The sequence below is a fragment of the Macadamia integrifolia genome, chromosome 4, assembly GCF_013358625.1.
Source record: "Macadamia integrifolia cultivar HAES 741 chromosome 4, SCU_Mint_v3, whole genome shotgun sequence".
NCBI classification, from domain to species: domain Eukaryota; kingdom Viridiplantae; phylum Streptophyta; class Magnoliopsida; order Proteales; family Proteaceae; genus Macadamia; species Macadamia integrifolia.
This window is the reverse complement of record NC_056560.1, coordinates 29163553-29235641: the sequence shown is the minus strand read 5'-3', so window position 1 is coordinate 29235641 and position 72089 is coordinate 29163553. Positions and strand designations below refer to the sequence as shown.

Sequence of the window (72089 nt, the reverse complement as noted above, 5' to 3'; positions counted from 1 at the left end):
AAAAGCCTCTGAGGCCTAGGGACGATTCTCGAGAGCCAAAGAAGAATAGAATAGATCGACCGCCTGACATAGCTAAGCCCGAGCAATATGAACTTGATCGTTCCCGAATAAACCTACTTTTAGAGATCCATGATCAGAAGTATTTTCATTGGCCTAGGCCCATGATGGCTAAACTATAGGAGAGGAACCCCAACCGGTATTGTCGGTACCACCGTGACCATAGACATGACACTAAAGACTGTAAGTCTCTGAAAAGGAAAATTGATAAGCTCATCAGGGGTAGATACCGTAATAAGTATTTAAAGCAGAAATATGGTGGGAACTGGCCCGAGCTGAGGAGAGACAATGCCGGGCCAAGCCGGAATAAAGCCGAGCCACACAAGGATATAACCACGGATCAAGCTGACTCGTATGATAACTAGCCCATGGGTCCAACCATTCTAACAATCATGGGCAAACCCACGATGGAATCAGTTAGAAAAGCCAAAACACACGTGCAGTTTGTATGCATCACGGAACAGCCAATCAAAGCCCTCAGAATGGATCCACCCATTACATTCTCTGATAGAGATCTGGAAGAGTTGAACTGGCCTTACAATAATGATGTCGTAATTCAATTAGTGGTGGCCAACCACCACTTCCACAGGGTCCTAGTGGACACAGGAGCCTCCGTTGACCTTATGTCCTATGAAGCCTTCGTAAAACTGGGGCTTGGCACAAATGCCTTAAAGCCGACCCCAGGACCCTTGTACGAATTTTCAGGCATGCTAGCAGAGCTAGAAAGAGTTATAGACTTGCCTGTGACCATCGGACAGGGAGCTCAGACAGCCACTACCATGGTTTTTTTTATAGTCACCAAGATTGCCTCACCTTACAATGCAATCCTTGGCCGACCTAGTCTCAATAGCCTTGGGGCGATTGTGTCCACTAAGCACATGAAAGTCAAATTCCCCACAAGCAATGGAGTCAAGGAATGCAAGTCCAGCCAGAAGGAATCCTGAGAATGCTATGCCAACTTCATAAAGTCTATCAAGAAACCATGTTCAGGCCTAGTGTGTATGGTAGAAATTGTTGATTGTCGAGATGAAAGCCTCTTGACCAGAGCCAAATTAGTTGAATAGTTACTTACCATCCCAATCACTGAGGCCGAGTCGTAAAAAACTATTCAGCTCAGAGCATTGTTGAGCTCCCAACGCCTCGACGAGATTTTAAACTTCCTTGGTGAAAACTCAGATATTTTCGCATGGAAAGCTTCTGATATGCTAGGCATCTCCAGGGCCGTAGTTGAGCACAGTTTGGACTTTAACCCTAACTTTAAGCCTGCTCAGCAGAAGCGCAGGAACTTCACGACTGAACGAAACACCATCATCAACGAGGAGGTTAACAAACTCCTAGCTGCGGGGTTTGTGAGGGTAGTAAAGTACCCGACCTGGTTAGCCAATGTGGTCATGATTCCAAAGTCTAACGAAAAGTGGAGAATATGTATAGACTACACGACTTGAACAAGGCCTATCCCAAAGACTACTATCCTTTGCCCCAGATTGACTCCCTTATAGACTCGACTGTAGGCCACGAGATGCTGACCTTCATGGACATATTTTTTGGCTATAACCAGATAAATATGAGGTGGAAGATGAGGAGAAAATTACTTTTCTCACCACTCAGGGCAACTACTGCTACACTGTAATATCTTTTGGCCTAAAGAATGCCAGAGCCACTTACTAGAGGATGGTGAATACAATGTTTTAAAGCCAGATTGGGAGAAATATGGAAGTTTACGTTGATGATATGCTGGTCAAGAGCGTGAAAGGCACCTATCATGTGCTAGATCTGAAGGAGGCCTTCAATGTCCTACGGCAGAACTAGATGAGACTAAATCCTACCAAGTGTGCATTTGGAGTAACCTCTGGAAAATTCCTGGGCTTCCTAGTATCACAAAGGGGAATAGAGGTAAACCCCTCTAAAATTGAGGCCATTCAAGAAATGCGTCCGCTAAGAAACATTCACGAAGTTCAGAAACTGACGGGATGCCTGGCCGCACTAAACAGGTTCTTGTCCTGAGCTGGAGATAAGTTTCTTCCTTTCTTCAAGCTACTAAAAGAAGGAAAAGGTTAACATCAATTTTGCTGGATGGAGGAATGCAAAGCATCTTTTAAGGAAATCAAAGCCTGCCTAACTAGGCCCCCTCTGCTGAGCTAGCCAGAGCTAGGAGAGAAGCTACAGCTTTACCTTGCTACCTCTGTGGTAGCCATTAGTGTAGTCCTCATAAGAGAGGAGGGAAAGACCCAGAGGCCCATCTATTATGTGAGTCATGTGCTCTTGGAAGCAGAGGCAAGGTACCAGAGAATTGAGAAGTTTGCATTAGCATTGGTCGTGACAGCTAGGAAGTTGAGACCCTACTTCCAAGCATACACCATAGCTGTACTAACTGATCAACCACTAAGAAAGTCACTTCACAACCCCAGTATAGCAGTACGTATGGTGAGTTGGGCTGTCAAGTTAAGTGAGCACAACATTGAATTCTGACCAAGAAGTACAATCAAGGGCTAGGCATTAGCTGATTTCCTGGTAGAATGTACGCAGATGGAAGAAGCAGCAAAGCCTGAGGCCGAGCTGAATCGAAAGTGGAAACTCTTTGTTGATGGATCTAGCACTGCAACAAGGAGTGACACAAGACTTGTGCTATGAAGCCCTGAGCAATTCACGATACAGTACTTCCTCAGACATTCCCTGCAACAAATAACGAGGCAGAATATGAAGCCTTGATAGCGGGAATCAGATTGGCAAAAGCTATAATGATGGACGACCTGGTCGCACATAGTGACTCCCAACTAATTGTGAACCAAGTCAATGGGCAATATGAGGCCAAAGAAGAGAGAACGGCCAAACATTTGAAAGAAGTGCGTCTTCTGGTGCCTAGTTTCAAAAAGTTCGTAATGGTACAGATCCCATGGGAGGAAAATGCAGTAGCAGATGCCCTCTCCAAACTAGCTACAGCAGAACTGGGGGACTGTGTGAGCTCTGTATACTTTGAAGTGCTAGACCAACCTACTTATGAGCAAGAATTGATGTGTAGCAATACGGAGCAAGTTGAGCTGAGCTGGATGGACCCCATTGTAGACTATTTGCGAGATGGATATCTCCCAGGAGATCAGATAGAAGCAAGGGCAGTCAAAAGGAGGGCAGCTAAATACACCCTCCAAGGTGGAGCACTTTACAAAAGGGTAATATCCTAGCCCCTGCTGAAGTGCTTGCCCCCGAACCAATCTGAAGAGACGCTTAGCAAAGTCCACAAAGGAATTTATGGGGGACACATCGGGGGAAGGGCACTGGCCTATAAGGTGTTACGCCAAGGGTTCTGCTGGCCAAAAATGCAACAAGATGCAATGAAGTTCATCCGACGGTGCTTTAAGTGTCAAGTACATGCCCCAATACCACACGTCCCAGCCACAGAACTCAGCTCCATGATCTGCCCGATCCCGTTCGTAATGTGGGGAATGGATATCCTAGGACAGTTCAAGAAAGGAAAGGGCGGTGTCCAATTTTTGATTGTCGCTATAGATTACTTCACTAAATGGGTGGAAGCACGTCCCCTAGCCAAAATCACTGAGCAGGTAGTGGAAAAGTTCATGAGAGACGACGTTATATACTGCTATGGTGTCCCAAAGGTACTGGTCACAGATAATGGTCGACAATTCAATAATAAAAAATTCAGGCTCTTCTGCAGTAATTTTAACATTGATTTTTGAAACACTGCTGTAGCACACCCACAATCGAATGGGTAGGAAAAAAAATTCAACCATATACTTCTAGATGGAATAAAGAAGAGGTTGGACCGGGAAAAGAAGAACTGGGCAGACCAGCTACTCAGTGTACTTTGGGCATATTGCACCTCAGGTCGGACCCCCACAAAGGAGACACCATTCTGATCAGGATACGAGACTGAAGCGTTAACCCCTGTGGAGGTGACCCAAGCCTCGTTTTGATCAATAGTGTTCAAAGCTTCACAGAACGAAGCTGGGCTACAAGCAAACATCAACTTCATAGACAAAGTTGGGAAGAAGCACTTATGCGAAATGAAACCTACAAGCAGAAAGTCCGACAGTACCACAACCGAAGGCTCAAACCACGGGGATTCATAGTTGGTGACTTGGTCCTTAGGAAAGCAGCTGCAGCTGCAGCAGACCCAAGAAGTGAAGGTAAGCTATGCGTGAACTGAGAAGGCCCGTACGTAGTCTCCAAAGTGGTGCGCTCTATACTTACCACTTATAGACTCAGGGGGTACAGTTATACCAAGGGCATGGAATGTTGAAAATCTCAAAAAAAAATTACCAGTAGACAATTTTATCAGTAGATTGCATTGAAATCCCCTCGATTGGGTGTTGGTCTTATAGATTTTATATCGTCAGCACCTTAGCTTTCATATCTTAGTTATTCACTCAGTTATTCAATTTTAATTTTATTCATGGAGTGGGTTAGATTCTATTTTGAAGAAATTTATTTGTCCCAAGTGCATACCACACATCAATATACTATGAAGCTTCTCCCAAATACTTGGCTCTTCTAAGGCATAAAGACCAAGCTCCAGCTCGGCAACATCTAAGATCGAGCTCAAGCTTGGCACTACTAAGATCAAACCCTAGTTTGGTGACTCAAGACCTTAATATCTAAGGCGTAAAGACCGAGCTCAAGCTCATCACTAGTAAGACTAGACCTAAGTTTGGCATCTTAAAGACCTTAATATCTAAGGCATAAAAACTGAGCTCCAGCTCAGCAGCGTCTAAGACCAAGCTCGAGCTCGACACTCTAAGACCAGACCCTAGTTTGGCAACTCAAGACCTTAACATCTAAGGCGTAAAGACCGAGCTCTAGCTCGATAGCATCTAAGACCAACCTCAAGCTCAGCACTATCAAGACTAGACCCTAGTTTGGCAACTCAAGACCTTAATATCTAAGGCATAAAGACTGAGCTCAAGCTCGGCACTACCAAGACCAGACCCAAGTTTAGCATCTTAAAGACCTTGATATCTAAGGCATAAAGATCGAGCTTTAGCTCGATAGCATTTAAGACCGAGATTGAGCGCGGCACTACTAAGACCAGACCCTAGTTTGGTGACTCAAGACCTTAACAACTAAGGCGTAAAGATCGAGCTCCAGCTCGGCAGCATATAAGACCAAGCTCAAGCTCGACACTACCAAGACCAGACCCAAGTTTAGCATCTTAAAGACCTTAACATCTAAGGCATAAAGACTGAGCTCAAGCTCGGCACTACCAAGACCAGACCCTAGTTTGGCAACTTAAGACCTTAACATCTAAGGCATAAAGACTGAGCTCCAGCTCGTTAGCATCTAAGACCGAGCTCAAGCTCGACACTATCAAGACCATACCCTAGTATGGCAACTCAAAGACAACATCTAAGGCATGAAGGGCGAGCTCTAGCTCGGCACCAAGTCCCAATTCAAGTTGGGCATACTTGTACTATGGCCCAGGTCTAGGCATAATGCTTCGCAATACTAAGACACACAAGATCAAATCAAGCTCAACTGAATAATGGAACTACCTAATAGAAATTGAAGAGGCATAATGAGTGAAGAAAAAGTATTCTTTTCCATTAATGAAGGAGGGAAGAAACCCTCAAAAGTTACATCGACTCCCAAATGGGATTCTTACAAAAAAAAAAAAAAAAAAAAGAAGAGAAGAAAGAAGATTACATCGCTCCCGCAGTGGGGAAAAAGAAAAAAAAAAAAGAAAAGGAAAAAGACAACATAACTATTGTGGAAATTAGGAGGCTGGCTTAAGAGGGAGAGAGGTGGTTCACTTGGTTACTTTAGGGTCGGTTTGAGTCACCTCCTCACCAACCTCGGCTTGACTGACGAGCTGCACTAAAGGAGCTAGGGTAGGAGCACGTTGCTCATACTCAGAAAAATCATAATCTGGCATCTTGCCAAGGATGAACTGAATGGCATCTTCTGAGCAGGCCTAAAATGAGGAGACATTGACGTCAACTAGTCATTTCTAACCAACTTCAGAGTTCAACCACCTCTCAGCAGTGACCTCATTGTTCAAAGCCAACTTGGCCTGATGCTTCTTTTCCAGCTTGGAAATCCAAGCTTAGTGTTCAGCTTCTTTCTTTTTGCTGGCCTCCTAAACCTCGACCAGCTTGCTCTAGAGTGTGTCTTTCTCCTTGACAAGGCTGCTATTAATCCTGATCTGCTTAGCAACCTCGAGCTCTAGCTCACCAGCCCTCTCCTCATGGTCTCTCGCCCTTTGCTCCTCAGATCAGGCCTTTCTCTTCGCACTCTCTAGCTGACCCATGGCCATCTAAAGCTCCCCCCAGAGATGCTTTACCTCGTCATCCGCCTTGGCACGAGCAATAGCCATGTTCTTGAACCATTGGGCAGCCACCACCGCATAAGCAAAACCTTGCATTGATCCAACGGAGCCATGAATACTAGGAACTCAAATAAACACAAAGGGTGAGAGGCGGGAAATACTTACGTCACCCATCCGGCCATAGACGTACTTCACGAAGTCAAGGTCAGGAAACTTCCTCACACGGGCAACGTCCTTCTTGGGACGGCTACGGTGGCACCAAACTCGAGCTGCAACGGGGTCCAGAACGGTGCCATTCTCTATCAGTTCCACCTAGGGATCCGTGGGTTGCTTCCCTGCTCAGGCCACCTTGGGAGGGTTGCCATGCTGCCCCTCGTCCACGGGTGAGCACCTCCTTTTTTAGCCATTAGACCCTGCTCCAGCTCGGTCAGGTGTGCCAGTCTACCTTGGTGCCTTCTCTCCAGAGCTAGCTGGCTCCTTCCCTTTCAGAGAGCCCGAAGTCCCTTGCTGAGCTGAATATTGGATTGGAGGGGGCATCTCCTTCCCTTGCTTGCCTCCAATAATAAAGGGCGAGGACTTGTTGCTCGCGCCAAGGGGAGGGGCAACCTTCGCACATGGGTTGGGGCTCGCCATGGCCTTGCCATTGTCGTTGACCACCTTGGCAACCTGCTTGGCCACCTCTTTCTTCCTCGCCTCCATTGCCGCCACAGCCAGGGCCTTATTGTCTACCTTCACATTAACCACTGTAAAATAAGAAAGAGCCGAGCTGGATTAGTAAAAGAAACAAGCTATAACTAAAAAAATCGAGCTAAACCACCATGAATCGGACTAGATCGGACCCTCACCAGAGACTTCACTCAGCTCCCACTCTCGAAGAAAGTCTTCATCCTGCAGTATGCGAATATCCACAGCCGCCCCACCCAAACACATCTGATATGTTTGGAGGTTAGCTTGGGAGATCTTGGGTGCTCGATTCAGCACAGAGAGGGTGGGCTTGACCCAGCTACTCTTAAAGGGGTTCCCCTCCATCGCCACGTAGAAATACCTCTCCTTCCATTTTTTCACTGAAGAAGGTATGTTGAGGAACATCTTCAGGTTGCTGTAAAGACTATCCCTCTCCCTCTCCCTCTTGGTGAAGTAGTACCACCCTGAGGTGTGCCTCTTCACCAAGAACATCTTTCGGAATAGGTCCAGCGTCACGATCCGACCCAGCTTCGAGACAAACACCTCAAAGCCAAGAATAGTCCGCCATGAGTTTGGAGTCAGCTAGCTAGGAGCAAGACAACAGTGATCTAGAACCGAGCTGACCAGCTCAAGCACAGGAATCCTCAGGCCGCTCTGGAAGGCGACATCATAAAGGGCAACCTCATCCCCAAAGGCATCCACTCGTTCATTCTTGTCTAGGATGCGCATCACCACGTAATCGGGGATGCCGTATCGACTCCGGATCAGGTCGAGTACCTTAGGCATTAAGATGCTTGGGGTATTGACCACAGTTTTCTTCTCTCCAAAGGAGGAAGGACTCTGCCAGGCTAGCCTTAGGGACTTCGACACCCGAGGGGCCCGCATCCAGAGTGCCTACTGTCACGACACTGGGGGACTGAGCTGGGGTAACCGAGCCAGCTCCACCCCTGGTCGGGATGGTCTCAAGTGAGACCACCTCCACAGACTCAAAGCCTGAGCTGTTGCTTGAGCTTGAGCTATCGTTAGAACCAGAGCTGTCGTCGGAGCCCTGACTACTGGAAGTATTGCCACTGGAGGACGAGGGATCAAGAATCGGGCACTCAGGGTGATTTTCCCCAGGCCTCACAGTCGTTAAGGGGGTCTGGTTGGGTGAATTTGGGTCACACGCAGATGCCATATCAGGATCACCGGGACTAATGCTAGGGTACGCAGAGGGCTGTGCAGAGGATCGACAGGTCACAACCATTACGTGATCTTACTTACTTGTGACAAGACAAGCTTGTAAAAGATGAGCTGGATGTCTGCACCGGGCTTCTCTTAGGTTCTAAGGATGTCCACACTGAGGATAGATGAGAGCTGCGCTAACTTTATTGCACAAATGAATGATAAGACTTCTAAAAAAATCGTACCCTATTTATAGGAGAAGGCAGTGGAGAATGAATGGTTGTATCTGGCTGAGATCAATGATGAACAAGAGCGCTCTCTTCACATGCCCGAGGTGAAATAACGTCTCTGAGACACCTGGCAGGATGAGTGCATTTCATGCTGAGTGGACAGTGTATGATCAAAAAAGTTAACAAAATTTAATGCTCCAGTTGTCCGAGCCGAACCGCTAGAGCGGGGGGCGGTGATGAGGGTATTTTCCCCTAACCACGGCATGGGCAAGGAGCGTCCTAACCAATGCTACACTGATACCTTATCTAGCCACACTGCCACCTCGCCCTCCTTTGGGGTGTGCAACCACCTCGGTCCTCCATCAGGTTGTGCTGCCACCTCTGTCCTCCATCAAGCGGTGCTGCCACCTCGGCCTCCATCAACCTGAGTTGTCACCTCGGCATCTCATCTGGCCGAGCTGCCACCTCAGCCCGATGTAAAAAATAAGGTTCCCAAAAATGTGCTCTCGTCCACTCCTACATTCAAGGAACGTAATCCCTATTCACAAGGATAAGACTCTATCCACTATACATCACCAGAGACATCTACCCCTCACACGGTTGGCATTTTCGAGATAAGAGGGGAATATTCCCCTAGTATACCTTAGGATCTGGAATATTCCCAGCATTAGAGAGCCATTACCCTCAAGGACTCTACGCCTAATAGGACTCTCCACAAACGTCTCCCATCCTCCCTCCATCAGCAGCCTATAAATATCAAGGTAAGCCTCCCTCAAGGGGGATTGATCACTTCTTTTACTAAAAAAGCTCTCTTGAGCATCTACTGTGGAAAGATCTGACTTAGGCATCAGAGAATCCCCTATCGGGTCAGCCTGGTTCTTCCCTATCCTCTCTTCTGTGCAGGTCGGCTGGAGCACCAGAAACTGCAGGGAAGATCGTCCAGTCAATTTTTTCCGCATCACTATCCATAGATGAAATGATGAGAGGGGGCAATGAAGCTGTGGGCCCTAGCAGCGGTAGTGATAGGGACTGCGGTGACAACAAAACATTGGAGTGCAGCTGAAGCTTGACCATGGATAGAGTCATAGAATCGAGTAATGAAAAGTCCATTTGAACCTCGATCGCAGTGTAAAGCATCACCACCAAAAATAACAACACTGATTCTTGCAAGGGCTCAACTGCTCAATAGTCACAAAGATGCAAGGGTGACATCTGATGGCTAACCTCAGAAGGAGGAGCTCGAGAAAGTTGGGAGAATGAAAGAAATAAGGGGACATGTCAGGTGGATAGTAGTATATGGGAGGATGGTTGTGATGGTGAATGGTTGGGGTGAAGAAGGGAGAGTAGAAGAGAGGACAGAAGTAACCTTTTTTTTTTTTTTTTTATTTAGCTTTTGGTGAAGTAATGACACTTAAAAGAAAGGATCGATACAGAATGGAGGTCACAAGGATATAATGAGAGCTGGCACTAGCCGTGAGCGACAGGCCAGAATAAGGAAAAAAACATTAACAATAATTACTAAGGAAATTCCTTTCAAATAAAATATAGAATCTACTGGTATTGATTCTGTATGAGATTTTAAGATTACTAGATCAAAGAGAGAGTATATGATGTGTAACTTTAACCACTCTATGATGGATAATGAAATAATGAAAATTGAGGAGAGAAAGATTCGATAAAGTGACTACTTTAAATATCTGGGGTCAATAATAAATAAAGATGGTGATATAGAGGACGATGTTTCACAAAGAATTAGAATGAAATGAATGAAGTGGAAAGATGCGTCCATAATGTATGAGGGGGTAATATTGGACAGTTATAAAGTGTCATATAGACAAGTTAGCTGTAGTTGAGATAAGGGTGTTAAGATGTATAAATGGAAAAACTAGGAATGATGAGGTAAAGAATGAATATTATAGCTGATTTGGGAGTTGCCCAGATCAACGACAAGCTCTATGAAAGTCGTTTGAGATGGGTCGATCATGTTCAAAAGAAGCCTGAAGATGCCCCATTATGAAGGAGTAATTTAATTCAAATTGAAGGAGAAGAGCTAGGGGTAGGCCTAAAATTACTATCGATGAAGTAATGAGGAATGATATGCATAGGCTTATTTTAGTCTCAAATATGACATTGGACAGAACCTACTGGAGGGCGAGAGTCCATGTAGCCAACCCTATTTAGCTGAGATTCTCCTAATTTGTTGGGTAGTGCCTCTCTCTCTCTCTCTCTCTCTCTTAATGGATCCATGTAGCAGATCCCATTAGTTGGGATAAGACTGAATTTGTTGTTGTTAATTGTATAATCATTCTCAACATGCAGGTTGAAAAGAACTGGGATCAACTTGATTAATTTTTTAAATCTTCATACTTATGCAATTTCAAATTGGGGTGCCCATACTATATGTTATTAAGGGTAGCATTATGTTATGATTATTTCTCTCTCATAACTAATCTAATAAAAAGGCATAAAGTAAATTTTTTTGGGAGAGAGTTTATGTTCAAGAGCGTGGCCCCTGCTCTAGCGTGTGAACCAATGGAAGTATATGAAGAAACATCAACAAGGGTAGAATTTCTTCCTTTCATCAGGGTGAGGCAATCATATTACCCGCTCCTAAGATTAGGCACATACATCACATTGCCGGATAGAGTCATTTTTCCCTTATTTATTAGTATTATTATTATTTGGAAAAACCCCAAAATATACATATAGGATGGGACAAATGTGGTGACTTTAGCCAAAATTGCTTCATGGTAGTGTGTGCGTTGAAGAGAGAAAGAAAGAGATTCTAAATGGACCAAATATCTATGGAGAGATTATTTTTTTTTATAGCCCTAATTATTTGCAACATTGGTAGATAGATATATTAAATTCTATGGACAAGTCATTTCCAAGCTCACTTGCTCAGCTGCTAGAATTGTCACATCATTTTTTCACATGTCACAATTATATAGGTAAGGGTGTTAATTGATTCGTTTCACAGTATGAAGGGTGGAAGCCAGAATATAAACAGTTCCAATATCCCAAATTGGAACTAATTAATGAATGGTTCTGATTAAACAGTTTTTACTGGTTTTTATTAGTTTTATTACCGGTTAGCAGTGCCACTTCTGGGCTCAATTGGGAATGGACCTATTTTTAAAACCCAAAAAAAGAAAGTTTAATATTGTTGGGCTTGAACCACGACATCTAATGTTCAAATTGTACTTATAAGAAATAAAAATACTTTAAATTAATGTACATAATATATAGGGGAAATTACCTAGATCCACTATATAAGAAAAAAAAAATTACAAAATAAGTATGTTTCAAATTTATTTTACATTGACTAGTTTCAACTTTGAAAATATTTACTTTATCCCCAAAATTAGTTATTACTCCTGCGGTTCAAGAGAAAATAAAAGTAAACTTCCTAAAATATCCCAACTTCAATTCTTTTATTTTTATTCAATTCATTTTTAATCGCATGTGGGACCTACTTCCTCCTCCCCTCTCCTCTTTTGCCTCTTCTCCTTCCTTCTCCACAAAGGCGGCACCCTCCCTCCTGCAACCCCTTGCTCTGCAACTCCACCCCAACCTGCAACCCCAAGGCCCTCCAAGAATTGAGGTTGGGTTTGTTTCGGATAATCCATTAAAAACAATTGGATTTAAATACATGGTAAAACTCAAGGTTATATTCAAAGCGCTAATTGAAAAGTACTGTCTTCACAACCAGCTACGGTGAGAAATGGAGATACAGAGTATTCTCAGCCACCCCAATGTTCCTCGTCTCTTTGGTTGGTTTCACGACAACGAACGCATATTCTTGATTCTTGAGTATGCCCACAGGGGTGAACTTTATGGGGAGCTTAGGAAGTCTTGCCACCTCTCAGAAAAGCATGCCGCTACTGTAAGAGTTCTTCCCTTATGTTAATTTTTGTTTTTTTATGATTCTTGTTCTTATACTTTAATTGTTCTAGGGTTTTCTATTATGTTCCTTTTGCATTGCAGTACATTGCAAGCCTCGCACAAACATTGGCCTACTGCCATGACAAGCATGTAATTCACCGGGACATCAAGCCAGAGAACTTATTTCTCGATTTTGAGGTGCACTACATGTTAGGAAAAATGAATTATTATATTACTTATTATCTAATATCTTATCAATAATGATAAGATTGGTTTTGTGAGTGTTTGACTCTAAGTAGGAAATCTCTATGCCAAAGTTGGGTTTATCTACAACTCTAAACTAACAGGGATTTTGGTTGAAGATATATATGGACTCTAAAAACAAAAGTGATATAGGATTCTAATTCTCTCATCTTTTATATAGTCATGCTTCTCTCTCTCTCTCTCTCTCTCTCTCTCTCTCTCTCTCTCTCTCTTGATCTCTACACTAGTAATTGAGTGGTAATTTGGGTTTTGTGAAAACCCTGACAATTGAGGAGGAGCTTGGACTCAAAGGGAACGCAAAGTTATACATGTGAGAATGACTCACTGTGAAATGGCTAAGATCATGTGGAAGCTTTGCACTTGTGGAGTTTCAGGTAATGATCTAAACCCCTCCATTAATGGTTGATTGAATGTCAAACCCTACCAGTGGGACGATCCAAATCGTTTCCGCACTTTCAATGTTATCAGAGCCTCCCTACTGATGGGGAGACATTCTGTTTAATTTCATAATATTATGTATTTGATCCATTAATTTTGTTTTCAATTAAAAAAATATATATATTTGTTCATTATTCCGTGAACAATACAGCAGAATAATTAACCCTTTCTTTTTGTTTCTTTTTTTTTAAGGAAAATATTTTTGTTTTTAAATTAAAAAAAATTATTTATGAATAGTGAAATATTGTTCACATAAATGTATTCACTGTTCACCGTGAATGTTGTTCTGTTCACCAAAAAAAAAAATTATAGGTACAGCAAGAAAGAAAAGAAAAGAAAAAAAAGAGGGGGTAGGGTTTGTAAAACCCTATCCAGAAATTACATAAATGCTCTTTATTTAAATGTTGTTTTATTTTATTTTTTGGTATGGGCTTAAGTGTTTATTTAATCCTGAGTGGGCTTATATAATATACACTGGTTGTTTTCTTTCATTTAAAGGGCCCATTATGGTATGGACTATATTCTGACATATGGGCAATAGTACCAAAGTACCTACTTTACATTAAATATGATTTAATATTAAAGATTATGTGTGCATGTATATGAGATAAGATGCACACATGATATTTTCATGACATGATTACATAGGTTTTTACTAAATGTTAGTAAAATTTTATGTGGTTTTTATAATTGTTATTTTTCCGTATTATTGGAATGAAATTGAAAGGATCAAATACATAATGTGTAAAGGATATTGTTAGCGGTTATGAGATTTAAAATGTACCACAATGATGGATATTTGGATAGCATGGCATGCATTTATGTGGTGGCTTGTATTTTATTTCTCTCTCCCTCTCTCTTTTCCCTTTTCTTTTTTACAAAAACATGTACTCCCCTTGGGCAGTCCAAATGATGGGTTGGTTTCCCAAGGTTTCTTTATTTTAAAGGAATGTAACATAATTAGACATTTTATTTTATTTGATCGTGAAAAGACTGGAGGAGGAGATTGCTTAGAGGAAGCGACAGGAGATGGAGAAGCAATTTTTTTGTTTTATTTCAATGGAAAGTTATCTTGGTTATAATTATTTACATTGCATTGTCACATAATTATGCTGTGTGGGAGTAATTAAAGAGGCTATGTTACTCCTACCCATCTTGGAATCAAATTGACTTCCATATGATGACACAGTCAATCTAATTCCAAATGTTATACTATAATCACTAAGGCTTTGTTTTATATTTTATGTGGATGATTATTTTATGATTCAGTTACATGTGATGTGTGGTGATGTTATCACCCTATTGTGTTTTTAGAAGAGATGGTTGTTCCTATTTCCCTAAACTTAAAAGCAAGTGTGTGATATGGAAAACCCTAACTGGTGGGATTTCCATGGCCTCGCTTAGTTAGTAAATGTAGAGGTCACATTGATCTACTTTTGCAGATGCCGATAGGATAATAGTTAAGTAGTTCTCTGAGACCATCTTCATTTATCTCATATGTGATAGGTAGAGAACATGGTCAGTGGGGGTGTACTGTGATAGTAGAGACTAGCCTATGATGCTATAATTCACTCCGAAGCAAAGTATATACATTTGACTTGAGTGTTTATTAGCCGATAGGAATGGACATAACACTCAAGTGGCCAAAAGTATAGGAAGTCTTCAAGATGGATAGAATGGTCCACTCAACCAACATGTATATGATGAACTCTAATAGGCTAAGTCATGTGCATAAGGGTTGAGATGTTCCAATCACACCTCATAGCTAAAGGGAAGCTTAAGGTGTGGGTAATCGTTGTATTTAGACTTGCCCTTTATTTTCAACAATATTAATCATGCTAATTTTTCCTTATACATCATATAGATATTTAATATGTCATGCTAAATGAACTACGTTACCCTCATTAAAGACCATATCCTGATTGGACCCAACTATGTTGACTGGAGGAGGAACATTAAATTGCTCCTAACTACAGAAGGTCTAATTTCTGTCATAGAAGATGGAGAACATTCATTCCCTGATACTATGGAGGGTGAAAAGAAAGCTGCCTATGAGTTGTTTCAACAAACAATTCTAAGGCCAAGCTCCTTGTTTTGAATTCAATAGATAAGACCATCAAGGATTCTGTAAAGGATCTAAGTTTTACTAAAGGCATGTTGGAGGAGTTGAAGAAGCTGTATGGTAAGCAAAACAGACATGCACATCATCAGCTTGTCACTCTCCTCCACAAGACTAAGATGACTTCAGGGATTTTAGTTATCAACCATGTGATGAAATTACAGAGTTTATTCCAAGAACTATAAGCCTTAGGGACATCCTTTAAGCTGAACTAAAAAACTGATGTCATACTCTACTCACTATCTCAGGAAATCTATGAATCTTTTATTTGTAATTATAATATGAATAAAATTTTTGTAGAGCTTCCAGAGCTAGGAAATATGTTGCAAGAAGTAGAGGCGACATATAAGAAACAAAAACCTTCTTCCTCTAAACCGAAAGGTATGAAGAAGAAGAAGAAGACCAATAAAGGTAAGACCCTTAAGGTGGCTAGTAAGAGAGTGGAGAAGGGTAAGAAACCTGAGAAGGGACGGACATTAGAAGAGAAATTATTGTGGATACTTAATGACTCTAAAGAAGAAGTCAGATGAAGGTATATCTGAAACATGTCCTTTATAAGTCTAATTTTTCAGAAGAACCATCTAATACGTGGTTGGTTGACTTTGGTTTGACCACCCATATTTATAATATGTTGTAGGGGTTCAGGATGACCAAAAGACTCAACAAGGATGAGGTTCATCTCAAGATGGGAACTGGAGCTGAGGCCACAGTAGAGGCCGTAGGAGAATTTAGTTTGCATTTTGAAAAAACAGTTTTAATTTTAAAAGATTTTTTTTTATGTTCCTTCCTTTAGAAGAAATATTGTTTCTATTTCAAAACTAGTCATTGATGGATATTCATTTCAATTTGGATTTAAACTATCTATTCAACTGAATGGTTTATTTATTACAGCTGGTTGTTTACAGAATGATTTGTGTTTCTTGAAACCTATTTTAAATGCAAATGAATTTCCAAATGTAACTTTAAAAATGAAATTAGCTCCAGATAATTCCATTTATCTTTGGCACCTTAGGTTAGGTTATATTGGAGTAAATAGAATTTACAGGTTGGTCAAGGATGACCCTTTTGAAAGTCTAAAGGTAGAATCTTAACGAACCTGCGAATCCTGGCTAAAAAGAAAAATGACCATGAAACCCTTTTCATCTAAGGGTAAGAGGGCTGAAAACTTGTTGGAATTAATACACTCTGATGTATGTGGTCCCATAAATGTTCAAGCAAGGTATTGTTATGAATATTTTGTAACCTTCACTGATGACTACTCTCGATATAGATACATTTACCTAATGCTTTGAAAATCGAAAACCTTTGAAAAGTTCAAGGAGTTCTGAGCAGAGGTAGAAAAGCAGTTGGGTAAGTGCATCTAGACCCTTTAATCAAATCAAAGAGGAGAGTATTTATCGGATGAGTTCAGGGACTATTTAAAGCAAGCTTCTCATTTGGTAGTCCCAGGGACACCTCAACAGAATGGTGTAGCAGAGAGAACAAACCGTATCCTATTAGATATGGTTCGGTCTATGCTCAGTTATTCAGAATTGCCTACGTCATTTTGGGGTTTTACCTTGGAGACCGCCATCTATATTTTGAATAGGGTTCCAACAATATTTGTCCCTGAAACACCCTTTGAGTTGTGTTATGGGAGAAATTCTAGCCCACAACATATTAGGATTTGGGGTTGTATTGCACATGTAAGGAAGCAACAAACAGATAAGTTGGAATCCCAAACAAATAGATGCTACTTCCTAGGATACCCTAAAACAGCTATTGACTATTATTTCTATGACCCTGTTGATCAAAAAGTCTTAGTTAGTAAACATGCAACGTTCCTTGAAGAGGATCTGATCACTTGTAGATCGGATCAATGGTCATAAAAAAAATATCTAATGACCAAGAACCTTCTGCTCCTATTGTACATCCTATTGACATACCCACTGACATGCCCACTGAAGTGAATCAGCCCCAAGAGCCTTGACGGAGTGGGAGGTCCATCAGGCCTCCAACTCGTTTGACACTTCTCAATGAAGATGATCAAAAGGTGAAAGAGTTCCATATTATTTCTGACATTTCGGAGTTAGACCCATTTTCCTACAAAGAGGCCTATGAGATTGACTCCATGCATTCCAACCATGTCTAGACTCTAAAGGATCTACCTCAAGGTGTTAAGCCTATAGGATGTAATGGATCTTCAAGTGGAAGAGAGGTGTGGATGGGATGTGGAGCGTTTCAAAGCAAGACTGGTGGCAAAAGGTTACACCCAAAAAGAAGGAGTGGATTATGATGAAACCTTTTCACCATTAATGATGATTAAATCCATTAGGAATTTATTATCGATTGCTGCACACTATGACCTTGAGATATGGCAGATGGATGTACAGACCACTTTCCTTAATGGACATTTAGATGAAGTCATATACATGCATCAACCAAAAATATTTGCTTCCTCAGGGGAAGAAAACAAAGTGTGCAGACTTTTGAGATCTATCTATGGTCTTAAACAGGCTTCTAGAAGCTGGAACATATGTTTTGATCAAACCATCAAAAAGTTTGGGTTAGAGCAAAACATTGATGAGTGACGCATTTACAAGAAGTCCAATGGGAATAGCGTTTGTTTTTTTGTCCTCTATATAGATGATATCTTGCTCATTGGGAATGATGTGGGATTTCTTTCATTTGCAAAGGTGTGGCTATCTAGGACATTCTAAATGAAGGACCTTGGTGAAGTCAGTTACATCCTAGGAATAAAGCTTGTGAGAGATTGTAAAAATAGGATGTTAGGCTTGTCACAATCGACTTATATTGAAAAAATATTAGACAAATTTAACATGCAGGATTCCAAGAAAGGAAGTGTTACCTTCAGGCATGGAATCACTCTATCTAAATCACAATGTCCTCAAACTGTTCAGGATATTGAGGCAATGAAGAAAATCCCTTACTCTTTGACTATAGGGAGTCTCATGTATGCAATATTATGTACTAGACCAGACATTTGTCATGCGATAGGGATTGTGAGCCGTTATCAATCTAATCCAGGACATGAGCATTGGACTACTGTCAAAAGCATCCTCCATTATTTGAGGAGAACGAAGGATAATTTCCTAGTCTATGGTATTGACCAATTGTCAATTGTGGGTTATACAAACTCAAATTTTCAAACTAATAAAGATGACAGAAAGTCTACATCAAGAATGGTATTTGTTATGGGAGGTAGTGCTATAATTTGGAAGTGTCAAATAGAAGTCAATGGCTGACTCCACTACTGAGGCTAAATACCTAACAGTTAGTGAAGCAGCTAAGGAAGGGTTTGGCTCAAGAAATTCTTGACCAACTTGGGGATGGTCCCTGAGCTCGTCGAGCATCCCATCATGTTGTATTATGACAACCAAGGAGTCATAACACAAGCAAAGGAATCAAGAGCGCATCAAAAGAACAAGCACGTGAAACGAAAAATATCACTTAATTCGTGAGATTATACAACATGGTGATATAGCCATAGCTAAGGTTGACTCTGCTCAGAATCTGTTTGATCCCATGACTAAGGGTTTGTCGCCTAGTGTATTTGAGAAACATGTTGAGAACATGAGCATTAGGTTTATGGAAAATTGGCTTTGATGTACAAACTTGTTCGTTTAAATTAAATTGTTTAAGTTAGTTTTAATTAGCATGATTATTTATTGAGCTCAGTTTGTCCATAGGTTTGTTAACCTAAAACTATTCACCACTAGGGGCGAGATTGGACACCTTGTCTTCATAGTGGTCACATTGTGTGTATCTAGAGATGTTGATTTCAGAGTACAAATGTGAGTGATATATTGTCGATTTATAAGAAAATGAAATTCTCTTAATTAGTTTATGATCAATCCTTTGACCTGAGGGGTCCTTATCGATGCGGACAAGCATTGTGCATTTGGGTGTGCCAACAATTGATGTCTCTTTGACTATATATCAGTACGTTGGACTCGTAATATTGGGTCATATTCGAAAGAGATTGCCAACAAGGAATCCACTGCCCTTTTTAGGAGAATATCAAGGAGAGAGAAAGTATATATTTGATTGGATAAAATTCGGATCTAGGGGTATTTCAATAAAATATTTTTAATATTTGAAAAATTAATATAAATTATTATTTATATTCAAAAAAATTTTGAAAATGTTTTCCTGGTCCAATCAAGTATACAGAATCTCTGAAATGGCTTTATAGTTCATTGGGAACTTGACAGTATTTAACACATGCCCTATAATGAACTATGTGATATTAATCAGTGGGGGATAGATGCATAAATAACTATTTATTTTGGATAATGATTGTTACATCGACTTGGCAGCATATGTATTGATTAATGTTGTATTATGAATACAATACTGTTAAGATACATAGTATGCTGGGTGGAATCCCAATGGGATACATAGTATGCTGGGTGGAATCCCAATGGGATCCTACCCCTTTCCTATAAGTTTAACCCATATGTACAGCATCAAATGATCATGAATTCTTTTTTGTAATATCCTCTTATGAGATATGATCTCATAGTAGGATGGAGGAGATTGTTAGGAAAAAGGAATTATTATATTGCTTATTATCTAATATCTTATCAATAATGATAAGATTGGTTTTGTGAGTGTTTGACTCAAAGTAGAAAATCTCTATGCCAAAGTTGGGTTTATCTACAACTCTAAACTAATAGGGATTTTGGTTGGAGATATACATGGACTCTAAAACCAAAGCGATATAGGATTCTAATTCTCTCCTCTTTTGTATAGTCGTGCTTCTCTCCCTCTCTCACACTCTTGATCTCTACACTAGTAATTGAGTAGTAATTAAGGTTTTGTGAAAACTCTGACGATTGAGGAGGAGCTTGGATTCAAAGGAAACACAAAGTTGTACGTGTAGGAAGGACTCACTGTGAAAAGGCTAAGATTGCGTGGAGGCTCTGCACATGTGGAGTTTTAGGTAATGAGCTAAACCCCTCTAATAATGGTTGATTGAATGTCTGACCCTACCAGTGGGACAATCCAAATCATTTCCGCACCTTCACTACAGAGATGTGTCTCATTCTCTTTTCGTTTTTGTTGACATCAATTGGCATCTTCATTTCGAAGTCGGAAAAAAGTAAAAGAACAAAATGGTAGTATACCCAGTTGTGAGGTTTAGATAATGAATTTGGATCATTTTTAAACTGAGGGAGTTATTTTGGGTTAGCTCATGTGTCTGTGAATTCTACTAGTTGCAACTGTGTGGGACACATTATGATTATATAAAAAACAATGTTATTCTTTTTTAGCCATCCATCTCATCCATCTATTGACTCAACTTAATATTGAGAAACTTCAGTGTCAATTTACAATTATTTGTTATCGCTTCTAGTAGTTTGTCTATTTACCAAGCTTCTAAATTCTTCAGATGCGGTTTTCAGTGCTACTATGTATTTTCTCAATCGGCCTTTGTGGAGAACGAAGGAGAAGAGGCAGAAAATGAGAGGGGAGGAGGAAGTGGGTCCCATATGCGATTAAAAATTGAATAAAAATAAAAGAATTGAGGTTGGGTTATTTTAGGAAGTTTACTTTTATTTTTTTCTTAAACCGTATGAGTAATAACTAATTTTGGGGATTGAGTAAATATTTTCAAAGTTGAAACTAGTTAATGTAAAATAAATTTGAAACCTACTTATCTTGTAATTTTTTTTCTTATCTAGTGGATCTAGGTAATTTCCCCTAATATATATCCACCATAAGACACTACAAGTGCATATAGTATGCTAGGATCAACCAGTTTTATTTTTTTTAATCGATTTAATATATATAATCAGTTTAATAGCATACCAGTTTTGATGGTTTTTAACTAGTTGGTTTGTCAATTTGAAATCAAACCGCTTCATTGAATAAAAAGATTAAAATTTTAATTAAATCCAAAATCAAACCAATTAATGAATGATTTATCGATCGGATGGTCCGATGTGATTTTAGTAAAAGGTTTCATTTGCCTATTTTGGATGAAACACTACTTAAATGAAACAAGCAACAACTAGGGCCCGTTTGATTTTTTTTTTTGCTATTTGTGTATCTAGAAACTATTTTGGAATTGCAAAAAGATCTTTGATTTTTCTATTTCCCGAAACGTTTTCAATAGTGTAATCGGGTTCAAGACACGAGTGAAGGCACAACGTTATAGATATTCAACTCACGAGTGAAAGCATGACATTAGAGTTGCAGGTATGCTTTACGGAGACGAGCTTTATAAGGATGAAGGTAGTCCAGAACTGTGAACTTCGCACAAACAGGTTGGAGTCACCGATTCTGGATAGCGAGGAGTTTCAACAATGGGTTGAGGTTGGGGTAGGTCGAGTGAAGCATCAGATTTTGTTTCCAGAAATAGAAAAATAAGTTTGACTTATTTCTCCATTCCAATTTTTAGACACAGAAATATGTATAAATTTCTATTTCTATTTCAAAAAATTAAGTGAAATGAAATAGAAAAATCAAACGTTTTTTGGAGTGTTTTTCCATTTCTAAGCATAGAAAACGGAGAACACGTTTCTAGAAACAAAATCAAATGGGCCCTAATACAAAGATTGAAAATTTTATTTTTTTGAGTTTCTTACTGTTAAAAGGGAAAGTAAATGGGTATCGAGGAATACCTCAGTATAACTTTCCTCGTAGCGGAATGGATCGAGTTGCACCACGAGTCGATCCGCACGAATAGTGACGAAGGAAAGGTTACGATGATCTCGCTAGGCAACATTCCACCCTCCAAATATAAGGATTGCAATGGAGATCCTTGGAGACACACTCTCAATTGGGAGAGACAGAAGAGAATAGGGAGAAAGAGATTAGGTCAAAGCCCTAATTGGCTTTGTCGCCAAAACCCTCTTATTTATAGAGAATTGGCTAGCTAGGGTTCCTAATCCTAGTGGGTCTATAATTACCCCAAGTGGGCAACCCAAGAAGGAACTGGGTCGAAACCCAGTCTAACCATATTAATTAACATCTCCCACTCGCCCACACAAGGTGGACATACTCAATTGTCCATTCTAGAAGTTTATCTACCATATGTGTCTAATCATATAGGAAATCGAGTGTGCGACCTAACGAGATAATACGAATGTAAGAGTGTTATATTAAGCTTCCATCTAACTAACATAGCACATCACTCAGTGTTGACCTTAAAACATGTAATGTGCTTATGACTATGTCGAAACACAAATACGGCAAGTCGCCTGGGCAATAAGCCACAAAACAAGGGTGCAATTTCAAATAGTTTTTTCTAAGCCCATATGTCAATCTGACTATTCCTAACCGCTTTCCCAATCGTGTCGTGTTAGACCGCATCATCCATGATCCTAAGGAGCATGTCAAAGTAGCATTATTGGGCATCATCTTATAACATGGTCTTAGGTAGAGGGTATCCTTAGGATTAACTCAGCTTGATCCAAGTGGCTCACACAGTGATGAAGAAGGGATCCATTCAGTCACTCTCACAAACGGTCATAATAAATCACATACAGTATGAAATGTATGATATGGTGCAACTCATACTAAGGTGGGAATATCACTCATAAAATAAAAAGAACACCATACAAGTCTAGATTTAGTCTCACTTTCAAGCCCATAACCTAGGTAAATCAGCCCAGCCGCCCCCATAGCGTCTGCCTGAGTTCTCACACTTAGTTATAAGTAGGCTACACTGAGATATGGGATCTCTGTGTTCAACCATAGAAAGGTCTCATATTAGCTCTAACTAAGGCACCACTTAGCTAAAAATTTGTCTGTTCATCTCGCTCTCTATCTTTAAGTGCCAAGGTGAATTTGGCTCATTCTGCTCATTGTTTCTAAGCGCCAAGGTGAATCACCCGTGTGATTGGGTCGATTCGAGCCTGATAGCATATTTAAAAAATAAAATGTGTACACACTTATATCACCCTAAATAATTATGTCTTATATATATATGTATATATATATATATATATAAATTAAGGAGTGATAACAATAATGTATAAAGAAAATGTCAAAACTCAAAATACAAATCATCCATGTCTATGTCCCAGATTCCTAACATGAATAAGGAAAATATCCCAAGTAATAGGCTTAGTCAATGGATCAGCCACCATGCTACTCATGGAGATATGCTTCAAGACAACTTTCCCTTGTGCAACCATTTCTCAAATGTAGTGATATCTGATGTCTATGTGTTTGGCTTTCCCATGGAACTTGGGGTCCTTGACGAATGCCAAAGCTATCGTACTATCATAGTGTGCAAGCATTCCATATACTGAATGATCGATAATGCCAAGGCATTGTAGGAATTTCCTCTGTCAAACGACCTCCTAAACGGTCGTCGAGCATGTAATGTACTCGGACTCCATCATAGATAAGGCGATGCAAGTCTGCTTCTTGCTACTCCAAGATACGACCCCACCTCTTAGGACAAATGCATATCCTAAAGTAGATTTGCGCTCACCTCTGTCACTAGCCCAGGCGGTATCACTGTAGTCTCTCAATCTCAAATCCGAACCACTATAGGTGACGGTGAGATCAGTGGTTCTACGAAGGTATCAAAAGATTCTTTTTACTACCTGCCAGTGGTATGGTCCTGGATTACTCTGGTAACGACTAACCATGCCAACTGTGAAGCATATATCTGGATGCGTGCATATCATCATGTACATCCGACTGCCTACCGCTACTGCATAGGGTACTTTAGACATTTGATTCTTCTCTGCATCTGTCTTAGGGCACTGGTCAAGGCTCAAAACACAGGCCTTGTCCATAGGAGTGTCAATAGGTTTAAACTTATCCATGTAGAATCGTTCAAAGATCTTCTTTATGTAAGTCTCTTGAGACAAACTAAGAATATTCCTAGAGCGATTCCTAATAATCTTGATGCCTAACACAAAGTTGGCTTCACCCATGTCCATCTCAAAAGTAGAGGACAACCACTCTTTAGTGGCAACAGTCATCTCCATGTCATTCCCAGCCAATAGAATGTCGTCAACATATAAGGATAGAATAAGGAAACTTCCCTTGGACCATTTCACATACACATAATGGTCCTTTTCAATCATTTCAAAACCAATATAGGTAATGGTATGATGAAATCTAAAGTACCACTACCTAGACGATTGTTTAAGGTCATATATAGAGCGTTTGAGACAGCAGACTTTGTGCTCTTGTCCTTTGGCCTCAAAACCCATTGGTTGATCCATAAAGATCTCCTCGTCCAGTTCTCTATTGAGAAATACAATTTTAACATCCATCTGAAAGAGCTCCAAATTCAATTTTATGGTAATGGCTAGAATGAGGCGAATTGAGACAATTCTCACCATTAAGAAGAAAGTCTCATCATAGTCTACACCCTCCTTTTAGGTATAGCCCTTCGCCACAAGGCGTGCCTTATACTTGTCAATTGAACCATCCACTTTGTGTTTGACCTTTAAAACCCATTTGTTTCCAATGGTCTTACGCCCAGGAGGTAAGTCAACTAACTCCATACTTGGTTCTTACTCATAGAACTCAGTTCATCCTCCATAACAGCTTGCCACTTATCCTTAGCAAGTGAGGAGAGCACCTCTCAAAAAGAAGCGGCCTCATCCTCATCCTTTGGAACATAAATGAGAGCTTCCCCTTCAATCTCAAAATGACGACAGGGAATATGCCCACGAGTTCTCCTATGCAAGAGGGAATCCTGATGATCGTCTAGTGGTACACTCCCACCAGGCTAGTGGTCAGTCTCACTTTCTCTGGTGATTATAGGATGAGTTAATTCCCCACCCTCACCATGAATAGGTGAGACGCTTTCCTCGTCCTCTATCTCAAGAGGTCGAGATCCCTGTTGGCGTCACCTATGCTAAGAAAATCTATCTCAATAAAGTCGATATCCCGTGACTCTATCTCAATTATTCCTCCGTCAAGGTGTTCACCGTACATAACATAACCCTTCGAGCTATCGGAATATCTTATAAAGATGTGTTTTCTAGCTCAGGGCCAAGCTTCCTAGACTTATGAGAGGTGTTGTGAACATAACCTGCTAATCCCCATGGTCACATATGCCCTAAATTTGACTTTGCATCCTTCCATAACTCATAGGGGGTCCAAGGAGCTGACTATGAAGTCATTTGATTAAGGATGTAGGCAACAGTCAGAAGAGCATCCCCTCAGAAAGATATCGGGCGGTTGGTTTACGCCATCATCGACATAACCATATCTAAGAGTGTCCTATTTCTCCTCTTCGTAATGCCGTTTTTCTACGGAGTGCGAGAAATGGTTAACTACCTATGAATGCCCTTCTCCTCATATAGTTCTTTAAATTGGTCGGATAGATACTCATGTCCCCGGTTAGTGTGCAGAGTTTTTGAGCTCTTACTTGACTAATTCTCAACCTCTGCCACAAAGCGTTTGAAGCAATATAATGCCTTGTATCGGTGAGTGATCAGATACACATAACTATATCGCGAATAATAATCAATAAATGTAAGAAAATATGAGGCGCCATGGTGTGCCTTTACATTCATAGGTCCGCAAATATCTGAGTGGATAAGTTCTAGAGGTTGGGTAACTCGGACTGCCTTTCCAAAAGGCTTTCGATGAGCCTTACCTACTAGTCAAGGCTCGCACACAGGGAGGTTAGCTTTAGCGAGTGGGCCTAAAAGGCCTTCTCTAGCTAACCTACTCATCCTATCTTGCCCTATGTGTGTCCTAATGTAGGTGTCCTAATCTAGCATGCCATGTAATAGATTCAAAATTATCACATGTATTAACTATATAAGAAACAAATGAAACTGAATCAGTCAAATCTAATTTAAAAAATCTATCAAGTAAGGATCCACGTCCAACAAAAATACCGCTCAAATAAAACTCTAAAGTGCAACCATCAATATGGAATGAATATCCTAAAGGCAATAATGCAGAAACTAAAAGTAGATTATGCTAAATATCAGGTGTGTAAAGCACATCATGAAGAAGCAAGGTGTGTCCAGTATGCATCTTGAGTTGATAAGTACCAACACCTCAAACTGTTTCACTGGTAATATTCCCCATGAACACATTCTAGGATCCAACTGAAATTCTGCAATAATCTACAAAACCCCTTTGATCTTGCACTATATGTTTTGTTGCTCCTTTATCCACAATCCAATCAGACTGTGTATGGGCAACCAAAACATGGATACAAACATATGTATAGGGAGAGTGGGATAGAAATGGTACCTTCTTCGGCTCAATGCAATCATAAGCCCATTACCCCATCTTTTGGATGTTGTAGCATTTGACATTGGATAAATCTTTCTTTCTGCCACGCCTGCCTCTTTTGTCCTTGATTGGCTTGCCTTCTTTTGGCTTCTGGTTCTGAGCCATACCCTGGTTTCTTGGGTTACCTTGTCTTTTGCGTTTGAACTTGCGCTTGCCTCCCTAGGTGACTAGGGCAGTTACGCAGTTCGGCTCTTGGCGCTCAGCCTCAAGTTTCACATGTTGTGCAACATCAACAAAATTTCTAATGTTGTCATTGTGTGTGAGAACGATTTTTATGGGGTTCCAAGAATCAGGTAATGTCCTATTGACAGCTTAAACCTGCTATTCATCAGTGAGAGTGGTCCCAACATCTTTCAACTTCCAAATCATGTCCTTGACCACCCTAAGGTGTATAGGCATAGTGTGCTTAGAATCCATTTTATACATCTCAGACTTCAAGGTCATACCCATTAACCTTGGAGTAGATGTACCTCTAAAGTCAATGTTCAACTGGTCCCACATGGACTTAGCTGTGGTGTGTTTCTCATAATCACCAATCAACTCATCATGCATAGCGCTGAACATAATAAAGCGCGTACTGCGATCTTTATTCACCCACTAATTATAGGCTTCCATATCACGACGGTGCTAAGCAGTAGTACCCTCAGCAGGTTTATCCATAATGTTGGTCAAGTACTCAAGATAGTTTTGCTCATTGAGCAAATATTAAATCTTTTGATGCCACATATCATAGTTGGATCCAGTCAATTTGTCACCCTTGGTGAGGTCCACAACAGCATGATTAGTGGTCATATCACTACACACAAAAATGTGCAAGGTAAACATTAGGTACACATTAAGAATTTGTTCCAGAAACCCTAATTAAAATTAATGGTTCCTTACAGCACACAGTGAGACCAAAAATTTCTCTAGGCTCATAATCAAATCTCACATTTGTGGGTCAGGGACATAATTTTAATCGATTTCGAACAAATATAAAAAGAATTAGGTATCTCCAATCCATAAAACTATGCCATACAAATGGATGCGCATGGGTCCCATATAGGAACCCGATTGGTACTTAAAGTGGCATGTCGAGGTAGTGTAAATGTATAATATGTAGCACGAGGCACTTACCCTTTACAAGGCTTCTCAAAAATTAATTACATTGTCCTAAAAAAATAATTACATTCTCTAAAAAATCTTACTACATCAATCTACTGAGTAGGGAGTGCCGCACTTTACATCATACATGAAGACTATCTCTAACGTACATACATGAACATGCCCACTTTAATTAAATACCAATCATGATCTCTAACCCAGAAAAAACCATGGGTCAATGGGTGGAGATCAACCACGCATCCCAACAACTGGAGCGAGTCTCAAGTCAAAACCGCCATGGGATGGTGTGATGATTTGTTAATACATACACATATACATGCTAAAACACATTTCAAAACAATAATATGTTTGGCCCAATAATGCGAAGGTCACAAGTTCGAGTCATGCCAATAATCCCAATAATGTAAAGCAAACAACATAAATATGCATCCTCATATCAACTACTTCAAGTAAATCATATAAGGTGCCCTCTCACTTGACCGAAGTCATTAAGGGAAAAAACGTAATTTTAGGTAGGGTTACACAAACTCAAACCCTAAATTACATTATAAAAATAAACCCTTGGGTAGGGTTCAACAAATAAACCCTTAATCACAATCAGAGTTTAAATTTTTCAATATTGTGAGTCCAAAATGATCGGATCCAATACTAATCCTATCAAACCCTACCAAATCAACCTTGACATAAATAGTATTTTTTTTCCATGGACACAAGTTACCAACTTGTTTCTCATAGAATCTCTGTCCACCTTCAAGAAGCATCTTATGGCCACTTCTTGTGCAGAAAATCACACAGAATTCAAGCAAAAATGCTCTTTTTCATTATGGCAGAATCAAGATTTCTTCATCCAGCTTCCTTTCAAGAAGAATGAATATATCAACCCCACCAAGGAGAACAATTCTGGGATGAACCCTGAACATCTTGCTTTGGCTATTGAGGAACTTCAACAGCTCCAACAACAACAGTTGATTGAACCAACCACCTCAACATGGGCATGTGAAGCTTTCTATGTGAACAAAAGAGCAAAGCAAACTAGAGGAAGGATGAGACTTGTCATTAATTATCAACTTCTTAATGTTTCTCTTGTAGATGACATGTTTCCTCTACCAACAAAGCTAGTTCTTTTATCCCAATTACTAGATGCCTGAGTTTTTTCAAAGTTTGATCTAAAAGTAGGGTTTTGGCAACTCGGTATTCATCCAGATGACAAACCAAAGACAGCTTCCTGCATTCTTAGCCATCATTATCAATGGAAAGTCATGCCATTTGGCTTGAAAACAGCTCCATCCATCTTCCAAAGAGCTATGATGAAGATTTTCTCCCCTATTGAGAAATCTGCTTTGATCTATATTGATGATATTCTTCTCTTCTCCAAAGACATGGATTCTCATTCCAAATTGTTGCAAGAATCCTACTCTATTGTGCAAGCCCATGGAGTTATGCTCTCTCCGAAGAAATTGACAATTGGCATCTCTAAAACTGATTTCCTTGGAGTCACCATTAGAGATGAACAATATCAGCTTCAACCTCATATTGGAAAATCACTACTCTAATTTCTTGATGACAATCTTACTAAGCAACAAGTGCAGCAATTTCTTGAAATTGTCAATGATATGTTGGAATTCATTCCCAGCAGGATCCAACTCACAACAATTTTACCTGCCTTTTTGAAAAAGAATGCTCCACCATAGTCTTCTCAACATACAAAAGCAATTCAGTCATTGAAGCAGGTAGCACAATCTCTTTCACCATTAAAAATCCCTTCTATAGAATTGAGATACAGTATCTACCTGAAGACCAGTAGATACATCCAATAAATTACCCTGTAGTAAATCTTTATATTGTGTTTCCCAAAAATCCTACAATAGCAAAGAAAAAGATTTTGCAGTTCAAACAGAAGGCCCTTCCTCATCAGAAACATCTGGAGATGATAGTACCAGATGCTGGGGAGGTTGAGAGGCTAAGGTATTTTGGAGGGAAGAGAGGATGTTTGGGTTCTCTATAGGACCAAAAGTTGGGGCTGGCTGTGAGGATGACGGAGGAGGTGGAATATAGGGGATTAATGAAGGAGGGCCAAAGGAAGGAGGAGTATATAGTGGAAGTGAATATGAAAAGGGGGGTTGTCTTGATAGTTGGGTTTCTACATAGGTGGGCTTTGGCTGGGGTTTAGGTTTTAGGGTCCGCTTTAATTAGCACTGCTAATCTTAGACAACTTTTAACATGTCTATAGGAAAAGAGTTATATGGAACAGTAGTAGGCAAAGGCCTTACATTAGGGTTACCAATACTCATATAAGCATCATAGAAATTCTTATATAGCTTAGAAGGAGGTACAAAAGGTGTGGGGGTAAAAGTTTGAGTGGTTTGGGAAGGAAGGAAAGAGGTTTGTGGAAAAGCTTAGGACGCTTGAAGGGTTCTGAGCTGGGCCTCTAAAAACTTTCTCTCCTTTTCTTTCTCTACTAGAAGACGATATGCCTAGTTATAATCCGAAACATAAGCCACAATTCCCATTTGTTATTGGTGTACTTCTTCTATCTTGGCCTTTAACTCATTTATCATCCAAGAATTGGTAGAAACAGATTATTGTAGTACTCCTTGGGATTGTACATCTGTTGTTGATTCTGGGCAATTTGCTGCAGGTACTGATTTTGGACTAAAGCATTTTCTGCTTGCCAATTCAAAGCAGCTTCTATTGGAGAAAGAGGAGATGGTTGCCCATTAGACTGGATAAATTTGGAATGGATCTTCCATTGGTGTTGTCTATGTTCATTGTCTTCAAAATCCATGGTAGATGGAAAATCTTTCTGGACAGAAGAAGAACTGGAGGCTGGTGATGATGGCGGACGAATCATATGATAGGGGAGGAGTTCTATTGCTGTCTAAGAGGAAGGATGTCCATATTCCACAAGGAATTGATATTTGCCATTGTCCTCTCCCAAGGGACCAACAAAAGAGTCTCTAAGCTCATACCTTTCTCGAAGGCTTTGCTGAGAGGTTTTCTTTTTTCTAGACTTTTTAGGCTTACTCCATTGATCATCACTTTCTTTAGAGGAACAAGAGAGGCAGTTACCAATATTAAATCATTTGTGTCCAGAAGCACTTTAAAACTCATAAACAGGAGCACCATGTTCAGTATAGGCTGCTATGGGAACAGAAAGGAGTTCTTCAGTGCGATGTTGCTGAGGGAGAACAGGCAAAATGGCTGAAACTGGAGGAGGAAAATGAATCTCAACTTGACCATCTGGTCGTCGAGAAAAGGTAGGATCTATTAACATAAGGGGTTGAGACTGTGTCTGGTTTTGAGCTTGTATTCGATGCTCATACGTAGTAATCCATGCTTCAGGTAATAAATTCATAAGGTCAGGTCGAGCGATCTGTCTAGGAACATAAGTAATAGTAGGAACCAGCTGGGAATCTACGTTGATAAGGAGAAAATCATAAGAATGGCCTGTAACAAGGTGAAAAGCATGATTTTGAAGCCGGTACACCATCTTATAATGAAGAGTTGATGCCTTAGCATCAGGGGATTGTGGAGCACCTGTGATTTGGACTTGAAGTTGCAGAGCAGTGGTAAGATGTGGATCATAAAGAGGAATATTATAATTTGGATAGATGGTGAAGAAAACTGCTCCTGCATTTAGTGTAGTCTAGATGTCTGTGATGACGACATACTCAAATTTTTGAAACCGGCTGTCAAGAAGATCCATCCTTGTGACCACTGGAAGCCCTTTTCGGCCATGGAAAGAAAGGGCTAAACGGATTGCTCCAAAATGGAGGTGAGTATAGCCTTGGGCCATTGCAGTAGCAGGTAGATTAAGAGGTAGTTCAAGAGTAAAGAATTGCTCTTGAGATGTAGCAGGGATGACACACTGATCATACTGAGATGCCTAGACTAACTCTTTAGCAATAGGGGTTTTCTTAGGTGCAAAAATTGCAGTAATCTTTTTCTTTATTGTTGCAGGATTTTTGGGAAACACAGTATAAGGATTTACTGTAGGATAATTTGTTGGATGTATCTGCTGATCTTCAAGTAGATATTGTATCTCATATAGATAATCAACTTTGGATGCATTACTGGAATGTAGAGGTAAAGGTTCAGTTGAGAAAGAAGAAGTAGAAGGTTAGGACGGAGCAAGAATAGGCACTGGTAAGGATGTCAAGATAGGAAAATTTCTCCTTCGAGGATATCAGTTAGACTATAACATTGGGGATTCATTAAAGTATATCAGAGAGGTGTCTGCTGAGATGATCTACACAATAATCTGTATAGGAAACCTAATGCCGAGATGAAAAGACAACAACGCCATCATGGCAAAAGCTCACCAAATATCTCAAGGCCAATGTTCACAATTGCAGGTTATTGGACATGAGACAAATATGCTCGTCTTCTCAAGCTACCTGACCTACTATTAACTTATTTGTTCTGATGTGGAAGATCCGGAAGACCGGCAACCATAGAGCATACGTAAGCGAAGGTATAAAGAAAAATATCCCCAATATCATAGAAAGAAAGATACTTCAAAGAATAAGAAGAGACTTAGACTCAAAACATGGCTCTAATACCACACTATAATACTACAAGCCTCGATACATAACGCTAGGGAGACAACCCTTATAGAGACATCCTGGACTTCACAACCTTTGAAAACCGTAAAGCCCCTTATAGACATCCCAGACTTCACAACCTTCGAAATCCGTAAAGCTTACATCTCATAATCCTAAAATGCCAACAACATTTTTTACATAAAGGGATAAGTAAGTATGACAAACCTTACTAACCCATCAAAGTAGATATAACAACACCTAAAGATTCTTTTAATACACACCACAAAACTAAAGCAGAAATGTTACATCAATCAAACGAATAGTTGTCTAATTCAGAAGTGTCAATCATGTGATTACCAAATGATCTGGCCACTTGATTATCCAAAAACTCTTTATACTGGTGTATGATATAAGTGATTTCTGGCAGACAAGCAATAGTGGGGATGTCCCATACTTAGTGGAGTACAAAAGCTCTTGGGGAACTTTTTGGTCATCAATATCATTAAAGGCACACATGGCATGCATCAACTGGCACCATTGTTCAAGCTCATCTGTTCTTTTATCAAAGGGGTCATCGGCTGAGGTAAAGAGTGTTTCAGCCGTGGGATTGTATCGAACAAGGGTATATGGGCCTTGATGTTCATCAAAGGCAGACTGGTGGAGTGGAGGTCGGTGAAACAGGATGGTAACATAAAGAGCACTAGATGGGAAGGATTGGAATTCACTTAACCATTCAAGATCAGTCTTGAAAAGCAGAAGGAGTTTGGCCAAATATTGCGAATTAAGGTGACGAGCTCGGTATTGGGTTAAATAATGGACAAGGATTGGAATAGGGAAACAGATGGCTATTTTGTAGACTGAAAGTAAATGCCAGAAAAACACATAGAATTCCCTTCCAAAGATGAACAAGGAATCTATAGTAAAAATGGTGAGATATGGAACAGAGGGATAGAATTTAACGCAGTCATACTGCAAACCATAATTGTACACAAGGGTAGACAAGAGACGTCTATACATATCATAGCTATAGGAAATAATAGTCTTGGTTAGAATGGATGAGAATAGTTCAAGAAGTAAGGCTTGGACTGGGAAATGAGAGCATTGGGAAGAGGACGATTCCCCAGGGGTAACGATAAAGATTAAGGTTAGAATGGGTGGAGACTGTTGGGGTGGCTGGGTTGGTCGTGAAAGAAAGTCTGCAAGAACATTATTGGTGCCTTTAAGATGCCTGACTATAAAAGACCATTTAGTAAACCAATCTGCCCATCGTAACAACTGAGGATGAGAAAGGGCCTTCTGTTTGAACTGCAACATCCTTGGGAAAGAAGACATATCCATCTCTATTTGAAAAGTATGACCAATTAAGTGGAACTGAAATTTTTCAATGCCTCTTTTCATAGCCAGAATTTCTTTGAATGTGCTGTGGTAATTTTTTTCTGTTGAAGTGAACTGTTAACTTTTATGACCACAAACATTCCTTTGGTTGTTTAGTTCTTCAAGAAGGATTGCTCCCCAAAAATGATCACTTGCGTCAATCTGAAGAATTCGCAATCCTATAGAAGGGATTTTTAATGGTGGAAGAGATTGTGCTATCCGTTTCAATGACTGAATCACTTTTGTATGTTGAGAAGACCATGGTGGAGCATTCTTTTTCAAAAAGGCATGTAGAATTTCTGTGAGTTGGATCTTGATGGGAATGAATTCCAACATATCATTGACAATTCCAAGAAATTACTACACTTGCTGCATAGTAAGATTGTCATCAGGAAATTGGAGTAGTGATTTTCCAATATGAGGTTGAAGCTGATACTGTCTGTCTCTAATGGTGACTCCAAGGAAATCAATTTCAGAGACGCCAATTGTCAATTTCTTCGGAGAGAGCATAACTCCATGAGCTTGCACAATAGAGTGGAATTCTTGCAACAATTTGGAATGAGAATCCATTTCTTTTGAGAAGAGAAGAATATCATCAATATAGATCAAAGCAGATTTCTCAATAGGAGAGAAAATCTTCATCATAGCTCTTTGGAAGATGGATGGAGTTGTTTTTATGCCAAAAGGCATGACTTTCCATTGATAATGATGGCCAAGAATGCAGAAATCTGTATTTGGTCTATCATCTGGATGAATACCAAGTTGTCAAAACACTGCTTTTAGATCAAACTTTGAAAAAACTTGGGCATCTGGTAATTGGGCTAAAAGAACTGGCCTTGTTGGTAGAGGAAACTTGTCATCTGCAAGAAAAGCATTAAGAGGTTGATAATTAATGACAAGTCTCATCTTTCCTCTAGTTTGCTCTGCTCTTTTGTTCACATAGAAAGCTTCACATGCCCATGCCAAGGTGGTTGGTTCAATCAACCCTTGCTGTTGGAGCTGTTGGAGTTCCTCAATAGCCAAAGTGAGATGTTCAGGGTTCATCCCAAAATGGCTCGCTTTGGTGGGATTGATATCTTCATTCTTCTTGAAAGGAAGCTGGATGAAGAAATCTGGATTCTGCCATAATTGAAAAGAGCATTTTTGCATGAATTCTATGTGATTTTCTGCACAAGAAGTGGCTATAAGATGCTCCTTCAAGGTGGACAGAGATTCTGCAAAAACAAGTTAGTAACCTGTGTCTATGGAAGAAAATACTACTTGTATCTCAATCCTGTAGGGGTCCATTTTAAGGCAGAAAGTTGACTTAAAACATCATAACCAAGAAGAATATCCTTGGCAGGAAGGGAAGAACCTAGAACTCTATGGTTGATGACCAAAGTGGGTAATATCTTGATTTTGATGGGAGCGTGAGAGATTTTGTCAACCGTAAAGATCTGTCCATTTGCAGCCCGAAATTCTTGTTTGTTAGGCTTCCAACACCAAGATGGGAGGATGTCTGGATTAACAATGGTTGTTGCAGATCCAGTGTCAAAGAAAGCAATTGCTTTGATAGGTCTGTCATAGGCTGAAGGGACAAGGTAAACTGGAGCAAATGGAAGATAACAAGGGGTGGACTGGAGTAACTAGTGGTGTATATACCGGTGGAGGAGTTAGATAAACTAAATCTAACTGGTAGAGGGATTCAAATCCCTCGGACTCATCTTCAGAGGAGGAGGAAAAATTTTGTAGATCTAAAGGTGCTTCAATGGCAAATAGAGAATCCTAAGAAAGTTCATCTTCCAAAGAGTAGACTGATTCAATGTCTTCATCAAAAGAGACCTCATTTGGCTCTTGGAATTGAGATAACATATGGATTAGTTTTTCCCGCTTCTTCTTATTAGGGCAATTTTTTGCAAAGTGCCCCTTTTTCCACATACATAGCAACGATTACTATTCTTTCCACGAACCTTCTTCTTACTAAGATATTTCCATCTCCGATTCTTGTGTGAGGGTTGCCATCCATTTTTGCCAAATCTTTTCTTGTAGGTTTGGAAAGATTTGTAGTGATTTTTCTTTTTTGTGGAGCAGTCACAAGTATGTGGATCTTTACACTTGATTTGAAAATGGGATTTGTCCCAAGCATTCTTCAGCTTGGAGGAAAGTTTATCCCATTCCTTAACAAACTACTTTTGATTGCAAAACTTTCCAAATGCAGAAAGAGCCTTTTGATAAATTTCACCAAGAGAGTGGTGTTCACATAATTTTGTTGCTTCATCTCCAAGAGATTCAGGAAGGGAACTAAGGAAGATCCATTTGAGGGTTGAGTCTTCGGGTCCACCAATATGATAAAATCGGGAAGACATTCGATCATAGTGTTTATCAAGATCCTACTTTTGAAAAGAATAGCACTTCATTTGGAGGAATTCTTCCTTCATTTTGTCTTTAAGATTTTGAGGAGGACCAAGAAACTCATTGTGGAGAATGACCAAAAATGCTTCAACCATAAGAAGTTGGACTAGTTGAAGTAGTCAAGGGAAAGGAACCATTCTCTCAATCTTCCTTGTATTCTTGCCAAAAAATTTGAGATAACAGAATTTGGGATAGCCTCTTCAACAAGTAGCTTAGAAGTGAGCCAAGAAAGAAATTCTAAAATTCTATCCGGCCATTTGAGTATAGGGAAGTCATCAAGGGTGAAAAAATGTTTGGGATCCTGGTTATGATAAGGAATAGGACCACAACCACTGCCTGAGTACTGTTGAGGACCGGTTGCTTCACCCTCACCTCCTTCTTCATCATCACCTATGTTAGTAACTTTAACAACATCAGCTTGTTACTCAGAAACTATCATCGTATCTTGGTGAGCCATTCTGGGATGAACCCTGAACATCTCGCTCTGGCTATTAACAAACTCCAACAGCTCTAACAGCAAGGATTGATTGAACCAACTACTTCGGTATGGGCATGTGAAGCTTTCTATGTGAACAAAAGAGCAGAGTAAACTAGAGAAAAGATGAGACTTGTTATTAATTATCAACCTCTAAGCCTAAAAAGTCTAAAAAGAAGAAAATCTCTCAGCAAAGCCTTTGAGAAAGGTATGAGCTAAGAGACTCTTTTGTTGGTCCCTTGGGAGAGGATAGTGGTAAATATCAATTCCTTGTGGAATATGGACTTCCTTCGTCTCAGACAATAGAACTCCTCCCCCGTTATATGATATGTCCTCCATCATCACCAGCCTCCAGTTCTTCTTCTGTCCAGAAAGATTTTTCATCTACCATGGATTTTGAAGACAATGAACATAGACAGCACCAATGGAAGATCCATTCTAGAGTTATCCAGTCCAATGGGCAACCATCTTTTCTTTCTCCAACACCATCTATCCAAATTATAATATTCCTCTTTGTGATCCACATCTTACCACTGCTCTACAACTCCAAGTCTAGATCACAAGTGCTCCACAATCCCCTGATGCTAAGGCAGTAACTCTTCATTATTAGATGGTCTACCGGCTTCAAAATCATGCTTCTGACCTTGTTACAGGCCATTCTTCTGATGCTTTCCTTATCAATGTAGATTCCCAGCAGCTTCCTACTGTTACTTATGTTTTTAGACAGATCTCTCGATTTGACCTTGTGAAGTTATTACTTGAAGCATGTCTTACTACGTATGAGCAGCGAATACAAGCTCAAAACCAGACACAGTCTTAACCCCTTGTGTCAACAGATCCTACATTTTCTCAATGACCAGATGGTCAACTTGAGATTCGTTTTCCTCCTCCAGTTTCAGCCATTCTGCCTGTTCTCCCTCAGCAACATCGCACTGAAGAACTCCTTTCTGTTCCCATAGCAGCCTATACTGAACATGGTGATCCTGTTTATGAGTTTCAAAGTGCTTCTGGACACAAATGGCTTGATGTCTGTAACTGCCTCTCTTGTTCCTCTAAAGAAAGTGATGATCAACGGAGTAAGCCTAAAAAGTCTAGAAAGAAGAAAAGCTCTCAGCAAAGCCTCCGAGAAAGGTATGAGCTTGGAGACTCTTTTGTTGGTCCCTTGGGAGAGGATAGTGGTAAATATCAATTCCATGTGGAATATGGACATCCTTCCTCTCAGACAGCAACAGAACTCCTACCCTGTCATATAATTCGTCCGCTATCATCACCAACCTCTAGTTCTTCTTCTGTCCAGAAAGATTTTCCATCTACCATGGATTTTGAAGACAATGAACATAGACAACACCAATGGAAGATCCATTCTAGAGTTATCCAGTCCAATGGGCAACCATCTCTTCTTTCTCCAATAGAAGCTACTATGAATTGGCAAGCAGAAAATGCTTTAGTCCAAAATCAGTACCTATAGAAAATTGCCCAGAATCAACAACAGATGCAACAATCCTAAGGAGTACTGCAACAATCTGTTTCTACCAATTCTTAGATGATAAATGAGTTAAAGGCCAAGATAGAAGAAGTGCACCAACAACTATTGGGAATTGTAGCTACTGTTTCTGATTATAACTAGGCATATCATCTTCTAGCAGAAAAAGAAAAGGAGAAAAAGTTTTTAGAGCCCAGCTCAGAACCCTTCAAGCATCCCAAGCTTTTCCACAAACATCTTTCCTTCCTTCCCAAACCACTCAAACTTTTACCCCCATGCCCTTTGTACCTCCTTCCAAGCCATATGAGAATTTCTATGATGCTCATATGAGTATTGGTAACCCTAGTGTAAGGCCTTTGCCTACAACTGTTCCACATAACTCTTTTCCTATAGACATATTAAAAGTTATCCAAGATCAGCAGCGCCAATTAAAGCGGACCCTAAAACCCAAACCCAAGCCAAAGCCCACCTATGTAGAAACCCAGCTATCTAGACCACCCCACTTTTCATATTCCCTTCCACAATTTACTCCTCCTTCCTTTGGCCCTCCTTCATTAATCCCCTATATTCCACCTCCTCCGTCATCCTCACAGCCAGCCCCAACTTGTGGTCCTATAGAGAACCCAAACATCCTCTCTTCCCTCCTAAAAACCTTAGCCTCTCAACCTCCCCAGCCTTAGGTACTATCATCTCCAGATGTTTCTGATGAGGAAAATTACAGGCTTGCTTTCTTGAATGAGCCCCAAGATACGATGATGGTTTCTAAGCAACAAGCTGATGGTGCTACAGTTACTAACATGGGTGATGATGAAGAAGAAGTTAAGGGTGAAGCAACCGGTCCTCAACAATACTCAGGCAGTGGTGGTGGTCCTAATCCTTATCATAACCAGGATCCCAAACATTTTTTCACCCTTGATGATGTCCCCATACCCAAATGGCCTGATAGAATTTTAGAATTTCAGTCTTGGCTCACTTATGAGCTACTTGTTGAAGGGGCTACCCCAAATTCTATTATCTCAAAGTTTTTAGCAAGAACACAAGGAAGATTAAGAGAATGGTTCCTTTCCCTTGGAGGATATCGACAATTTTAACTAGTCCAAGTTCCTACGGTTAAAGCATTTTTGGTCATTCTCCACATTGAGTTTCTTGGTCCTCAAAATCTTAAAGACAAAATGAAGGAAGAATTCCTCCAAATCAAGTGTTGTTATTTTCAAAAGAAGGATCTTGATAAACACTATGATCGAATGTCTTCCCGATTTTATCATATTGGTGGACCCAATGACTCAATCCTCAAACAGATCTTCCTTAGTTCCCTTCCCGAACCTCATGGAGATGAAGCAACAAAATTATGTGAACAACAAGGTATTTCCATTGATCACCTCTCTTGGTGAAATTTATCAAAAGGCTCTTTCTGCACTTGGAAAGTTTTACAATCAAAAGTAGTTTCTTAAGGAATGGGATAAACTTTCCTCCAAGCTGAAGAATGCTTGTGACAAATCCCATTTGCAAATCAAGTGCAAAGATCCACATACTTGTGACTGCTCCACAAAAAAGAAAAATCACTACAAATCTTTCCGAACCTATAAGAAAAGATTTGGCAAAAATGGGCGGCAACCCTCTCACAAGAATTGGTGATGGAAATATCTTCGTAAGAAGAAGGTTCGTGGAAAGAATAGTGATCGTTGCTATGTATGTGGAAAAAAGGGGCACTTGCAAAAAATTACCCTAATCAGAAGAAGCAGGAAAAGCTAATCCATATGTTATCTCAATTCCAAGAGCCATATGAGGTCTTTTTTGATGAAGACATTGAATCAATCTACTCTTTGGAAGATGAGCTTTCTCAGGATTCTCTATTTGCCATTGAAGCACCTTCAGATCAACAAGATTTTTCCTCCTCCTCTAAAGATGAGTCCAAGGAATTTGAACCCCTATACCAATTAGATTTAGTTTATCCAACTCCTCCACCAGTATATACACCACTAGTTACTCCAGTCCACCCCAGTTATCTTCCATTTGCTCCAGTTTACCTTGTCCCTTTAGCCTATGATAGACCTATCAAAGCAATTGCTTTCTTTGACACTGGAACTGCAACAACCATTGTTAATCTAGACATCCTCCCATCTTGATGTTGGAAGCCTCACAAACAAGAATTTCAGGCTGCAAATGGACAGATCTTTACTGTTGACAAAATCTCTCGTGCTCCTATCAAAATCAAGATATTACCCACTTTGGTCATCAACCATAGAGTTCTAGGTTCTTCCCTTCCTGCCAAGGATATTCTTCTTGGTTTTGATGTTTTAAGTCAATTTTCTACCTTAAAATGGATCCCTACAGGATTGAGATACAAACAGTATTTTCTTCCATAGACATAGGTTACTAACTTATTTCTTGCAGAATATCTGCCCACCTTTAAGGAGCATCTTATGGCCACTTCTTGTGCATAAAATCACACAGAATTCATGCAAAAATGCTCTTTTTCATTATGGCAAAATCCAGATTTCTTCATCCAACTTCCTTTCAAGAAGAATGAAGATATCAACCCCACCAAGGCGAGCCATTCTGGGATGAACCCTGAACATTTCGCTCTGGCTATTGAGGAACTCCAACAGCTCTGACAGCAAGGGTTGATTGAACCAACCACCTCGGCATGCGCATGTGAAGCTTTCTATGTGAACAAAAGAGCAGAGCAAACTAGAGGAAAGATGAGACTTGTCATTAATTATCAACCTCTTTATGCTTTTCTTCCTGATGACAAGTTTCCTCTACGAACAAGGCCAGTTCTTTTAGCCCAATTACCAGATGCCCAAGTTTTTTCAAAGTTTGATCTAAAAGCAGTGTTTTGGAAACTTGGTATTCATCTAGATGATAGACCAAAGACAACTTTCTGCATTCTTGGCCATCATTATCAATGGAAAGTCATGCCTTTTGGCTTGAAAACAGCTCCATCCATCTTCCAAAGAGCTATGATGAAGATTTTCTCTCCTATTAGGAAATCTGCTTTGATCTATAGTGATGATATTCTTCTCTTCACCAAAGACATGGATTCTCATTCCAAATTGTTGTAAGAATTCCACTCTATTGTGCAAGCCCATGGAGTTATGCTCTCTCCGAAGAAATTGACAATTGGCATCTCTGAAATTGATTTCCTTGGAGTCACCATTAGAGACAGACAGTATCAACTTCAACCTCATATTGGAAAATCACTATTCCAATTTCCTTATGACAATCTTACTAAGCAGCAAGTGCAGAAATTTCTTGGAATTGTCAATGATATGTTGGAATTCATTCCCAGCAGAATCCAACTCATAGAAATTCTACATGCCTTTTCGAAAAAGAATGCTCCACCATGGTCTTCTCAACATACAAAAGTGATTCAGTCATTGAAATGGATAGCACAATCTCTTCCACTATTAAAAATCCCTTCTATAGGTTTGCGAATTCTTTAGACTGACACAAGTGATCATTTTTGGGGAGCAATCCTTCTTGAAGAACTGAGCAACCAAAGGCATGTTTGAGGTTATAAAAGTGGGCAGTTCACTCTAGTAGAAAAAAATTACCACAGCACATTCAAAGAAATTCTGGCTGCGAAAAGAGGCATTAAAAATTTTCAATTCCACTTTATTGGTCATACTTTTCAAATAGAGATGGATATGTCTTCTTTCCCAAGGATGTTGTAGTTCAAACAGAAGGCCCTTCCTCATCCTCAGTTGTTACGATAGGCAGACTAGTTTGCTAAATGGTCTTTTATAGTCAGGCATCTTAAAGGCACCAATATTGTTCTTGCAAACTTTCATTCATGACCAACCCAGCCACCCCAACAGTCTCCACCCATTCTACCCTTAATCTTTATGCTTATCCCTGGGGAATCCTCCTCTTCCCAATCCTCTCATTTCCCAATCCAAGCCTTACTTCCTAAACTATACTCATCCATTCTAACCAAGACTATTATTTCCTATAGCCATGATATGTATAGATGTCTCTTGCCTACCCTTGTGTACAATTATGGTTTGCAATATGACTGGGTTAAATGCCATCCCTCTTTTCCATATCTCACCATTTTTAGTACAGATTCCTTGTTCATCTTTGAAAGGAAATTCTCTGTGTTTTTCTAGCATTTACTTTCAGTCTACAAAACAGCCATTTGTTTCCCTATTCCAATCTTTGTCCATTATTTAACCTAATACCGAGCTAACTGCCTTAATTCACAATATTTGGCCAAACTCCTTCTGCTTTTCAAGATTATTCTTGAATGGTTAAGTGAATTCCGATCCTTCCCATCTAGTGCTCATTATGTTACCATCCTGTTTCTCTGACCTCCACTCCACCAATCTGCATTTGATGAACATCAAAGCCCATATAACCTTGTTCGATACAATCCCACGGCTGAAACACTCTTTACCTCAGCCGATGACCCCTTTGATGAAAGAACAGATGAGCCTAAACAATGGTGTCAGTTGATGCATGCCATGTGTGCCTTTAATGATATTGATGACCAAAAGGTTCCCCAAGATCTTTTGCACTCCACTAAGACTGCATAGGACATTCCCACTATTGCCTGTCTGTCAGAAATCACTTATATTATACACCAGTATGAAGAATTTTTGGAGAATCAAGTGGTCAGATCATTTGGTAATCACATGATTGACAGTTCTGCATCAGACTACTATTCGAGTGATTGATGTAACCTTTCTGCTTTATTTTTGTGGTGTATATTAAAAGAATCTTTAGATGTTGTCATATCTACTTTAATGGGTTAGCACAGTTTGTCATACTTATCTGTTCCTTTATGTAAAAAATGTTGTTGGCACTTTGGGATTATGAGATGTAAGCTTTACGGATTTCAAAGGTTGTGAAGTCCGAGATGTCTATAAGGAGCTTTACTGATGTACGACACTAACTTTAAAGTGTCACAAATTGATTGAAGCGGATCCGATCTGATTCAATTAGATTCTTCAAATCATGAACTGATGTACAAACTAACTTTAAAGTATCATAAACTGATCGAAGGCGATTCAATCCAATTTAATTGGATTCTTCAAATCATAAACTGATGTACAACACTAACTTTAAAGTGTCATAATGACAATCAAATTTTATTTTCTTTGATTTTTTTTTATAAAAAGAACTCTTCATTTTATGAAATTTATAAAATAAAGTAAAAAAAAACTATTATTTTAAGGGAATTCATTCATTGCTTATGTCGTACACCTGTATTTTTTTAAAATTTCTTTTGCAGGGTCAGGTTGCGAGCCATACATATGAGTAAGCCGCATATTTCAGGCATAAAGTCATCTCATACGAGATCGAACATGGTCTTAGCCATGAAGCTTTGCGATTCGGCATAGCCATGGCTGAGCGCAACAAAGGAACGACGTCATGCAACAATGCGCGGGGATGCGCAGCATAACAATTAAACCTAGCTCTGATACCAATGTTAAAAAGAAAAGTAAACAGGTATCGGGGAATACCTCAGTATTATTTTTTTCACAACGGAATGGATTGTGTTGCACCACGCATTGATCCACACGAATAGCGACAAACGAAAGGTTACGATGATCTCGTTAGGCAATATTCCACCCTCTAAATCCAAGGATTGTAATGGAGATCCTTGGAGACACACACCCTCAATTGGGACAGATAGAAGAGAATAGGGAGAAAGAGATTAGGTCAAAACCCTAATTGGCTTGTAACGAAAACCCTCTTATTTATAGAGAATTGGCTAGATAGGGTTCCCAATCCTAGTGGGTTTATGATTACCCCAAGTGGGTGACCCATGAAGGAATCGGGTCAGAACCGTCCGACCCATATTAATTAACATTTGCCTCCCTACATTGATCTCCTAGTCATAACTCAAATCCAGCCACAAGGAAGTATGGAACACCAAATAAAACTTTAAAAAAGCACTATCAAGTTTATTAAACTCGAAATCGCGATCCAGATCAGGATTGGGTCCATTTGATTCCGCTTTCAATTCAGCAAGAATCGGCTGGAATCTAAATCGGGCTCAGCTGATTTAACCCATCATCCAATTCCGATTCTTGAAACCTTGAGCTATTTTGGACATCAATTTCTGAACTTAGATATCTTAGTTTCAAGCAATATAATACATTGGATTGGGGAGCTTAAAGCAACGTTCAGCCATGGCTTTTCCCAACAGATCACTCCATTGATCCCCTGAGCTTCCATGGATTCTGTAACCTTGAGCTTCTATCTCCATTCTTTTCCCAGGTTTGTAAACAATTGCTGGTGTGCCAGAATCAGAAGGCCCCCTATTTCATTGCCACCCAATAATAAGATCATCATTGATATCATCATCAAGCCTTGTTTGTAAAAAAACTAGTTTAAACTTAATGCTATGTTTGGTAGACAAGAAAAGAAAAGATTTAAGGTTCCCACATGATAGAACACAAACAAACCTTAGGAAGAGCTTCTCCCAGCTGCTATATCCAGCATATAGCATATTTTTCTCAGTGGCATTTCTTTGATATTCGCTCCTTCCAGTTAAGAGGAACACTGTAAATCCCAATTCTTTGAGGCTGTTATAAAGCTTCAAACTTGCCGGTAAAGATGGTGCTTCTGCCAAATCCACCCATTCATCAAAAGTAGATTCATTGAAGCCTTGAGCCCTATAATCCAAGAGAAATGATCTAAATATTATAATAGGACAAATCAATAAACAAATCATAATATAATTATAATTTTTTTTTAGAGGGATCTATGCATTGCTCATTTATATTGACATTTTACATGTAAAGTCAATAGTAGAAGAAGAAATGATAAATTTATTGAGAAAAGAAAAAAAATGTTCACATACTTAATGAGGAGAGATTGTGAGAGGAAAATACAAAGAGCAGTGAATCTTCACATACGTGAACGTCCTTGATTCATGGATATGACATCTATTAAATGAGAGAGAAAATAGATGCCATATCCATGGACCAGGGATGTTCAAGTACATTCACGTACATGAAGATTCACCGAACTCGAAAATACATATTGATAGTGTGTGATTGTGATTGAACAAAGGTTAAATCCACCAACAATTAATATTTGTGATTGTACCATACCACACTTAAATCCAATAAACAATGTGTAACAGTAAAGACCTTTGATGTAGGTAACAGCTAGATGTAACAGCAATTATACAATAATTACAGTTAGGTCATAGACAATATGTACCAATAACTATAATATGGTCCAAAATAGGAGTCTAATGTCCTAAGTGGAGTTGCCACTATAGCTACCTTGGGTTTTCGTGAAAATCAGGGCCAAATGCACCTCCATCCTCTCCTTTCGCCATCCATCCCTAGTCGGGAAGGAAAGAAAGGACGTAAAGAGTAGATTATCAAGGGATTGTTGATCCTCCCACATCTTATTTTGGAATCAATCACGAACATGATTTAAAGAATCGGAATCGATTGCTGCTTCGTGCCAGTTAGAATTGGAATCTGCTGATGAGGATCCAAATTCAACCTAATTCACTCCACCAATTCGCACCAAGAATTCTAGGGTTCAAGTGATTCGGTTCCCAATTGCACTACCTTGAAGGTTAGACAGAATTCTCTTAAATATATATATATATATATATATTAAATCAATAAAATAGAAAAGAATCAATATTGCATACCTCTTGTAGTTAGATCTACAATATTTTTGATTAAATAATTGAGAAAAAAAAATAAAAAATCAAAGATCTACGACAATCTTTGCTTCCTTTTCATGATTCATTTTTCAAGATTTTGATCGATTCCGATAGATTCTCAATCGATCCCATATCCAATTTCAAATTATCAAGGCTTGATTATTAGCTAGAGACATAATAAGAAAGAAAACAACACACTTTGTTTTCTTGGCCTGGAGTGGCTAGCTATAAAGTTGAAAGGAAGATCCCTAAATTTGACATATGATGATGATATTAATAATAAAGGGGAAGAGATAGCTAGCTGCTTGGCCAAGTGGTCCCTCCACCAGCATGGGGGCCAATGAGAGTGCACACAGGGATATCAACATGGATGGAAAAAGAAGATAGAAAAGGAAGAGGAAGATGAGTAAGGCTCAAAAAGAAAATCCATGAAACCATACTCCACAAACATGAGTTTTCCATCTAAATTTGACAAATGAATATGTCCTATTCAAATAGGCAAAAGTTATTCTTTCACATATAAGAATTCTTTCTCAATGGGTGACATGAGCTCATAATTGGAGTTTTATGTCATCAATAACTTCTACCCCTATTTATGGATTGGAGAACACTTCTCCCTCTTAATCTAATCAGATGAGACCTATGGCAATGGAGAAGCTAGGGATACCATGGTGAAGGAAAACTCCTTAAAGAAAATTACGTACTAGACCCTCCCCTGGGCTATGGCTAATTGCAAGGCACCCGAGGTTTGAATAATCACACTCGCATCTTTAAAAGTTGACAGTGTTAGTCAACTATTAGTTATGAATTGTAAAAATTCATTCTACTTTTATTACATCTTCAACCTAAACATCACAAATCAAAGGACCATTTTACCCTTATGCTATGTTATGTTGCATATGGGAACCGTGGGGCACCCGCTGCAACTCACCTTTGACCTCTCCAGTACAAGAATGCTACGGGATTATCGTTGCAAGAATAAGAGGTTTGGTTTGTTTCAAAATTAAATTGGTTTAGTTTAAATTCTTTAAAGATTAGGTTAGAAAACCCTAAGCCCTTATCCTCTCTCTCTCTCTCTGATAAAACCCTAACCGTAGCTCCCACTTTCTCTTCTTCCACTTCCATGGCCACATTTTAGTAGCCCACCTTCTCCTGAGGAAACCCTAACCACGATCACCTTAGCAACCATCTCAACCTACCCTCCATCTTTCCTAATTCCTCTCCAATTAGAGAACCTACAAACCTCTAACCCTAGAAAAACCATTTCTTCTTCTTCTCATTGATATACCATATACTCGTTGACCATTCAATGGTCGAGAGGTTGCACCTTGACCTCATTAGCACGAGCACGAACCAACCTCTTCGACCAACAATAAGGGCTCTCGACCTCACGACCTACCTGAACATGAGGTCCCCATACCCATAACCGACTTAAGCCTTAACCAACATGGCTAACCAAGGTCAAGTGGTTATTTGACCCTCAAACCCACCATGGTTAAGTAAGTTGTTACAAAACCTTACTATGGTCAGGTTAGTTGTCATAGGTTGAGTTAACCGCTATAGGCCTGGCTAGCTTAGCCACGATAAAAGACAATCTCTCCAATAGGACAAGGATCCGTAGGAGCATGCCAAAGACCCTCAACCAATGAGGAGGGCTCGAGTCTCCTATATAAGGAATACTAAGCTAGGTTTACAGGTAAGACTCTCAATCGACTAAATACTCTATGTAAGAAATAAGAATATTGGGACTTGACTTTGGCATCGGAGCCTCCTCCCGGAGCTCTCTATGGGCCAGTTTATGATCTGTGTTGTGCAGTTTATAACCTCTTAGTCACAGGACGAGTTTGAACATCTAAACCCTTTCACGGGATGACCTCGAGGCTCTAAACCTTTAATCACGGTACGAGCTCGAGCATCCGAGCCCTCACTCACAAGACGTACTCAAGCATCTAAACCCTTAGTCACGGGACGGGCTCGAACATCTAAACACTTAGTCACGGGGCGAGCTCGAACATCTAAACCCTTAGTCACGGGGCAAGCTCGAGGCTCTAAACCTTTAATCATGGTACGAGCTCAAGCATCTGAGCCCTTAATCACGGGACGTAATCACAGTACGAGCTCGAGCAACTGAGCCCTTACTCATAGGGCGTACTCGAGCATCTAAACTTTAATCATGGTAAGAGCTTGAGCATCTGAGCCCTTACTCACGGGACGTACTTGAGCATCTAAACCTTTAATCACGGTACGAGCGGTATGAGCTCGTGCATCTAAACCCTTACTCACGGGATGTACTCGAGAATCTAAACCTTTAATCACGGTATGACCTTGAGCATCTAAGCTCTTATTCACGGGACGTACTCGAGAATCTAAACCTTTTATTCACGGTACTAGCTCGAGCATATGAGCCCTTACGGGACGTACTCAAGTATCCAAACCCTTAATCACGGTATGAGCTCGAACATTTGAGCCCTTAATCACGAGACGTACTTGAGTATCTAAACCTTTAGTCACGACACAAGCTCAAAGGCTTAGACCGTAACAAGGGGCTAAATTTGCACCACAACAAAAAGAAAAAAACAGACATTTTTCCAAAAAGGGGTACTAAGGCACCCATCATTCAATCAACACAAAAGAGCACAAGCGAAAGTCATATACAGAAAAAATAACCATAAAGGGGAGATCAATATACGATGAATGGATACTAGCTTCCAAAAATAAAGAAAGAAAAAGAGTAAAACAGCCAACATGATTAGCCTTCAAGAGGTGGAGGAACGACATCCCTTGAGGGAACATCTTATAGAGGAATAGCTTCCAGGGCATATGGATTAGCAGGAACGGCTTTGGAAGTGTGAGGACCAGCAATAATGGCTTTACGAGCGTGAGGACCAACAATAGTAGCTTCAAGGACTTGAGGAACAACAGGAGTGGCTTCTGGGATGTGAGGACCAACAGGAGGAGGGGCAAGAGTCGAGGCAGGCACGGAAGTAACAGTGGCAGCTTTCTCTGCGATCAACAACCTTGTCACCCCCAATGGGCTAACCTATATCTTGTTGAATAACTTGCCACTTAGTTTGCTCGGTGGTGCCTGATGAACTATGAGGTACCTTAACCTTTAGGTGCCTCGTTTTCTCCCATTCATGTGAGAAAACGCTAAGGTCGAGTCCATGGCTTCTTCGCTCTGCCGCCTCGCGAACAATCAGCATGCCTTGCAAATATAGGTGAATGCCAACCATGGCCTTTTCTCGACCAAACTCTTCTGAAGCCTTATATATCACCACAACACCCTTCTCACCCTCATTCAACTAAGCCTTTAACTTGGCCAATTGTTGCTTTTCATTGTCCCAAGCAAACTTCAAAAGTATAATTTGCTTCTTCAGGGTGTCGATGTCATTAGTTGCCTGATGAAGATCAATCTCACGCTTCTTCAGTCTCTCCTCTACAAACAATGCCCTCACTGTAACCTCAAGCGACCCTGCTTGAATTTGCTCGTTGCAACTTTGTAAACCTCTAAACTCGGCATCCGACGACCAACCAACTGCTCGACCTTTTCTTTCTCCTTCATAACAGCGTCCAGTTTTTATTTCAACTTCACTACGTGCACGTAACTCTCATTTGCTTTTCTCTTACAATCCTCAATCAACTGATGATGCTCACCTATCCTGCTGAGGAGTTCACCAAACAATGCTTGGCCCATAAATTAAGTAGGCACAGGGGTTAAAACATAAGAAGAGGGGGCATTAAGACCATAGAGCTCACCTTTGCCAAATGCATGAGACCTTGACCAAGGAGATATGGAAACTCCTTCCCCTTGTACGTTGCCTTGTCCTTTGGTAGCGGTCCTTCAAGGATGACGGTCTGCGCATACGCAGGGTCATCATGGATAGACTGCCCATAAGTGAGTCCATACCAAAGTTCCTCACAGGAGACAGCCGATGCCTTGTCATTGTTGAAATAGTCTATTGGCATTAACTTTAATGAGTGTACAATGGTGCTCTTATATAGAGATTACAGTTATTGAGTTATAGACAAACTCTATGATCACATGTGGGAGATTCAGACTCTAATAGTAATAAGGTAGGACTCTGTTAACATATGTGAGTAATGGACATCAAGTCTATTATCACATGTGAGAGTCTTCTTCCAACTCTGCTGTCTCATGAGGTAGTCTTGGACTGCAAGTAGTCTCTAGAGTTTGTGCTCACTGAAAATGCCTACAATGTAGGAGAGATTGTTGAGTGCGAGTATAACTCTAGAGGTTGAGTTCGAGTGGGATGCTAACTGTCCTGATACACCCCCTCAAGGTGGGGATTTGAATGGTCGAATCCTTAGCTTGTCCCGTAGAAAGGAGAACCATGTAGAGCTGAGAGCTTTGGTAAGGATATCGGCTATCTGGTTATGTGTTGAAATGAACTGCACTTAAAGGTCCTTGGAGGCGACTTTATCACGAACGAAGTGGAAGTCAATTTCAACATACTTGGTATGAGCATGAAAGACCAAATTGATCGAAAGGTAAGTGGCCCTAATGTTGTCACACCAAAGAATGGGTACAATGGGAACAGGAATCCCTAATTCCTTAAAGAGAGAGCGAAGCCAAATGAGTTCAGCACATGCATCAGCCACTGCTTTGTACTCAAACTCGGTGGAGGAGCGTGCAACTGTCTTCTGCTTCTTAGAGGCCCAGGAGATCATATTAGGACCCATATAGATGGCATAGGCTCCTGTGGATTTGCAATCCGCACTGTCACCATCCTAGTCAGCATCGAAGAATGCTTGTAATTTGAGGGAACTAGATCTGGAGATGAACAATCCATGATCCTTGGTACCTTGGAGATAGCGTAGAATCCGTTTGACTAGTGTCCAATGGTCTTCGGAGGGGCATGCATGAACTGGCAGGCACGGTTCACTGAATAAGCCACATCAGGCCTGGTGAGGGTGATGTATTGGAGAGCACCGACAATGGAGCGATACTTGGTGGGATCTAAAAGGACACCCCTTGTGGAAGATGCTGCAAAGGTGGTGGCCATGGGAGTAGTGACGGGCTTACAGCCAGTCATGCCAGCCCTCTAGAGGAGATCAGTGATGTACTGGTGTTGAGAGAGGAGGACACCATCAGACTGATATAGGGCTTCAATACCAAGGAAAAAGCTGAGACGACCAAGATCCTTGATAGAGAATTCTGAAGCAAGCTGAAGAAGGAGAGTCTGAACATGAGTTGGTTGGTTCCCTATAACCAAGATGTCATCAACGTAGACAAGGACATATGTGACAACAGAGCCCTGTATGTAGATAAATAGTGATGTGTCGGTTTGGGATGACTGATAACCAGAGCAAGTGAGAAACTCAATTAACCTGTGAAACCAAGCCCTAGGAGCCTGTTTGAGCCCATAGAGGGACTTGTGGAGGCGACAGACATGATTAGGGCGCATGGCATCTTCAAAACTCTGGGGTTGAGCCATGTAGACTTCCTCAGATAGAACACCATGCAAGAATGCATTCTGAACATCAAGCTAACAAACAACCCAGCCGTTAGATATGGCTAAGGAGAGGACCGTCTGTATGGTAGTAGGTTTGATGACAAGGCTAAAGGTCTCATGATAGTCAAGACCAGGTTGTTGATGAAATCCTTTAGCAACTAAACGGGCCTTATATCGCTCAAGGGAGCCATCTGCCTTCCATTTGATGTGGTACACCCACTTGCAGCCAACCAGATTCATAGTTTCCCTATAAGGCACAAGAGACCAAGTACCATTACGTAATAAAGCATGAAATTCATCAGACATAGCAGAATGCCAATGAGGAACCTTAGGGGCCTGGGAGAAGCATGTAGGTTCAGTTGCGTCAGGTGAGGTGGTGGTAGAGAAGGTCAGGGGGTCAGCATAGAGATCGTGTAGGATTCTAGCGCGACGTGGTGGGGTGGTAGAGGAGTCAGGTTTAGGGCCGGTTAGGGTTAGATGAGGTGAGAAAGGTGGGGATATGGAAGAGGGTGGTTCAGCTAGGGGCGGTTCTGGGGTGGCAGGGAGAGGGATGGGTGGGTTTGGGAGGGTAGGCGAAGGGCTAGGGTGAGGTTGAGGGGTAGGTATGTTAGGTGCAATGCCCCACAGGGGAGGGGTAGTAGGAGGGGGTTGGGTTGAGGAGGATGGTGGTGCAGTATGAAATGGGAAAGTAGATTCATCAAATCTGACATGGCAAGATATGTAGATACGACGGATGATGAGATCCATACAGTGATAACCATGATGGAAAGGGCTATATCCTAAGAAAGCACATGAGGCAGAACGGGGTTCAACCTTGTGATGATTGTAAGGACAGAGCCATGGATAACAAAGGCATCCAAAGATTTTTAGAAAAGCGTAGTCCAGAGAATTGCCTGTAACTAACTGATGGGGGGATTTGTTACCTATGACAGAGGAGGGCATGTGATTGATGAGAAAGACCGTGGTTTCAAAGGCATAATCCCAATAAGCCTGGGGAACAGCTGCATGGGATAATAGGGTAATCCCAATTTCAGCAATGTGCCTGTTACGATGTTCAACTGTTCCCTGTTGCTCATGAGTATGAGGGCAAGATAACCTATGTTGGATGCCCAACTTGGCAAAGTAAGATGGGAGAGTAAGGAATTCTCCTCCCAATCAGTTTGAATGGCCTTGATGGAGCGAGAGAACTGACGTTCCACCAAGGCCTAAAAAGTACGAAAGGCAGAGTAAACATCAGACTTCAACTTTGAAGCAGTAAACCAAATATATTTAGTATGGTCATCAACAAATATAACAAAATAACGATTCCCATTTGAAGAAACTGTGGGGTGGGGGCTCCATACATCACTAAAAACCAAATCCAAAGGAGAGGAACTACGAGTACTAGTTCACATAGTGGCAATCTACTAGCTTTGCCCATTAGGCAAGCAGAACACGAAGCACACGTTCATGAGGGTGCCCTAAATGATGATGCCAGCGACTGAAAGATGAGGCAGAGGCTAGATTGGCATAAGGGGACGCTGGAACAGAATAGAGACCATGCTTACTGTGTCCAGTGAAGAGGGTTTGATTGATCTTCAGATCCTTCACTGAGAAAAAAGAAGAGTGAAACTCAAAGTAAACATTATTGTCACGGCAAAACTGTTGAACAGATAACAAAGAACAAATGAGAGTGGGAACATGTAAAATATTAGAAAGAGAAAAGGAACGAGAGGGAGAAGAGATGGAAACAGTGTCTATGTGAGATATAGGAAAGCCCTTACCATTACCAACCACAAGTTGGTTATTACCTGTGTATGGATCATAGGTGGAGAATTGGGTTAAGTCAGGGGTGGAATGGTGGGTGGCTCCAGTATCAGGGATCCAAAAGGTGGTGAACGATTGTGGAGATGTGGGGTGATGGGGTGGAAGTGCGATGGTAGGGGGTTGAGGGGTAGGGAAGGGTGTAGTATGATAGGCATTGGGTTGAGGTGGTGGCTGATTATAGGGATGGGGAGGGGTAGGTAGAATGGCAGCTCTAGTAGGTCCCTGTGGGAGGTAGTAGCAAGTGTTTGTCTAATGATTAGTGCGTCCACAGATTGTGCATGGATTGTAAGTGAATGCATTAGAGCGACCAAATCCACTAGCACAGCCAAGACCACGGCCTCGGGAGGAGCTTGTACCACAATCACCAGTGAAAGGAGGGCCATGACCTTGGTGAATGACATGGGCTGATGCATCAATGGCAGGATCAACAATGGGAAGGAGTGAGTGGAGAAGGTTCTCATAACTCATAAAGAGATCATGCATGTCGGTGTAGGAGATGAGCTCCTTTTGTGCCATCATAATGGAGGCAAGGGCTTGATATTCAGTGTTTAGGGCCCGGAAGATGTGGATGTTAAAGTCTTCCGATGGGAGCGGCTTCCCTGCAGCTGCTAGCTCATCGAAGAGATGCTTGGCTCGATCGAGAAACTGAGTAATGGTCTCATCTGGTTTGTGAACCAGATTTTGAAGGGAGACGTTGAGAGACAGAATCCTGGTTGTAGACGGAGAACTGAATGCAACATGGAGTGCATCCCAGATCTCTTTGCTAGTGGTCCGTCCAACTACTAATGAAAAGGCCTCTTCAGAGAGAGAGGCGATGAGAAGGCTCATAATAAAAGCATCTTGTTCACGCCATGCCTTGGCTTTGATAAGGTCTTGAGGGCAACGATTGTCACCGGTGACATAGTCGAAGAAGCATTGGCCAGTGAGATAGGGTACGACCTGTGTGCACCAATAAATATAGTTCTTAGATGTGAGCTTTAGAGATATCATATGATGAGCACCAGATAGAGATGTGTGAGGTGGGGATGGTTCGGCCATGGTAGAAGAGGGAAGAGGAAAACGTGGGGATGAGGAAGGTGCTTGGTGGAGCTTTATGTGGTCGTGATACTATGTTGAAATAGTCTATTGGCATTAACTTTAATGAGTGTACAATGGTGCTCTTATATAGAAATTACAGTTATTTAGTTATAGACAAACTCTATGATCACATGTGGGAGACTCAAACTCTAATAGTAATAGAGTAGGACTCTGTTAACATATGTGAGTAATGGACAAAAAGTCTATTATCATATGTGAGAGTCCTATTCCAACTCTATTGTCTCATGAGGTAGACTTGGACTGCAAGTAGTCTTTAGAGTTTGTGCTCACTGAAAATGCCTACAATGTAGGAGAGGTTGTTGAGTGTGAGTATGACTCTAGAGGTTGAGTTCGAGTGGGACGCTAACTGTCCTGATAGTCATGACAACACCTCTTCTGCAAGCTGCCAGAAGCTTGGACGTTTATCACCAGAGGAGTGGCCACAACCCCATTCCCAGAATTCACTCTGGTAACCTCCAACCTTAGGGAAGGGGACAATGGCAGAGACTCCTCACGCAAGCCGCCTCGCCCTTCCCTTAATTCATCAATGACCTCCCCTTCACATCTATGTTTCCTTACGGCAACAACGGAAAGGGGAATGAGATCGTCAGACATCTCCTTAAGCTCTAGTTGAGGAACACCGCCTTCAACCACATAGGGGGAGCATCATGCCCAGGACGGTTACCTTGCTCCGCAATAGGGAGGTCACCTCCCCCACTACCAGCGCCCTGCTCTTGAGAAACTTCCTCCTCAAGGGCCAAGTCCATGATGTTGATCATGTAATTCCTATCCATTGGAGCTTCCAGGAAAAGGAAGAAACATCAACATTATTCAAACCAAAAAAGTGGAAGAGGATAAAAAGGGAAGTAGAAGGGGTGAAAGACGAAGCACTTTAACTAACTGGGTCATTGGACAATTGGGTCAAAAGGACCACTCGAACACAATGAGTCAGCAACGTCATGATCTCCTCCTCCTCGTCTCGAAGGCTAGGTTTCTTATTCTCTCTGCCCATGTTCAGTAACCACCATATGGTCGGCATGTCATAAGGTTGGGAAGGACGAGCAAAGAAGAAACCATCCTTCCACTGTGGGATTGAGGTCGGTAGGCCATCAACGATTTGGTGATCCTTACTACGGCAGCGAAAATAGAACCACCTGGGGAAGTTGTTGTGAGCGGAAAGGCAATAGATGCTAACAAATAGGCGAAGGGTGGGTTCTTTCTTTAGATCTCTCAACCAAATATAGAAACGTAAGAGACTCTTCCAAGAGTTTGGGACCAGCTGAGAGGGCACAAGTCCATAATGCCTTAAAACTTGACAGACAAAAGGGGCAAAGGGAAAACGCAGGCTGTTGGTGAGGGAAGATTCATATATACTTATCTCCCCTCCTCATGGAAGATTACCCCTCTCCAACGCCTGAGGAACTCGAAGGTCCACAAAGGCTAGAATGTGGTAAATCCAACAAAACTTCTCTAAATCGGCTGGGGAAATCCTAGAGGCTACTTCACCCACAGATAAGCTGATAGTGGGATCGCGAATCCCAAAAGAAAATTGGCTTGCCCTTTCGACGAAGTAGTGGGTTTCTTTGTCGGAGGACAGCAAGAGCCACTAACCACTCTGACAGGACCATACGGGATCCCAACAACAGACTCAAAAGAACCCGCAAACGACTTGGGCATCCTTGACTCCATGGACTAAGGTAAAGGAGAAAGCACAACCCAATAATGAATGGCAAGAGTAGCTTACTGTGTCTCAGAAATTGAAGATTGGATGAGAAGTACCAAAAGCGTAGTAGAAATTGAAGATCGGAGACGAAGCCAGGAACCCAAAGTGATCCAGAGAAGAATAAACAAGGGAAAGGAACAAACAAAGGAAGCTTATATATACTCCTCAATTGATGCCTCGATTGAAAGGAATGCGACGTTTGATTGATGGAAGTGCGTGAAAAACACACATGGGCTTACATGCCACCTATTAGATGGGACACCGATCTATGCCATGATCATTCACACCAGTGAAAGATGGACACGTCTACCTCTCTCTCTCTCCCCATTTATGGCCAGACGGTAGTAGCAGTCAAATCACCACCATTAAAAGAGGGAGAGAAGATAAGAAAAGGGATATACTAAAATGGAGATGAAACTCGAAGGAGTATTGAAAAACCAAACACCTAACATACCCGAATACGTGAAGGCCAGAGCTCATGCCCAGACACGAGTGGTACTCCCCAGCCTCCTTTGCTAGGAGCTCGAAGGAGTGGGGGGCATATGATACACCATATACTTGTCAACCAATCACGGGAGGGGCCGAAGTATGTGCCCAGACACGAGTGATGCTCCCCCAACCTCCTATGCTAGAAGTTCAAGGGAGTGGGGGCATATGATATACCATATACTCGTTGACTAGTCAATGGTCAAAAGGTCCCACCTCGACCTCATTAGCACAAGCATAAGCCAACCTCTTCAACCAACAATAAGGGCTCTCAACCTCACAACCTACCGAAACATGAGGTCCCACACCCATAACCAACTTAAGCCTTAATCAACATGGCTAACCAAGGTCAAGCGGTTATTTGACCCTCAGACCCACCATGGTTAAGTAAGCCATTACAAGACCTTAACGTGGTCAGGTTAGCCGTTATGACAGCTAACCCAGGTTGAGTTAACCATTATAGGCTTGGCCAGCTCAGCCACAACAAAGGAGAATCTCTCCAATAGGACAAGGATTCGTGGGAGCGTGCCAGAGACCATCAACCAATGAGGAGGGCTCGAGTCACCTATATAAGGAATACTAAGCAAGGTTTATAGGTAAGACTCTCAATCTACTGAATACTATACGTAAGAATGAGAATATCGTGACCTGACTTTGGCATCGGAGCCTCCTCCCGGAGCTCCCTCCAGGCCAATTTTTGATATGTGTTGTGCAAGTTCACGTCATCCGGAATCGTGCAACAACACCCATCATCTTCCCAACCTCCGTGGCCACCATCACCAAGTTCTTCAACTATGGCCATTACTTGCAACCCTCCCTTCTTCTCTAGTTGGAGCTTATAGCACCTCTTCCATCCACAACCAAGTTCTGGAATGGGACCCAAGACAGGGTTTGATTCGCAAGTACTATTGCACCTTTCTCAGGTCATTGGGACTCGTCATGCTAGTACGTTTCTTGCTCATATATTGCCAGAGTGGGGATATTATTGTTCGGAAGTCACCAAAGGGGAGTCGTTGTTACACACAGGTCAACAGAGAGGAGAAGTTCAGAACAGGGAAGATGATAAAATTGTAACAACCAAAGGGTATTTTGGTCATTTACGAATGTAGTGCATATTGATATCATCACTTAACGATACCAAACTAACGTCATTCACTAATCACTAGGCCTACTTGAATGTGGATCTCTTAATTGAATTGTGATGGTTATTTGATTCGGAGACTAACAAATAACAATGTTGGATAAGCATCTCTTATTTATTTTTGTTTTCCACTCTCAGTTTGTTTAGTTTTGGCTATTCAAGAAACGTGTTGGCACCAAAGGCCGAAGGAGTCTTGCAGGGCGTGCACCAAATGCTGGCAAGGATATGAGAAAATAGAAGTGTGGTTGGATGATGTTGTTCTTACCTCATAGTTGCAACAAGACAATCAAGCTGCGTGCTCTTGGGAGCTAACTAATCAATATGGATGCCACTTTTATTTTTAAAGAATCTTTATATGTCTAAGTAATTAATAGACTAGGAAATAGAGCTAGGCTTGGTAAATCTAACTATGTGGTGGAAAAGGATGTATCAAACTTTATTTTTATCAGTTTTTTTATATATAAAAACTTTATTTTTATCAGTTTTTTTATATATAAAATGAATAGTTGAAAATTCGAATTTGACTCGAATTCATATATGTTTAGCGGTGTCCATATCCGGTCAGAGGGTATCTTAATCTGAATTTGGATAGTCAATAAATTATTATCCAATTCAAACAGATAATCAACTACGATTAAAAAAAATAGTTAATTAATGATTTTAGGGGTTGTTGAAGTTTTGATAGGTTCTAGAGAATGAAGAAAAGAGCTAAGACGACTTAGAGATATAAATTGGGAGCAAATTGATCCTGGGTGAAGATTTGAATTACACAAGTCAAGAACGTAAACAAATACTCAAAAATCCAAATTCAATTCACATTCATACTCATTTAAGGGTATCCGTATTTGATTAAGGAATATCTAGATCTGATCATATCAGATGCATATTTGATCTGTTTATATATCTATTTGGGGGGGGGGGGTGTTTGTTTCCTATTAAACTAAAAAACATAAATAAATAAAGATATAAGTATAATAGCCACCTCCTTGCATCTGTCTTTCTCCTCCTACAATAGGTGATAGATATGTCAATTCATATAAGGGAGGAGAGATAGACATAAGGAAGCTCTAGAGTAGGCTAAGAAGGGGGATAAATGACCACCTCTACTCTAATGAAAAGTAAAAATTCTACCCCCAATTGATGCTTCCCCATAAGAAAAGATCCCCCTAACTTGTATTACTTAAAATACCCCTGAGGGAAGAATCGTGTAGACAAATCTGGAAGCAGGTTTACCAAAATGGCAAGGGAATATCCGGATTCCAGAGAGTAAAGATGCCCTTCAAACGTGGAGGGCACATGAAGTGCCCCATGTGCAACGGCACATCCTTCCTATCCGTAGGATTAGAATCTTAGAACAAAGAGTTGACCAATCCGAACTCGTAACCTCATTTAAGTCATAAACTAATCACAAAGTCATGGGTAACGTTTCCAGAAAAAAAAAAAAAAAAAAAAAAAAAAGTCATGGGTAACGTAACCACGAAGTCACAGAAATACATACCCGAATCCGTAAAGAGCGTAATAGGGCAAATTTGAGAGCAGAGTCTCGTCGATGTCGAAAACCCAGGCGTCCTTGCCGTCGCCGGCGAGCTTCACTGTGCTGGCAAAAGACAATGCTTTCTCCGCCACGGCTTCGGAATCCGAAAGGTAGCGATCACCAGTCATATAGTCTTTCACGAAACCCTCACACCTCTCCGGGATTGTGTCCCAGAACCCTGCGTCATTGGTCTCCACTGTGTATCTCCAGCTCTCGCACCATATTCCGTCGTCTCCACCACGGATCTTCCGGTTTCCCGGTAAGATTTGGAGTACCGATTGACCCGAAACACTGCTTGTGATGACTCCGGACAACAAGATCGAGAGCAGCAGCAATATGAGGTAGAAGAGCCTGCCGCCGGCGCATTCCATTACGGCCTGTGAATGAAACCTCCGAAGCTTACTTATCGGAGAGCTTTCAGGGTGGTTTCCTCCTTCTCGATAGATGTACAAATGAGATTGTCAAAAAGAGCACGGCCTCAAATAAACATTTCGATCGATAGAGATGAAATTAATTAAGGACCTAATTTAAGATTTAAAAAATGATATGGGTCTATACCCGTGAGAGTCATCGCCATCCACTAAAACATATAGGTTGATCTTCAATTTAAAAAAAAATAATAATAATTATTTCACTTTCATGGAGCGGACCAATCATTTCACCTCACCTTCTTACTCATCAAGGTTCAATTAAGGGGTGTACGTTGGCATTAAAATCAGCCTTAACCAATTCGATTTTGCAGTTGGTCAAAATCGATCTGAAGATCAGCCTTAACCCGTGATTGTCAAAATCTCCATAACTGTTTTAAGAAAGTTGGGATCGGATCAGCCGAATTGATTGCTTCGGAATGGAACGACATGCTGATTCTAGATCTCTAGGAGTAGTAGATTTTAGGGATTTTGGTAGGAAATGGTTGGGTTTTCAAATATTCTAGAGTTGATTCTATTGAATTCGGTGTTTCAAATTTTGATCTCCCCTCTTCTCGATAGAAATAGAAATAGAAGTGCCAATAAGAAAGGCCTAGAGTAATCGTATTTCGATTAATTCTTAGGGAGACTAGCATAACAATCCACCGCTATGATCTCCACTTAAATCGCAGATGCACAGATGGATCGAACCTGAGACTGTACACCTAATTCACACAATCCTCAGTTTTCCCTAACCATATGGGCAACCCACGGGTGGGTACAAAATATCATGCATAAGACAAGGTTCGATTCCACAACCTCCTCCCCTGGGTGCTAGCTCCACAAGCTGAAGCTACCACCACTAGGTTATCCTACAAAGGAACATTTGGATAGATAAGAATACTGTTGGGATCATGAAATTAATATAGTGGATTGCATCTCATAAGAAGAGTATATGGATGGACTGGATCTATAAGAGGTACTTAAAAAATGATTCTATTTGGACTGTAAAACAAATAGCTAATGCTTCATGGGTATGGAGAAAGATCATTACGTATAGAGGCCAAAGAAAGATCATTAAGTATAGAGGCCAAATAGAACCTTATGTCTTGCCTCTTATAGGTGATGGTAGGGACACCAGATTATGGCTGGATAATTGGCATCCACTAGGAGTTCTCTTAAATAGATTTGGGGACATATGATGTGGGGTCAGATAGACTAGCAAAGGTTGGGAAAATTATGAGGGGTGGGAGTTGGAATCTAGGACCAACTACTAATCCTTAGCTTACACAAGCTTGGGAGGCCCTTCCTTCTATGGATAGGTTACACCGTATGGATCATGATAGGGTCGTTTGGAAAGGGAATCCCAATGGGAAATTCACTACTAAATCAGCATAGGAGATCAATTGGAGTGTGGGGAATAAAGTTGAGTGGGTCAAGTGCATCTAGTTTACTGACAATATTCCAAGGCATTCTCTTACTTCTTGGAGATGCCTAATGGATGCATTGCCTACTAAGGATAACCTTGTGAAAAGAAATGTTGGGGTGAATAGTAGTTGCATATTCTGTTGGGCTGGCATTGAAAGTAAAGACCACCTATTCTTTGAATGCCAATTCACTTCTTCTATTTGGAGAAGCATTATGGCCTTATGTGCTCAATCTGGGACTCAATCCCTGACCATTACTAGCATTGTTTTATGGATAAAGTATGAGTTTCATGAAGAAGATGACTTTACAGTCATTGGAAGGTTAGCGTTATGCTCTACAATTCAACATGTATGGCGGGAAAGGAATGCAAGGATATTTAAGCGGAAGGGTAAAACTAAGGGACAAGTTATATCAGGTATTATGGATAATGTGAAGAATAGATGTAAGGGTACTTGGTATATTGTTATTTGTAACGGTAGAAATCAGGTTTTGGTGAATAATTGGGGGCTGAATGTAACATGGATTAGTAAGACCCCATTATCTTGTCATTGGATGTCACCACCAGGTCAAATGTATGCGATCCATTGTGATGGTTCTCTCACACAGGATAGGGCAGGACGGAAGGTTATGGTGGAGTTATTAGGGAAAGGACTAGAAAGCCAATTCTGGCTTTCGCTGGAAAGGGGGAGATAAAGTTAGTGTTATTTATGGAACTTATGGCAATTTCAAAGGGTATTAGTTTATGTAAGGATCTCAATATCTTGCTTATATCAGTTAAATCAGATTCAAAGTTAGTTGTGGATATCATCAATGGACAGATAGAAGGCCCATGGGAGATCCAAACCCTTAAAAGTAAGCTTCTACACTTGCTTATGGAGATTGAAAGGAAAGAGGATATACATGTATGGAGGGAGGCTAATAGTCCAGCTGACTTTATAGCTATATATAACATAGGAGAGGGTGAAATTACACTTCAGCCAGAGGAGTTTCCCCAAGAATTGCAAAGTCTTGTGGAAATGGATGCTAGACATACAGTATATTTTAGGAATTAATGGTCATGTAAGTGTATGTTTTATTTGGTGTGCAGGTTCTGTCCTGTTTGCTAAGGGATCTACCTATTCTTCTTTAGGTCTGTCTAAAAGGAGTGGGTGAGGTTGCCTCTTTTTGTATATTATATTTTTCTTCAATAGACAAAGTTACTTATAAAAAAAAAAGACATTTGGATAGAGATGAGATTCCTTGAGGAGCTAATTTAACATTTAAAAATTTATTTAAGATTAGAATATGCATAAAATATTGTACATATATGGGTCTCTCTTTTTATTGATGTGGTAGAAGATGCTAACAACTAGGAGTGTAAGTTTGGGCCGTCAAACGGGGTATGGGATAAGTTTTTCGATTCTAAGCGTGAGTTAGGTTTGAAAAACACTGATCCTAGGTTAGGGTTAAGCCAGGCCTGGGTTGAAGTCTAAGCCCAATCTAATCGGGCCCAATCTGACCTTGAGTTGAACCCTGATTTATATAATATAATATAGGGTTGTCATCCCATCACTTTATTTAGAATATCAAAATCTGGGTCATTGATTTTTATACCCAACTTATACAAAAGTTTCTAACTTCATCAAATACAAAATTTCATAATTGCTTCTAATATTCAATATACTTCTCTAATGCGACCTCAACCATAATTATAAAAGTAAGGTCAATCAGGGTTAGCCCAACCCTGAAAAACTCAGGGCCAATTAGGGTCAAATCATGGTCAATTAGAGCTAGGTTGGATTAGCATAAACCCAGCAGGGTTGGGTCGGGCTTGGGTTGAGTTTTGAGGATCTAGGGTTGGGCTGGAGTTTTAAGAAACCTAGCCCAGCCCAACCTTTCACCCTAATTGTCATCATCCACTAAAACATGTAGTCTGATATTCAATTAAACATAAATGAATTAATCAAAATGATTGGTGGTAAGTAGACTAGGCCCATTAAAGCTAAATATGATGGGATTATGTATAAGGTTTTTTCTATATTTTTTATGGGAAAAAAACCAGGTCCTGCTGGCATGGAAAAACCCAGAGATAGGGAACGTGAAAAGATGACATTGAAAATGTTGGTGCGTACCCTCTTATTGGTCTCGCACACTAGTGTTTCCTGTAGAAAACCCTGGATACTAGCCAGGAAATTCCTAGATGGGATTTTGGTATATATATATATATATTTTTTTTTTTTTTTTTTTTTGACTTAGTGAAAAATTCTCTAATTTTCACGGGTAGATATGGGTATCTTTGGTGAGCCACATTAAATTCATGTATATTGTGTATAATTATTTGTTTGATTTATTCCTTATGATTGTACATTCGTTTTCAATAATTCAGGTCGACAAGGATTAGGATTGTGCTCAATTGATTTTCTTAATCCGAATACTTATACCGTTTCAAATTTAGGCACACATACTTATATGTGATTAAGGGTACCATTTTAATATGATTATTGCTCTCATAACAAATCTAATACGTAGGCATAAAGTAGATTTTTAACATTATTATTACTTGGGAAAACCCAAATATATGCATAGAAGATGGAACAAATTTGGTGCCTTTAGCCAATATTGTTCCATGGACGTGTGCGTTGGAGAGAGAGAGAGAGAGAGAGAGAGAGAGAGAGAGAGAGAGAGAGAGAGAGAGAGAGATTTTGAATGATTTTATATGGGCCTTTTTTTGTTTTTTTTTAATCAGGAAAAGGTGGAAAAGCCTCCACCAAGTGAATTTATTTTTAAAAAAATCTGAAGAATTATTTCGTGCTCTTTAACAGAGCAAGTTGTACAAGAAAATCAGGAATATCACACCACTAAATTTTGGACAAATGAACTAGAGAAGCCCCTCTAGCGAAAGTGTGAGCTTGAAGATTACAAGACCGAGAGACATAACAAAACTAAACAAATTCAAAACTACTATAAAGAAATAAAATATCAGAAACTATGATACTAGAAGCCTACTCCGGAGGTACAACTAAATGATTTAAACTAAAAACCAGCCCCAGCGCGTCAGAACAACATTTGATTCTTCGTAAGCCGAGACTATGAGCTAGGAGAACTCCATCCCTTATCGCTTCAGTTTCCATTGAAGATGTTGAGAAACTATGACCATTCTTACACTTTACACTTGGCAGCAACAAACTACTTTCCCATATCCTAAATGTAAACTCCCCTGCCACCACACTTACTGTTAGAAGACCAAGCACCATCTGAGAACACATTATAGCAATTAGAGTCTGAAACAAGGAAAAAGAAAAGAAGGGGCAGGAGGAACAACTTGATTAGCAGAGTGATTCCTACTCAATCTCAGTCCTCCATCCTCAGAGGAGTGAAAGAAACCCTGAGTCACATGCATGAGAGAGGAATTAATATAGTTAATCATACAATTGTTCCTGGCCTTCCAAAAGTGCCAGAGGAGAGTTACCCATTGTAGGAGCATCTTCAGGGATAGAGAATTGCCCAGATGAGTTAAGAAACTGATTTAGAAGATCTAACATGCAAGAACCCTGCAAAATACAAGTATTTTAGTTTAAAAGGAGATGCTTTCCAGCAATCAGTAGAAAAATAAAAGAAAAGGCAATGAGTAATTGTTTCCTCTATTTTAGAGCATAAAGGACAAAGGGGGTTGGGAGAATGTGAAGCCTAGCTCATTAATAGCTATGGATTAGTACAACACTTCCACAAAAATAGGTGCAATTTCGGGGCGAGTTTAAGCTTCCAAAGATATTTCCAGATATGGGATTGGGAAGATCCCGAACCTATAGCTGAATTAATCTGGTGTGAATGAAGAAAGTCTAAGAAGTAGGTTGACTTTATCGAGAAAATACCAGAAACTGCAGCTCTCCAAAACCATGAATCTGGTTTAGAGGAACTACTTAAAGGAATGACAAGAATGGCCAAAGCTTCTACAAGAGAAAAAGGGTTAATGATTAGATTAGATTTCCAACATGCATAATTCTAATCAATTAAATCAGAAACAACATTAAAATCTCTCACAGACTGACTAGTAATTTTCCTATTATCTGTTGAAGGGACCCAAATATTAGCATATATTTTTGCACTAACCCCATTACCGATTCCTCAAAAACTCCCTTTAAGCAACAACTCCCAGCCCTTGATCAAACTATGCTAAGCCCAAGAGCTAGAAGACTTCGAGGGGGCTTCCAAAAAATAAAAGTGGGGCTAATAATTTCGTTTAAGACTTTAACCCACAAAGTTTCTTCATTGTTAAGCATGCGTCAACACTATCGAGCAAGTAAAGCAATATAAACTTCTAAAGTCTCGAAACCCAAGACCACCCACTTTTTTCCTTTTACAAGGGTAGGACCATTTAGGCCAAAACACATCGTTTCCTTGTGCATCTTTTCACCATAATCCTTGAACAGCCCTACTCAAATAATGGAAAAGAGAATTTGGAAGGAAGAACATAAGCAGAGCAAAAGAAGGAATACTAGAAACCACAGCCTTTACTAGAAACTCTTTACCTACAACAGATAATACTTTATTTTTCCAACCAGCCAACTTATTATGAACCCTTTTAAATGGGAAGAAACTAAGAACTTTTTACTCTTGCCAAATTCAGAAGGCAAACCTAGACATTTACCATGCATAAAAACTTGGGGCAACCCTAAAAGATTAATTATCACAGATTTGTTGTTTGCAGATGTAAGAAGACTAAAGGAAACACTTGATTTTTCTAAGTTCTTGGCCAGATGCTAAACAATATTCCTTAATGGGTTTAATAATTTCATGGCATTCATTTTCCTTTGCAGTAGAAAAAAATAAACAATCATCTGTAAAAAACATATGAGAGATAGTTGGGTCTTGCCTGCTAGTTTTAATGCCAGAAATCTAATGAGTATGCTCAATTTAACTTAGTTTCCAAAGCACTTCTTGGCATAAAATGAACAAGTATGGGCTAAGTGGGCAGCCGAAGCCTAAGACCTCTACCAAGTTTAACAGATCCTATGATTCCAGCATTGAATTTTATGTGATATTCAACAGTGGAAACACATTCCATAATCCAATGTACCCAAATGCCGTCAAAACCCATTCTTAATAAAACTTTCTCCAAAAACATCCATTCAACCCTATTATAAGCTTTACTAAGGTCAAGCTTTAGGGCCATGTACCAGCAATTTGGTAGGGGCTCACAAGGGAATTGAAGAGAGGTTTTAGCCTATTTGCCATACACTTAGCAATGACCTTATAGATGACTGAACATAAACTAATAGGATAAGAACAACAATTGTTTTATTGAACTCTTTGAGCATGAATCCACTTAAAAAAAAAAAAAACTTTGGATAGCTTGCACAACAACAATACTTACTATATCCCAATGGGTATGAAAAAATTTTCTAGGAAGGACATAAAGCACAGAAGCCTTGTAAGGACCAATTTGGAAAATTACAGTTTTAATTTCTCCCTCAGTCATAGGTCTAGACAAAGAACTATTATAGTCTGTAGATATACGAGGAGCGATGTGCTCAATATGAATATCAATATTAATAGGAGAAGTACTAGATTGCATGCCATTAAAGGAAGTGCTAATATGGGTAGCAAGGCTAGGCCTATCCTCCAACTAAACACTAGAATTATCATAGAGTCCAGTTATATGATTAACACATCTTCTACCAGAAGTAGAAGTATGAAAGAAATGGGTGTTTCTAACACCAACCCTAAGCCACTTGACACTATGAGCCCAACAAAATTCCTCATGATGTAATAAAGACTCAAGTTTAGCACATAATTCAAATTCCTCTGAGGCCAAGGAGGCCCTATAAGAGCTTGGCTGAATGGTCTCCAAAGCCTCCTTAACCTTACAGATCTCAAAACTAGCATTTCCAAACTCTTTTTTGCTCCATTTTTCAAATACTTAGCACATTCTCTCATTTTGCATTGGAGTTTGCCTCCTTAACCTTACAGATCTCAAAACTAGCATTTCCAAACTCTTTTTTGCTCCATTTTTCAAAGACTTAGCACATTCTCTCATTTTGCATTGGAGTTTATCCAAGGAAGTTCTTAAGGGGTCAATTTTCCATGCATTAGCAATGGTTTGCTTAAGCTCAGGATGTTCCTCCCACTTAGCTTCATTTTAAAAAAAAAATATGTGCCTCTCCATTGAGGAGAAATGAAAATAATGACTAAAAGGGTGTGATCAGTTCCTATCATGGCATGCCTGTAGACATCAATGTGAGGAGACTGACAAATAAGTCCATTGTTTCCGAACATCTTATCTATGCTAGCGATAATCAAATCATTTCCTTTAATTTTATTAGACCAAGTAAACTGAGGACCTGAGAAAAGAAGCTCAACCAAAGCACAATCATTTATAGCATTATTAAAATCTAAGAGTTGAGTAAGAGTGTTAGGGTTACCTCAACTCTTTTCTTCAGGACTAAAGACTTCATTGAATCTCCTACACACATACAAGGTCTGGAAATTGTCTGTCCTAGCTGAGATAGTTCACTCCAAAAATCAGCTCTACGTTCATTTTAGGGTTCTCCATATACAAAGGTTACACAAAGGGCTAAGGAAAGAAACTAATAGAGATACTAATATAAAATATTCTGCTTGAAGAATGACAAGATAGAAAGAAAAGCATCATTAATCCAAAATATAGAAATGCCTCCAAATAAACCACTGGGCTCTAAAATAAAATTGAAATAAAAACCCAACCTTTGCTGAAATTGATTCTGGTGAGACATTGACTGCTTTGTCTCTATAGCACTAAACATGTTCGGACTGAGGCACAAAGGCGTCGCAAGTACTGAATTGTCAGGGGCTGACCACTCCCCTGACAATTCCACACTAAAATGCTCATGGCTCCTGAGGTGACTGTGTAAGGGCAGCCACCCAGTCCCTATGCAGCAGATAGGATCCAATGTGAAAAACCAACTATCTATGTTTACCTTGAGCTCTTTTATTAGGCTTTGGTTTGTGCCATTCCAGAGCAAAGCTTGACAGAGAATGAGAATTGTCAGTGGGAGCAATCTTCAACTTTTTAAAATCCTGGATAATATGACTTAGAATCTCAAGACCCCGTCACTTCATATTATAGTGAGGAGGTGTAACAGATTCCATTCCCCAACACCAAATGAGCAAACCTTAGCAGGAGAAAGTTTTTCCTTAGTAACTACGACAATTTTGGCAGCCGATGCTAGAACAAAAATAACTTGATCTGTATCCAAGTTGTCCAACTTCTTGTAGTCCAAATCCTCCTCTACCTTTACAATATCCAAATATAATGGGCCCTCGAACTTTCAATAGATTCACGTATTATAATCGGGTCAGAGTAAGAATCTCCAAGTTGCGGAGAATGGGCACATTAATTAGACTAGTTGTAGGTTCATAAACAGGTTTAGAGACGGTTTGGTTTAGTCCTAGAGAAGGCTTATATGATTCCATAATGGCCAGTGGGGTTTATTTACTAAGATTGGTTCCAACAAAAACCTCATTTAAACTATTATATTTTGTAAACCGACAACCACTGAGAGGGGATGAACCAGTGAACCCAATTCCGATCATCTAAAATTGTCCGAATGGCTAATTTGGAAAACCACTGTAGTACTGATCACTGTTCGTACACAGTCCTATGCATGCTTAGTCTCTTATAGACACTTCTATGTGTGCACACTTATTCCACATTTCAAGCACTTCAACAATATATAGTACAAACAATGAACACACCCATAACGTAGGGATTTTATAAGATTCAACAATAAGCCTATATCCCCGGAGTAGTGCCTGTAAAGGTTTTGTACCTACTCAATACACTATTTTTAACTGCATCTACAGTTGGAAGCACTTACACCCAATTTTCTCAATCCACAGTTGAGATGGCACACGCAGTGCCAGTATAATTTGCAGCACACACTACAAGGAAGCACCAGTCCTAATGCTTTGCACTTACTAAGTTCCCAGAACATAAATACATATAATTTTGGGGCTTATAATTAATGCCCTACAATCAAGCCCTGCCTAGCATATATACATCACAACTATAGCTAGCATGCATTCATTTTCACAGACAATGCTTGTAATGTAAATCTAGAGTTAGAGTTAGGGAATCTCATAACTAGATGTCTAGGATGATTTGGGAACCTCCACTGACCACTGTAACCTACAACTTGACCTCTTGAGGTGAACTTGGATTTTCAAGTGTCCACTGACAAGTTTTGTGCTCACACCTTCTCTCCCCTTGTCTTCTTGCACTTAAAAGCACCAACTAACTCACTTGCTCTCGTCCCTTCCCCTTTCTTCCTCTCTTAGTTTAGAATTAGTACATATTAATGGGGTACAACAACCTATTCTATGACCCTTCAATGGAGTGAACAATAATCTCTTAAAACCTTCAAGCACATTCAATGACCATCAATGGAGGGGAGGAGGTTCGCTAAAAAATCTGCAGCCTTTGACAATTTGAAAATCATATTTTTTATTTTTTTATTTTTTTGCTTCTCATAGGTAGAGGGAAAATTTTGAGAAAGATAGTAACTTAAACAGACCCATTTGGCTTAGTGTTTAGGGAGATATGACCATCTGAAATTGGAGCAATAAGAAAGCTCCATTTAGAATCTCTATATAGGCAACGTGGGTTGCGCTGGTGGCACGTGCAAAGACTCTTCAATCCTGGTTGTTAATCAAAAATTGAACTGGCATATTAATCCAAGCCATAGGATACGTACAACGGATCTTAAATGGCAACCATTGTTAAGGTATCTTGCTGACGTAAGGGCTAACGCACGTTGATGCAATCGGTCAAGCCCTATGTCAACAGACCTTTTTGTTGTCGATTTTTTACTAACTGAGTCGACGTGTTTTATGTAGGCTTATCTCCTCCCTTTTTTTGAAAAGCTAAAACTCTAATGGCCCTTAGATTGGGTTCTTGATCCCAAAATCTGACCAGATCTCTTCAAGAGGCATCTCTCTACACACGCAATGGCACGCTATACACACAAGCCATACTTGATTTAGTGTGGTTTCTTTAGTTACCCAAGGCCCTCCCTTCTTTAACTTCCTATTCTAGAAATCCCTACAACCCAATTTCTTCATAATAGCACAAAAGCCTATCCTTTTTCAAATTAAATTCTGAAAGCACCTCCACTCACCAAGAGAAAATGGACTTTTTCTAGTTTGGAAATTCAAACCAGCTTCATGGAAACATGTGCAACTATTTCATACAACTTTGGATTGAGACGAAACAAAATTCGTTAGAACCACGACTCGACGCATGGAACTTTTCAGTAGACTTGATCATTAGACTCAGCTATACAAAAAGATCATATTGCCCCTAAACTTTTCGGATATCGTAACTTTCTCATATGAAATCGAAAAGCAACAAAATTTGACAATATTGGATTTTTCTCACAAAGTTACATGGAGGACATTTCTTAAAAAAAAAAAATCATCTTCAATGATGAAACTACCACGACTGCCACATAAGCCAATTTTTTACTGGATATTGTAACTTCTTCATAAGTATCGAAATTGGATAAAATCAGGTGCATTGAAAAGGATAACTTACACTCTAAATTTTTCAAGAAGAAACCACTGCAAGAAAATGTCCCCGAGCTTAAATAGGCCAAATTTTCCAGCTTTGACCCAGAATCCCGCACCACCTATCATGGATGAATCAATCCACTCCATATACATCCTGTAATATTGCTACCTCATCAGAGAGACCGAATGCTGCCATGTAACCACTTTTGGCCGCGTCATCATTGTCATGTGGCTGAGGTTGCAAACAAAGACAACTTGAAAACAATATTATATGGGTCCACAACCATCTGGATAGGGTGAGAGAAGTGGATTGGGCTTGGGCTAGTGTTTTGCCTTAATGGAGAGGGGAAAGAAACTTTAGAAAAGCCCAGAGAGTCCAAAGAGGTTGCAACAGCGGTATTGGATCCCACTTGGTCCAAAGTCACTTCATTCTAAGGTCTAGAAGTGGTGGTACTAGGCCTAGAGGGAGTGATGAGCCTAGAACTACAGTGAAAGGAGCCCAATATACCTGACATGGTTTTTGTTGACGGAGAAAAATCCAGGCCTATTGCAGTCTCAAGGTTCTAATAAGGTTTCTTCCATCCTTGTAGGCATATATCCATAAAGTCAAGGAGAAGGTGAACACCAACTAGTAGCATAACTTGATGTCCTCTTGGACCAGACCCCAGAGGCTTGATTGAATTTGGCCAAAGGTAGTTCTTGACAAGTTCACACAGATTGCAACCCCATTCTTCCATTTTCATCTAAGACACTGGTCTATATTAAAAGCATCAATAGTGGAGAAAAAACATCATCAGATAGGAAATAAATCTTAGAGAAGGCTTGCTCTTGCTCAATAGTAATGGACTTGGCCATAAGCCGCATCTACACAACCACTAGCGATCGTTTAGAGGCACCTCATAGTCACATTCATCCTCAAAGTTAACCTCAAAACATGATTGTCTTTTGTTAGGTTCTAAGATTTGGAAAAGAGCTAAGTTGTTCCCCTCATCTTCAACTTGCTTAGTAGAATATTGGCACTGATCATGACCTAGAACCCCGCAATAGAAACAGAACGATGGAAATTTCACGTACACGAAATCCACCCAGTAGGGATCTTGATTAACCCAATTTATCCTTATTCCCACTCTTAAAGGAACATTAGTTTGGTTACCAACACGAATTGCAAAAGATCTTTCGAAGTCTTGCAAGCCTGTTGGAAGTTGTACACTGTAGAATACTCCAATTTTCGTTACAATCTGAGCAGCAATTTTTTTAGCATGAAGATGCATTGGTAACCCATACAAGTGCACCCATATATCCATATATCAGAAGTGCATCTGCTCCGGAGGGATATCTTGCTTCCACTTTTGGAAAGCAATGAACGCCTGTTTCACAAGCCAGGGTCCAAGAGGGAGCAAGATGGATCTCAAGCTGATTTAGAAGTTTAATGAGAAAGATCTTCAGACCAATTTGCCTAACATTTATATCTTGTCGTAAGCTCCATGCACTAGGGAGAGCTTTCGAAATAGTCAGAGTTGTGATTCTCTTGTTGGTAAAGATTCGTCCAACAATTACCATATTCCAGTCAACCGAACCAGTTTTCAGATCATTTTTGCCAATCTCTACCTTTGAGGGATCTGATAGGTGGTCAAAAAGATCCACATCTTTACGTAGATGATTGTCTTCAAGTAGCGGATCATCTTCCATAATAGACTTCTACTCCCTGCTAATTCACACACCAACTAACCAAAAGGATTAGAAAGAAACAACCGATAAAAAAAAACCAGGAAGAGGATTCAAATTTAAGTGTTCTTGTAGCAAAAGTACAAACAAAATTAAAGAAAACTGAGCTAACAAATGCAAAAGAAGAGAAGAAATAGGTAATAGGTAAAACATACCGAGCAAAACCATAAAGAAAGCATCATAAAGAAGAAAATAACCAAAGAAATCAAAGATCAAAAGTAAAAAAGGACTATTACTACAAGGATCTACAAAGAAACAAAAGGATTATCAAAGAAACTTGAAAAAAGAAATTCCAAAGACAAAAACCCAACCATAGCAAAACCAAAACTCAACATTTGAAGTGAAGGAATAGGAAAATCAAAAGGACTATTACTACAAGGATCTACAGAGAAACAAA

General features: G+C 40.2%; 3 protein-coding genes across 3 annotated transcripts; 1 reads left to right on the top strand and 2 right to left on the bottom strand.

Annotated features, from left to right (window-relative positions):
• Nucleotides 1-7796: 7796 nt before the first annotated feature.
• Nucleotides 7797-8264, bottom strand: LOC122076383. The gene has a single exon (XM_042641685.1). The coding sequence runs from the start codon at nucleotides 8262-8264 to the stop codon at nucleotides 7797-7799; it is 468 nt and encodes a 155-aa protein (XP_042497619.1).
• Nucleotides 8265-12136: 3872 nt separating this feature from the next.
• On the top strand, nucleotides 12137-28605 carry LOC122076382 (spindle assembly checkpoint kinase-like). The gene is made up of 3 exons (XM_042641684.1): nucleotides 12137-12298; nucleotides 12400-12495; nucleotides 28288-28605. Exons 1-3 carry the CDS (start codon nucleotides 12137-12139, stop codon nucleotides 28603-28605), a joined length of 576 nt encoding a protein of 191 aa, XP_042497618.1.
• A 15004-nt stretch (nucleotides 28606-43609) lies between these two features.
• On the bottom strand, nucleotides 43610-59199 carry LOC122075987 (acid phosphatase 1-like). The gene is made up of 3 exons (XM_042641228.1): nucleotides 58572-59199; nucleotides 44141-44350; nucleotides 43610-43993 (listed from the first exon to the last, which is right to left on the bottom strand). Exons 1-3 carry the CDS (start codon nucleotides 58976-58978, stop codon nucleotides 43816-43818), a joined length of 795 nt encoding a protein of 264 aa, XP_042497162.1. The 5' UTR covers nucleotides 58979-59199; the 3' UTR covers nucleotides 43610-43815.
• Nucleotides 59200-72089: the final 12890 nt, after the last annotated feature.

Bases quoted from the DNA above. Each gene is read 5' to 3' on its own strand.
- LOC122076383 (XM_042641685.1), bottom strand. From the start codon at position 8,264: ATGGTTGTGACCTGTCGATCCTCTGCACAGCCCTCTGCGTACCCTAGC.
- LOC122076382 (XM_042641684.1), top strand. From the start codon at position 12,137: ATGGAGATACAGAGTATTCTCAGCCACCCCAATGTTCCTCGTCTCTTT. The intron at 12,299-12,399 runs GTAAGAGTTCTT...TTTGCATTGCAG, and splicing joins CAGAAAAGCATGCCGCTACT to TACATTGCAAGCCTCGCACA. The intron at 12,496-28,287 runs GTGCACTACATG...TCATTATGGCAG, and splicing joins ACTTATTTCTCGATTTTGAG to AATCAAGATTTCTTCATCCA.
- LOC122075987 (XM_042641228.1), bottom strand. From the start codon at position 58,978: ATGGAATGCGCCGGCGGCAGGCTCTTCTACCTCATATTGCTGCTGCTC. The intron at 44,351-58,571 runs GTATGTATTTCT...CTTGGATTATAG, and splicing joins TACGCTCTTTACGGATTCGG to GGCTCAAGGCTTCAATGAAT. The intron at 43,994-44,140 runs GTTTGTTTGTGT...GCAATGAAATAG, and splicing joins TGGGAGAAGCTCTTCCTAAG to GGGGCCTTCTGATTCTGGCA.